The 72,089-nt window shown below is 37.0% G+C and overlaps 5 protein-coding genes and 1 pseudogene across 10 annotated transcripts; 2 read left to right on the plus strand and 4 right to left on the minus strand.

The window, feature by feature from the left end:
* Nucleotides 1-5,154: 5,154 nt before the first annotated feature.
* On the minus strand, nucleotides 5,155-7,145 carry LOC130987131 (probable carotenoid cleavage dioxygenase 4, chloroplastic). Of its 2 annotated transcripts, none has more exons than XM_057910753.1 (2): nucleotides 5,687-7,139; nucleotides 5,155-5,612 (listed from the first exon to the last, which is right to left on the minus strand). In XM_057910753.1, the coding sequence occupies exons 1-2, from the start codon at nucleotides 7,054-7,056 to the stop codon at nucleotides 5,252-5,254; spliced, it is 1,731 nt and encodes a 576-aa protein (XP_057766736.1). In that variant the 5' UTR covers nucleotides 7,057-7,139; the 3' UTR covers nucleotides 5,155-5,251. The 2 variants fall into 2 exon arrangements, with proteins under 2 accessions (XP_057766736.1, XP_057766737.1); XM_057910754.1 differs by having other exon boundaries at nucleotides 5,394-5,586; nucleotides 5,687-7,145.
* An 11,065-nt stretch (nucleotides 7,146-18,210) lies between these two features.
* On the plus strand, nucleotides 18,211-22,259 carry LOC131026064 (protein FAR1-RELATED SEQUENCE 5-like). Its single transcript, XM_057955841.1, has 3 exons — nucleotides 18,211-18,553; nucleotides 20,045-20,804; nucleotides 20,897-22,259. The coding sequence occupies exons 1-3, from the start codon at nucleotides 18,211-18,213 to the stop codon at nucleotides 22,257-22,259; spliced, it is 2,466 nt and encodes an 821-aa protein (XP_057811824.1).
* A 1,119-nt stretch (nucleotides 22,260-23,378) lies between these two features.
* Nucleotides 23,379-24,499, minus strand: LOC131026066 (probable carotenoid cleavage dioxygenase 4, chloroplastic; annotated as a pseudogene).
* A 20,355-nt stretch (nucleotides 24,500-44,854) lies between these two features.
* Nucleotides 44,855-47,294, minus strand: LOC130987132 (uncharacterized). The gene has a single exon (XM_057910756.1). The coding sequence runs from the start codon at nucleotides 46,929-46,931 to the stop codon at nucleotides 44,859-44,861; it is 2,073 nt and encodes a 690-aa protein (XP_057766739.1). The 5' UTR covers nucleotides 46,932-47,294; the 3' UTR covers nucleotides 44,855-44,858.
* An 853-nt stretch (nucleotides 47,295-48,147) lies between these two features.
* LOC130987133 (pentatricopeptide repeat-containing protein At1g79490, mitochondrial) lies at nucleotides 48,148-52,670 on the plus strand. 5 transcript variants are annotated; one of them, XR_009089582.1, is made up of 3 exons: nucleotides 48,148-50,882; nucleotides 51,970-52,032; nucleotides 52,162-52,670. XR_009089582.1 is itself a non-coding variant. In XM_057910758.1 (2 exons), exon 1 carries the CDS (start codon nucleotides 48,462-48,464, stop codon nucleotides 50,868-50,870), a length of 2,409 nt encoding a protein of 802 aa, XP_057766741.1. In that variant the 5' UTR covers nucleotides 48,150-48,461; the 3' UTR covers nucleotides 50,871-50,882; nucleotides 52,162-52,670. The 5 variants fall into 5 exon arrangements, 2 of the variants coding, with proteins under 2 accessions (XP_057766741.1, XP_057766740.1); XR_009089583.1 differs by having other exon boundaries at nucleotides 48,150-50,882; nucleotides 52,173-52,670; XR_009089581.1 differs by having other exon boundaries at nucleotides 48,148-52,032; nucleotides 52,173-52,670.
* Nucleotides 52,671-53,287: 617 nt separating this feature from the next.
* Nucleotides 53,288-57,300, minus strand: LOC130987134 (WAT1-related protein At4g19185-like). Its single transcript, XM_057910759.1, has 7 exons — nucleotides 56,601-57,300; nucleotides 55,897-55,959; nucleotides 55,702-55,818; nucleotides 55,270-55,552; nucleotides 54,337-54,492; nucleotides 53,924-54,075; nucleotides 53,288-53,754 (listed from the first exon to the last, which is right to left on the minus strand). The coding sequence occupies exons 1-7, from the start codon at nucleotides 56,798-56,800 to the stop codon at nucleotides 53,607-53,609; spliced, it is 1,119 nt and encodes a 372-aa protein (XP_057766742.1). The 5' UTR covers nucleotides 56,801-57,300; the 3' UTR covers nucleotides 53,288-53,606.
* Nucleotides 57,301-72,089: the final 14,789 nt, after the last annotated feature.

The raw sequence follows: 72,089 nt of genomic DNA on the forward strand, positions 1-72,089 counted from the left end.
CTCCTCTATTTTAAAAGGTAACAAATTAGGTGATTATGTTATTCTTAAGTAAGTGTAATGATTAACTCATTACCCAAACTAAACAATAAATAATTTATTCAATTAATTGAATCTCTTTTCAACGTCCAAAAACACCCAACCAAACATGTGCTAAATATTAATTCCTTAAAATCCGTGTCGAAAAGAAGCGTGACGGAGAAAGTATTATATACATAACTAGACGGGTTAATCCGTCTAACCTATCATCCCAAACGAGCAAGCCCAATTAGCCCAAATTTGTTATCGAGCTATAATTTTATAGCCCAACCCTCTAATTTTATTGGGTTATTCATGCGGTCCATAAGTTTAGGGCTGAATTGACATCTCTATCTACAAACTATTGTGCCCATAGTGTATTTATGCCAATCGTGCCCATAAAGCAATTGTGTTCATAGTGCAATCCTATTACTCTCTTCGTCTCACATATCTTGACACATTTACTTTAGACACAAAAATTAAGATCAGATGTTAAAATAGTAAAGTGAGTAGGGTTCATTTATTTAATGTGTGTAAAGAAGGTAGAGACTACATATTATTTTTTAAATGTGTCATATAATTATAAATGAGACAAACTATGTAACACCCCGATAATTTAGATTTATTTTATAAGTTTAATTAATACTCCGTATTTTCTTGTATAGCTTATTTTTTTAAATAATTACATGATACATATAGATATGCACCATTAATTTTATCTAGACTATTATTATTATTATTATTATTATTATTATTATTATTATTATTATTATTATTATTATTATTATTATTATTATTAGTATTATTAATGATTCCTATTAGAATTAGAACTCCTTTTATCATCTTTATTCTTTATCTTAGTAGGAGATATACATAGAAAATAATTTTTTTATATTTATCAAAAGCTCTTTAGAAACTAGTATAAATATGGGATCTATTTTCAAACCCTAAAGGAGACGGACACACTAATTAATTAGGGTTTTAGAGAGCAGAGAGGGCCAGAAACGTGTAGAGTCAGATTTTCGCAGAAAATCAAGTTCTGGCAGTTTCGGGAGAACGGCCATAACTTCCTCCACAGAACTCCGATTCAAGCGAAACAGGAGGCCACGGAAAGCTCTCTCGAAGACGAAGAAGTCGTATGTCTGGGCAAAATATGATTTGAGGACGCTTGGGGCTTCAAACGAAGGTTTGAAGCTGACTGGTCTGTTCAGCTGCGATTTGACGAATTCTTCTGGTGCGGCGCTATTAAGACCTTCATTCCGGATTTGATTTATTTAGCTTCGACTTTAAGGTGAGGGATTTTACGCTTATTCATATGGATATATATATTTTTATTATCGCGTTTGATTACTTGTTTACGTGCATCTTATGACTATGTTGTTATGTGCGATCATGGGACCTAAGCCATTGATCTATGTTATGTGCGATCATGGGACCTAAGCCATTGATCTATGTTATGTGCGATCATGGGACCTAAGCCATCGATCTATGTTATGTGCGATCATGGGACCTAAGCCATTGATCTATGTTATGTGTGATCATGGGACCTAAGCCATTGATCGATCATGGGACCTAAGCCATTGATTTATGTATGTGTTTGGTCATGGGACTTAAGCCATCGACTCAAACTATGATTATGTTTGTCAAGGGGCTCTAGTCTCTTGGCTGTATGTTTGCAAGTATGATAATGTGATTTAATTATATATGTGACATATATGGATATTTTGTTATGTTCCTCACTGAGTATATTTTCAATATGCTCACCCCTTATCTTTTCAGTTTTACAGTATTAGAGTCGAGGTGGCCATGGAAGTCGAGAATGACTAGAGATTTAGTATTTCCATAGAAATTTAAGTTGAAACATGTTACTTTTTAGTTTATCATTTTATTTCATGTTACTACTTTAGTTTTGACAAGTTGATTTTAAATTGGTTTAAACTTTTATAATTCAAGAAATTTTATTTTTATCTATTAGTTTTCAAATATTTTATATTGAAAAGTTTATGAAAGTTGGGGTGTTACAAACTATATATATATATATATATATATATATATATATATATAATAAGAGCATTTCTTAAGATATAAAATAAGAATCATTTTCACCCCTTAGATCATCAAGATCTACGGTTGATTCGTAATCCTATTGGATGGATTTATGGTCCTGAGTTCGAATCCCAAAGGTAACAAAAAATTATTTTTCACAATTCATATCTTTATACAGCGAATTCATACGTGTTCTACATAAAATTCATATATTAAAAATTGCTTAGGATGTGCTCTCACGATAGCCCACCCCTATATATATATATATATATATATATATATATATATATATATATAAAAGTGTGTCAAAATAAGTGAAACATTGGAAGTACTATTAAATCTATTCACTATTGTCCTATGTTGTTTTCGTATGGATTATGGTGAAATAACTTATTTTTTATGAATTACTTATATTATGAATGATTATACTTCCTTCATCATTCAAAAATATTTCTTTCTTTTCACTTTGGTCCGACCCCAAAATATTTTTTATTTTATTTTTGAAAAATACTTTCACTAATTATTATTCTTACAATTTTCACTCTTTATGGAACTCATACTTGGCAGTTGGCACTAGGGCTGGTAAACCGGTGTCGATTTTCGGTTAAAATCGTAACCGAACTGGAAAAATCGGTTATCGGTTAACCGATAAATTGATTAACCGGTTTAAAATTATTAAATTAATTATTTATATTTTATTATATTAAAATTTCAAAAATCCCACCACATTAGTTAGGGTTCTGTTTCGTTCTGTTTCAAAAATCGCCTCCCTTGCCTCTTCCCACCGGCGCCTCCCTTGTTTCAAATGCATCACTTTTAAGCTTCTGTTAATTATGTTCGAAAATCATCCTGCTTAATACCCTTTTTTAGCTTCTGGGGCTTGTGTACATGTAATGATTGACAGATTTTGTGAATCTCATTTTCTAGGCATTTCCATGTATGTGAATCAGGGTCGGCTGAGACATAGTCACATAGGCTTCGAAGTTTGTGTTTGTTCCAGTCGATGAAAGTAGTTTCCATTGCATTTTCTTACAAGATCGATGTAACACATTCGTAATATCATGCTTTCACACTAGCAAAAACTTGATAACAAAATATAAAAATATAAAGATAATTAAAGTACATCACTACACCAACGGCCACACATTTCAACCCAACTTAACCATACAATCTATAAACATATATGAGCTCCAGGATGACGGTGAGCTAATTTTGTTGTTGGTGTTGAACTTTAAACTTGTGTTACTTTATACTCCCTCCGTCCCATTTTTTAGTATCCAACTTTTCTTTTTTAGCCGTCCATATTTTGGTATCTATTTCTATTTTTGGTAAAAGTAGGTGGGGCCCTTACTCTACTTTAATTATTTTGACTCTCACACAAAATGTGGGACCCTTATTCCACTCACAACACATCAATCACTTTATTAAAATCCGTGCCGTTCTCAACTGGATACCAAAAGTCGGGACGGAGGGAGTATTATATTATGTTTGTTGGTGGAGTTTAAACTAATTTCATTAGATTTTTTTATGAATTGAAAATAATTGACTTATTATTGTTGCTTTTGGTTGTAATGTGTGTTAATTAGTTTGTTTACTTTAATTATCGTTAATTGTTGCCTAGGTTGGGAATTCATTTATTAGAATTGTTCTTTTTTTTAATATAAAATTACAAGTCTCTATAAAAAAAATTCTTCTAAATAATCACAAATCATGAGTTGGTGGAGTGGATAAGATCCTCATCCTTTCTTTCAAAACTCAAGAGTTTGAATTTTATTGCTCACAATTTGAATTTTTTTGTATTTGATAATCTGCCTCAAAGTAAACCGGTTAATTCGGTTAACCGGTTAACTCAATTAACCGATTTTTTCTAACAAATTCAGAAATTGGGCATTAATCGGTTAACCGAAGTATTAACCGATTCGATTACCAGTTATGAAAAAGCTGCTTATCCAGTTCTGGTTAACCGGTAAATCGGTTCGGTTCGGTTACTAGCCCTACTTGGCACCCATTCTTCAGCCATCAAACATATGTTAGTGGTGCTTCTAAGGTTGACCTCATACTTTACACGTTGAGATTTAGGAAACGCATGTTATGATACTCCATTCGTCCCATTACAAATATCTTCTTATTTTTGGATACGAAGATTAAAAAATATGTAATTAGTAAATAAAGTGGGTTGATGAAAATTGCTTAAATATATATTGTCAAAAAAGGAATGGAACATCTCAGTATGAAAAGTGAGACACTTGGTAACGAAACAAAGGGAATATATGATTAGTAGTCGTGCCCACCCTTTACAGATTCAGGAAACGCATGTTATGTTATGGTGTAGTAATAGCACAAATGCTCTGTTCTCTGGAATCACCATTTGTGGTTCAGTTCTTGAGTGGTTCCAACAATTCCATTTGAATAGATTCCATCAAGATCCGCCATTTTCCCTACTTCACCACCTGAAATCAGATCATTATCTGATCTCCCCCTAAGCCCCTTGTTGCTGGAAAGAGAATGTAAGTACTTTTTACCATTTTGGAACGTTCAACAAGAATATGTATTTTTCTTTTTTGGACCATTCTTCTACTAATAAATGTGAGTCCGTTTTCATGCTAATAATACATTCAACTAATATTTATTAAAATTCGTGTTGCGAGAGTGGGCGTATGAAACTAATCACATGTGATTGATCAAATTTATATTTTTCTGCCTATACCCTTGCGGATACAGTGCAGCAACTTCACGGACTCCATTTATTTTTCTTTCCTCTTTTTCAAATTTGACAAAAATAAGATCTTCATTTATCAAAATAATTTTTTTTAAATAGAAAATCTAAAATTTTCTAATATTAAAATTTAAATTGTTATGGCCAAGCATTATCACCAGTTAATAAAAGTTAAATCGAATTAATATATTCTTCAAAGAAAAAAATTTGTAATAAAAAATATGCATGTTTGAATTAAAGTATAATATATACAACTTTCAAATAAAACCTTTAATTAAATTCAATCACTAAAATTGAAGAGGTGAGGTGATTTTTACCTATGCTGAAAGAGAAAAAATAAAAAATATTCACTATAAAACAAAATTATTTTCTTGGTCTCCGAAAAACAATCACAATAATGTGATTGTATTATTATTATTATTATTATTACAAATTGAATCCAGCGTATTTAATTTAACTAAAAAGATACGCAATTCAAATTTTAGCCAAATCAGTTTGAGACAGAAAGAGGCCGTGGAAACCATTGGGGATGCGCTGCGGCAGCTTGATGGCGGCGATTATGTCAAGTGTAGGAGATTTGGCATCCATCACTAGGAACTTTGATTCTTGAGAATTATCGTCGTGTAAATATGTCACCAAATAGCCGTCGTCCTCCTCCGCCGCCGGATTATTGGGTTCCCTCGCCACGAAAAAGGGTTCGCCGCCGTGGCAGTCCGGCCCATACCAGCAGCTAGCCACCGTGCAATCACCGCCAACCTCCTTGTTAAGTAGGGATAAGTCTAACTTCACCACTCCCACCGCTCGTGTCTCTGTTAATATTGATGCGTAAACATACCTAAATAATTAAATATGATCAGATACACATACATCGCACCTCCCAATTTCTATAAATCACCAGCTAAAAAGTACCTGTTTTTCTTGGCAGCATAAGCAGGATTGATGACTCCAAATTCAAGATTCTCCGGCGACAACGAATGCCTCTGCACCGTCTTCGCCTTCACATTTATCACAATCTTTTCCATCTTCAGCTGCGCGCAGCCAATGTTTTCCAACACCTGATCCACCGCCAACGCATTCGCCGCCACCATGCACACGGTGTCGCCGCCGTCTTCTTCCCACGCATTCACACAATGCAGAAGGTTGAATCCCGGCGCATCGATCCACACAATCTCCTCTTCATCCTCCGCGTACCTCGGAATAACCCCCACCCGCGCCAACTTCTCCCGATCGATCTCCACCGGCGACCTCCCCCTCAATATCAACGACGGCTTCACCACCATCTGCATGTCCGGGATCACGGCATACTTCTCCGTCACCGCAAAGTCATGAATTGCCGTCAGCCTCTTTATCGAGAATATACCCATATCCTTCTGCTTTCTTCCATTGGAATCGATCCGGAAAAGCTTCAAGAATGGAGGCACGACGTCGTACGCGTAGGCAAAGGCTTCGCCGGTGAGCCGGTCAACTTTCGGGTGCGCCGTCATCCTCGGGAATGGCCCGGATGCTCCAAAATGATGGCGGCCGAGTGTTGTTATATCTCCATCCGCCGTTATACTTATGGCGTAGGGAAGATCGGACTCGCAAAGGGCTAAGAGGTGGCCGGAAACTAGGGCTAAATTGGCGTTGGCGGTGCCGAAACCGTGATTGATCGGATCGAAGTGGCCGGAGAGAATGCGAGCTGCAGTTAGCAGAAAACGAGAGAAGGAAGCCAAGAGGCCGCCATTGAAGCAGGAGAAAATGCTTGGAACAAAAGGGTAGCCCATTTCACGCTCCACTGCGTATTTGTGAGTGTTGACGTAGCGGGAGCAGAAGGTGGGTTTGGGAGAGAATTTGATCATATGAAGCATCCCATCGCCTTCGAAGAAATGATAAGGGCCCTTTGGGGTGAAGTGAGGGTTTGGGCCGTTGCGGATGTATGCTCCGCCGTGGAGGCAGCTCGGGAGGGAGCCCTCCACCACGTCACAGGCGGTGGGGGGGATCTCCCCCACCGGAGTGAAGTTGCCGGAAAGTGTGTATTTAGGGTCAAGAAAGCGGGGAAGGGGGAGGTCAAGAACGTCGCATATGAATTCATCTACTGCGTGGAAGATGCGTGGCATTAATGGCGATTTGGGAGTTTGATTTGGTAGCTTCTTTGTGAGGTGCTCAAAAATATTGGTAGAAGAAGATTTTGCGGTGATGATATTAATAGGCTTATTTAATGAGTTGATCTCATTGATCTTCCTAAATGATGAAGGACTATTTCTTGGAATGAAAGAGGAATGCAATCCTAAAGTTGTCATCTTAATCTGGAAAGAGAATTAATGCCGATGGAGATGATGAGTTCTAAATTTTATGAAGCAGTGCGGCCTCTATATTAAACAATTTGCATACATATTAATTCATGTTATTTTAATTTATGAACCACTAACAGGTCATCTACGCGTTGTATTCATGTTATTTTATTTAATTCAACTCATCAGATGTTCTTATCGATCGTTGAAACATGAATTTTAAAAAAAATGTAAAAAATTGATTTTCATGCGAACACATAATTAATGTACTCTCTGCTAGTATCAATAAAAAAGAAACAATCAACTACTTCACATGCTAAAACTGAATATTGTGGGTTGTCTAATTTTGTTTAATTGGTAAATGTCCATTAAAAACTGACATTTTTGTTGTAATCTGATCAATTATGGCAAATTAAAATACTTTAATGATCATTAGTGGAAAAAATATATATTGAGTGTTGACCAGAGAGAGAAAAAAAAATGTTTATGACGAGGAACCAGATGGGATCCTCTGTCCCACAATTTAGTGTGTACCATCATGTACCATTCTTAATTTCTTATAATTTTTAATTATATTTTTTTATTTTTAATTTGTTATGCTTTAATATAATAAAAAGATAATTAACAATGGTTCACTCATCCAATTATGGTTTAAAATTATTTTTTTATATTTATTTGAATTAATAATTGATTATTTGGGTTAATTAATTCAAAGTTAGAGTATATATTTTTTAAAAATTTTAATTTTTAATGATAAATATTAATTAGATTTCATAATATAATAATATTTTTTATTTTTATAACAAACAATTATAAAATAGACAAATTAAGAGTGGTACATGGTGGTACAAACTAAATTGTGCGACAGAGGATCCCATCTGACGAGGAACTAGTATAATCTGCTTATAACTAATAGCATGCTTGATTAAAAAAAAAACGCGATTGTGACTTTGTCCCTCACGGCAATATTTTTATTGTTAGCGTGATACACGCAGCCCAAATCAAGAAGGAGCATGTCAAACCCAGGGGAAGCCCAAGTATCTGCAGAGGAGGAGGCCCAAGCTGTGACCGGCCCAATAACAACAAGAAAGCCCACTTTCAAAGGAACGTACCAACCCATTATCAAGGATTTATGTTAGGTTTCTTGTATGTTTTTGCACAAACAAGTCGTTGCGGCAATAGTATTTAATAGAGAATATGATGTACGTTGATGGATTAATTACACTGGAATTTTATTAAGATAGTAAAAAAGAGAAAAAGAAAGGAGGAAAAGAAAACCTAACAAATCCTAGCACGCACAAGGCGCAAGCAAAGGCCAAGCCTCGTTAAAACCTACTTAATAACATTAAGTAGGAAAAAATGTATCTGTCTAAGCAAAAGAAAACAACTTCCTCAACAAAAAATGGAGATAGTTTCCGAGCTTCGGACTAATCACCAGAAACTAGCACCATAAAAAACAAACAAACGAATGTAATAGCGGAGACAGAGCTTCGAACTAACCATCACCCCATCTCCGATAATTAATTTGACCTTGCGCAACGACTAACAGGTGAACAAACTGTAGTGTCGCCTACCTTCTGTATGACAAAAAGCCCGACCAAAACTACACTCATTCGCCCAGAAAATGAATCTGGAAGAAGTGAGCCGCGAAAACCATATTGCAGCAGCAAATCCGAACATATTTGCCTAAGCTTTTGATAAAGTCCTCATCCAATGAGCGAGCGAGACAACATGAAATCCGCTACCCGCCAAATGTTTGATGTAATTACCCAACCAAGAACCACAACGAAAAACAGCCAAAGCTCAATCCTCGCCACCGCTGATGAAAACAAAAACGAAACCAACAAGATCGAGCCAGCATAAGCAATACTACTTTTGACAAACATAGCTGTGAACCGAATTGTCTCTAGCCACCCCATTGCTAATGATATCAAATCCCTCCGGGACGCACAGTCCGGGAACTTCCATAAAACGTGATCTCTATCTTCATTGGCATTAAGACAGAAAGTGCAATAATTAGGGGAGATGAGCCCAAATTTAATAATATGATTAAGCGTAGGCAGCCGATCCAAGATGACTCGCCAACAAAGAATCGAACGTCGCACAGGAATGTATTGCTCCCATATTCACTTCCCCAAAGAACACTAGGAAAACAGCTGCACTGCGCAGCGTAAGTAAGGGAAGAGGTAAGCTCACCATGCATCAAGGGCTTCCAAAATCTAACATCAGTGATAGGAAGAGTTAAATATTATTGCAGCATCAGTGTTCCCTGTAATGGATTTTAATGAATCAAGTATTTGTTTTGAATTGTAACTAAAACGTTCATTAAATATTATTGTAGCATCATGTTTTAACTGCGCACGTACTGGCATTTGTGTTTTTATTCATTTATAAAATGATTAAGTATCAAATACACCCCTAACATAGACAATTGTGCGTCCAGCCCCCAATATTAGACATTATATTGAAATTTATTCACATCCAACCCCTTATTTTGTGTTTTGTTTTTAATTTTTGGGGTTGTTGGAAAAAGGACTCCGATTCTGGTTTATGGAAATATAAGGGTTGTAATTCTGTAGAAATTAATGAAACAATAGAAAATATGAACTATGATCGTATCCATGATGAAGTTGATAAGTGTTTATTTTCTAAACCTAAGAAAGTCTATGTGCTTAATTAACGAGGACTATAGTATGCATGATGGCCTAGTTCTCCTTAGGGATTCATCAATTCATTGTAAAAAGGTATTGGATTATTTTGACTTAATTTGGCCAAGAACAGATAAAGTTATTTGTTGACCATCATAAAGATCCTATGCCACCTATTACACCTCTTGAGTTGTTTGTAGAGGAAAACGATCATGAGGAGTTACAACAGTCAGGGACGGAGCCATAGCCCCCCAAATTTTGATTTTTTTTAATATATATATATATATATATATATATATATATATATATATATATAGAGGAGGGCTAGAATAAAAACACTCTTAAGTGTATAAAATATAAATGATTTTCAGCCCTTAGATCATCAAGATCTACGGTTGATTCGTAACCCTTTTGAATGAATTCGTGGTCCTGGGTTCGAATCTCAAAGGTAGAAAAAATTTATTTTTCACAATTCATAACCATGTTGGATGAATTCGTAACCCCGTTGGATAAAATTCGTACATTAAAAAACGTTTATATTTATATTTTAAGAAGTGTTTTTACTGTAGCCCTCCCCCTATATATATATATATATATACACATATGTATATATATATATATAAAACGAAAATTAATAACGGGCAGCGTCACAAACCCTGGCCGCGAGAGAAACTCACCCATCCTAAACCCATCTTGCGCTGCCACCACCTGCCGCTCGCGCCACCACCGTCGGCCGTCGCACCACCGGTCCACCACGGCACCACCACTGTGCTGATTCCACCTTCCATTTTAGAGACCAAGAGGTAGTTTGCTTAGCATATGCGAATTTTATTTGTGAGATGAAACCCACTTTGCTGATTCCACCTTGTGATTTGTGAGATGGGAGTCAATTTTATTTTTCTTTTAAACCATATTATATTGCAATTGGTGGGAATGGGCGGTGGAGTTAATTTGTTCTCAACAATTGATAATGAGAAGATATTGCAACGTTTTCAGTCGATGAGTACACGTCGCAATCAATTGTCATCACTTTCTCAAACAGAAACAACTAGTTCACCAAGTATTTATTCTTAGGTTATTTGTAATGTATTGAACTTTTATAGCTATGTTATTTCAAATGTATTAGAACTATATTATCTATGAAAATGTTGTTTATTATTATTATTATTATTATAAAAATGTCTAAAATGTATTGAATGTCCCCAAAAAAATCGGGGGCGGTCCAGTAGAAGTTCACCCCCCCCCCCAAATCCTGGCTCCGTCCCTGGTTACAGTCTATACACGGGTTGGAAATTGCAGTTGAAGATGAGGGGATGGATGTTGCACAAGGGGTAGAAGGGACAGAGGTTGGAGAAGAGGGGATAGGAAGGGATAGAGGATGTGGAAGCAGTGACTGCATGTGATATGGTTCAAATTCGCGGAAACTGTCAGCTTGACCACCCTTCAATGTTTCGATCATAACTTCTTCAATTTAACTCCAAATAATGAACAGCCAATTGCATTGGAAAGCCAGTTCAGATACCTTTCCATCAAGATATTATGGAGCTTCATATTCCAAGTAGTCGAAAAGTTATGGACATTTCAATAAGCATCAAAAATTGAAGAGTCTTTTCTTTAATGCTGGTGATTTCTAGAGATTTCTTTATTTATTTCTTGCATTAAGATTTCTTTATATTAGGGCCTATAAATAGTTTATCTTATGGTGAGAAATGTAGACTGGAGTTTATGATAATTTGATTATATAAAGTTTGAGAATAGAGTTCTCAATTTCTTATTCTTTTCAACTTAGAAGTCGAATTAGGCATACTATCTTATTTCATCCATTTCTCTTGTTTCCATCCTCATCATTTGGTATAAGAGCCAGATTACGCCCTTGGTTGTTTCCATCTTTCTCTCATGCCGTGTGTGTGTGTGTGTGTATATATATATGATGAGAATAAGGCTTGTATTAATGGAAAACTAAAAGAGTACAAAACATCCAAGAAAGCGCAAAAGAGAGAAGACAAAAGATCGAGCCTCATTAAAACCTTCTAAGAAGAAGAGACCTTAGAAGGAAAAAGAGTACTCGTGAAAGACTCACATTCGGTTCAGGAGCGGGAAGAGACAACTTCAGGAGTTCCGGCCTAACCATCACCCCTAAGAAGCTCGGCTCAAGAAAACCGGAAGAAGAAGAACCAAGAAAGAAAACAGGAGACCAACAACAAAAGAAAACAACCCAACCAAAGCCTAAGGGAACCAACGAACCTGCTTATATAACCATACGGATATGACTATGCGTCGACATATCCCTTGCAACCGCAATCCTAATCTCCTCAATCGCAAAAGGCCACCAGCCTTCCTGCCGATCATCATTGGCCATAATATCTGCCGGTTGATTACCCTCACGGTAAATATGCGAGACCATCAAAGAAAAATCCTGAAGCAGGCGAAGAGTATGCTGCCAAAACGCCCTAAATCTCCAAGGAACATCACTCGAGCGAGAGTACAAAAGGTGAACCACATACATAGAGTCAGCCTCAACCCACAGATGCCGCCAGCCTCGGGTATGAGCAATGTGAATAGCATAGATCACAGCCAACAATTCCGCCTCGAAAGCAAAGCCGTTGCCGCCTTTAAAATGAAAACAACCTCGGACATGAGACCACTTGTCTCGAAAAACCCCACCCGCAGCAATAACTCCAGGAGCTCCCGCCGCCGAGCCATCTGTATTAACTTTAATCCATTGACTAACGGGAGGCCACCAGTGAACCTCCACCATACAGGGGGGAGGAGCAGCACGGCTCCTCACCCCAATCTCACGAGTGATCGAATAGTCAGCCCAAGAATTAGAAATATTACCCAACTTCCGGAAAACCCCATCAATCTCCATAAAGTAAGCCTTGACAAATGCCAAAACTGCACGTCTATCAAAGCACAAATCCTCAAAAATAAGCGCATTGCGTCCCGACCAGATACGCCACATCAGAGTGATAATTCCCGCCTTCCAAAAAGAACCAATTTGGGAACTCCAAGAGAGATTCCAAGCCAGAACTAAGAAGGAATGAATATCCATGCACCCCAAGAGATTCTCTTTACCAAACCAACCTAAAAAATCAGTCCAAATAGGGCGAACACACGAGCACTCCCAAAGCACATGCGAAATCGTCTCACTATCTTGGAGACACAAAGAACAAGCATTGGGCGCAATTAACCCTTGCCGGATAAGAACATCAATAGTAGGCAAGTGCCCATGGAGGACACGCCAACAGAGAATAGATCTCCTCATCGGAATAAAGTCCTCCCAGATCCATTTGCCCCAGCTAACAGCAGGAAAACGATGGCAAATATTAGAAAAAGCCAAAGAGGCCGAAACCTCACCCTTAACCGACTGTTTCCAATATCTCGTATCCCTCTGGCCGCCCATCGGAATACGCAGAATATCATCCACAATATCAGGAAAACGAGAAACAAAGGATGTCGTGAAATGCCAAACACCATCATAAAAATAATCACTAACCGAGAAGCTCAGAAAATCATGCATATATATCGGAATTTTAAGTTTATCCACAAGCTTGTACCCAAGCCAATCATCCCGCCAAAAGTAAGTATGCTCACCACGGTCAATACAAACATAAGAATCATCCACCAACTGATTGACTTCTTCTTTCATCCCAATCCAAACAGAAGAGTTGGACACCGAATCCTTTGCAACCCCAAAATTGTTTAGATATCTCGATCTCAAAATGGAATGCGCCCAAACAGTTCCCTGAATTAACTTCCAAGCCAGCTTCATCAAATAAGATTTGTTCATTAACGTAAAAGATCTAATGCCGAGGCCGCCTTCTTTCAAGGGGGAGCAGACTCTACCCCAACTAACAGCACAGCTGGGCCGTTTATCAATATTTCCCGACCAAACGAAATTACGACATTTCCTGTCAAGGGAGTGCAGTAACGATTTTGGCCATTTGTAAACCATCATGGAGTGAACAATCGAACTCTGAATAACGGACTTGACTAAACAAAGCCTCCCAGCCATAGAAAGATGACGACCTTTCCATCGAGCAAACTTCTGGACAATCCTATCATGAATTGCCTGAAAGAAAGAAGCTCTCGGACGCCCAACGAAAATCGGAACTCCCAAGTAATTGAAAGGAAGGTTCCCGGTAGTGAAACTGAGCTCACGATGAATAGCACTTTTCCTGTCATTGAGAACTCCCGAACCAAAGTAAATGCAAGACTTCTCCAGACTACACTGCTGACCCGAAAGAGAGTCATAGTACGAAAAGATCTGATGAATTTTTCTAGCATTCCGAACCGTAGCTTTACAAAAGATCATAACGTCATCCGCATAGAACAAGTGAGTAGGGAACTGAAATGTTCGACTATAGCGCATAGGTTGTAGATGCCCAGAATCAACGCATCTGCTAAAAAGCCGACTCAAGATATCCTCCGCAATTCCAAAGAGAATCGGAGAAAGGGGATCTCCCTGACGCACTCCGCGAGAACAAGCAAAATATCCCCGCAGCTGACCATTATAGAGAATAGAGAGCCTCGCCGAGCTGAAAATAATAGAAATCCAGTAAATGAATTTCTCATGATAGTGATTAGCTCGCAAAACTTGCAAGATAAAATCCCATCGAATAGTATCAAAGGCTTTTCGGATGTCAACTTTACAAGCCATATTACGTCCCCTGTCCGTGCGTTTCATACAGTTGAAACCTTCCGAGCTGAGCATGATGCAATCATGAATATTACGCCCGCTAATAAAGCCGAATTGATTGTCAGAAACATGAGACGCAGCCACCACGCCAAGACGAGAGGCAAGAATCTTCGAGATAATCTTGAATAAGAAATTCGAAAGGACAATCGGGCGAAGATCAGCAACAGTGTCGACTGAATCCTTCTTGGGAATCAAAATCATCGTACTGGAATTACACCCAGAAGGTAAATAAGAATGGCGAAAGAAATTCTGAACAGCCGCAATGACATCCGCTTTAATCACATCCCAACAACTTTGAAAGAAGTTACCAGAGAAACCATCGGGGCCAGGAGCACTTGAAGCATCCATATTAAAAACCGCCGCCGCAATTTCACTCTCATCGGGTATACTCACCAACCGCGCATTCTGATCATCAGACACCCCCGACTCAAAAAGCGCATCAATCTCTAACTGATCTCCAGAAGGTCGACCATCATCAGCGAAAAGAGACGTAAAGTGGTCAATAATATGATTCTCAATAATAGTGGCATCATAAGTCTCTCTACCATCAATCTTGAGGCGAGTGAAAGGCGCATTCCGTTTCTTGAACTTGGTCAAACGGTGAAAAAACTCAGTATTCCTGTCTCCATCCCGAAGCCAGTTCGCACGGCTTTTTTGCTGAAGCAAACAGTTCTTATGTGTCAACGAAACATTTAGCTTTGCCTGAAGACTAACCTCCTCATCAAAGAGATCGTTCGTATATCCAGAAGCAGAAATCTTCCCCTGAGTAGTCTCAAGCTGTTTCATGAGAGAAGAAATGGAGGAATCCACATTGCCAAAAACCTCTTTATTCCAAACCCCAATCTCCTTACGAAGCCTTTTCAATTTCAACATAACACATAAAATCGGGCAGCGTGTGCTGACAGTCTCCCTCCAAGATGTCGCCACCATCTCCTGAAAGGTCGGATGCAAGGTCCACATATTAAGAAAACGGAAAGGCCTCCGACCAGTAGGGTTTGTCAATTTGCATTGCAACACCAACGGAGAGTGATCCGAAGTGAGGCGAGGCAGGACAGCAGTAACCAACGACGACCAGAGATCAGCAAAACCCTGCGAAAACAAAGCACGATCTAAAACAGATTCCACATGGTGTGGTAAAAATCTACGTCCCGACCAAGTGAATCGAAGCCCCTCCGTAGGGGATTCAATAAAGCCAGAGTTATCAATAAAATCACAAAACTCCTCACAAGAACCTCTATGTGGCGAAGCTAAACTCAGACGCTCATGAGCACCTTTCACCGCATTAAAATCGCCCATGAAAACCATTTTTCCAGAAACGAAACGAAGAAGATCATTCCAGAGATCACGGCGGTCATTTTGGTCATTCGAACCATGAACAAAAGCAATACGAAAATCATAACTATGCCACAGGCAATCCACCACAACCACCTGATCAGAAGATAACAAAACATTAGTAACAACAGAAGAGTGAACAAAAACCCAAATATTCGAACAGCGAGGAGACCGGCAGTTTTGATGCACCGGGACAAGATTCAACGAATGCCAGTAACTCTGTCTAACTTTCCGAAATGCCCGTTTCGGTTCAAGAATGCCCAACACTACCGGGCTAAAAGAATTACAATGCTCCTTCAGCAGACGTTTGGATTCATCCGTTAAACCACGGACATTCCATGCAATAATATTCATCAGAATTAATTTATGTTAGCGGAGGCAGCTCCGCTTCTTTCAACCTCTTCCGCCCAGCTCTCTTTGGCGACGCTCTCCATCGCTAGAGCGCTGTCTCTATTACTTGTATCAATCACAAAAGTACGCGACGTATCCCCCGTGTTACGAAGTCTACTTTTAATGCTTGTGTCCGCTGGCCTGTTGGCTGTGTTCTCCGCTGCCCTAGCAGCTTGGTCCTGTTTGGATGGTCTTCCTCGTCGCTTAGCAGGAGCACCTGTTTCTGGCATGGGCGCTTTAGCTATCGCCAAAATCTGCTCAAGTCTTTGAGCTTTCAAGGCATTATTAACAGCAATATCATCCGTTGTGGAAACGTACTTCCCACTGCTGTCATAGTTCACTTCTTCATCCTCATCCGAAACCTCCTCCGAGATATGTCCATCATTGATCTCAGAAATGTTGACTGGCTGATCAAACACCGAGTTTTTACAAGGTTTTAGACACTCGGCCAACCTATCAGGGCCGTAGTGTTCAGCAGAATTGGAATCATCCAAAGATTTACCCCTAGAAAGAGGTACCCGCCGCTGCTGCTCCGGTTCTTCAAGCAATTCAGTGCCTTCGTTATCCAACAGGGCAAAACTGTTGTTCGACGCCGAAACCGGCAAGCTTAACTGTTTATGGTGATCATTTTTCTGAAGTGAGTAACATCCCGGGTCCAAACGAGCTGGGGAAACCTGTATGTCGCTTCTCGAACCCACCTCAACCGGCCTATCTCCCTTGGCTGTCTCCTGCTCATGTTCTCTCTCGTCTCTAGCATCACCAGAGATAGGTTGCCACTGTTTCCCATTTTTAACCAAAGGCATTTGACTTCTATCTTTAACATCCTCTTCCACAACCGTCTTCTTAACAGAGATTTTCCGACACTTTTCGGTGGGATGTCCTGTAAGTTTACATTTTGAGCAATAGAAAGGTAAATTCGCATACGTGAATTCAACATAGAACGAAAAAGAATCGTTATCAATTAAGAGAGTAGTAGGAAAGGCTTTGGACATATCTAACTCAATAAGAAGGCGCGCGAACTGCCCAAAATCACGACGGGCCGAGGCTCCGTCAATTTTAATAGGATGACCAATGTACCGCCCAATCCCGGCTAGAATCTCAGGATGCCAATACTCAATTGGCAAATAATGTATCCTCACCCATACATTCGCCATGGAAGAATTCTCTTTAAATGGATCAAAGTGTTTGGACCATTCTCTAAGACGTACATGACCACAAGATAATTCCCAGACCGGCTTGGCTTTAGCACGAGTTTTGTCTTCAGGAGTCCAAAAAACCAGCGTATAATACCCTTTCCCAAGAGGAATAAGTTGCCACTCAGATTCTAATTTCCAAATTTTGTGAAGTTCTGCCTTGAGAAGCAATGCAGGTTGAGGTTTGTCTCCTTTACGAAGGAAAAGACGACCAATAATAGCATGAGAGAATTCCTTACTGACTTCTTGCGCATATAGGTGCTGTGGAATTTTTAAGGAGAACTGCTCTCCCTCTTTGGTGGGACGTAATGAGTGAAACCGATGAGCAGCTAGGTCGGGACGTCTCGGTGGCCTGTTCATCGTGATATCAGCATACGATTTGGATTTGGGCATGTTATCAGCCCCCACATCCGAATCATTAGGGTTTGAGATAGCTGTGGCGTTGGGTATAGCAACTTCTCGTTCCTCCACAAAAGCAGAATCTGCTCCTTTACCGCCAGCCAAGCCCGCACCAGTCTTTGTGTAGTCATTCATCGGGGAATTATTGCAGGCAAAATTGTTCGAAACTATTGGGAGATTCAGACCTCCCGGAGAAGTCATGTTGTACCAAAAAACTCCTGCAGCAAGAGCCAGAAAAGCAAACAGACAGCAGCTAAACAATGGAGCAACGCATAGTAAAATCAGTCTTTGGTGCTTTTTGTCAAACAGCTGGTGTGCTGTTTTTGGGACCTTGTTTGTGGAGGTTGTAGACGCCAAGGACTAGCCACCAGATCGGTCCACCACGCTGTCGGATCCGGCCACCAGAGTTTGGCCACCAGAAACGCAGCCACCGCCTTTTGGTTGAACGCCGGTCGCCGGGCTTGTGGATAGCCGGTGCCGCGCAGGCACAGAGGGACTGCCGATGACGCCGGTCGCCGGTACGGTGGGGAGAGGCAGCGCCGCGCAGACGAGCTTTGAGCCGCGGTGCAGTCGCGCAGCTGAGATCGGCGAGAAGTCGCGCAGCGAGCTCCGAGATCTGGGGCAGGCGGCAGCGCGTCTCAGCGGCTGTCGATGCTCCTCCGGCGCGGTCAACGACCGGTGCAGATCTCTCCTCTCTTCTGCTCTGCTGCAACGGGCCGTAGGTGGCGACGCCGACTGCTGCTGCTTCTCAACGGAGATCTGCTCACGGAACGCCGGCTGCTGCAACTCCTTTGCTGGTCACGGCGCTGCTGCTCACGGAACGCCTGCTGCTGCTCACGGAGGAGGTCGGCTGCTGCACCGGAGGCTCTTCGAAGCCACCGAGACGTCGGCAACGGAGGTGTGCCGGTCAACGTGAGTTAATTCGCAGGTTTGAAACCCATTTTCACCGAGAGAGAAAAGTCTTCGATGGATGATTTGTATTCACCTTCGTTACTACTATATTGTGTGTGTGTATATATATATATATATATATATATATGGGGAGGGCTACCGTGAGAGCGTCTCTTAAAATAAGAACTAGGAAAAATATATGAATTTTATGTAGTTTACGTATAAATTCGCTGTATAAAGGTACGAATTGCGAAAAATAAATTTTTGCTACCTTTGGGATTCGAACTCAGGACCATGAATTCATTCAGCAGGATGATGAATCAACCATAGATCTTGATGATCTAAAGGCTAAAAATGATTCTTATTTTATATCTTAAGAGTGTACTTATTTTAGCTCTCCCATATATATATTTCGCATTGCTTATAATAGATCCCATTGCTTATAATAAATCCGTAGATCCTAATATCAGCCGTTGATCTATTTTTTTGTACGGTCCAGATCTGATCCAATTTTTAAACCTAATTTTTAAATGCGGAAGGGTATTTTCGTCTTTTAATTCTTAGATTATATTTCGCATGCTACTTCGTTTTACCTCGTCGTCTTTTATTTTTTACCTCGCAGTCTTCGCGTTTGTGTTTCTATATTCATTGCGATTCTCTTCATCTGTGAGAATCGTTCGTTTTCTCGTTCATGACGATTGAGGAATCAAGTATTGTTTGTTATTTGACGTTCATGACGATTCTCTTCATCTGTGAGATTATTCGTCGTTCAGTTAGTTCTTATTGTGTTTTGAATTGAGGAATCATGTATTGATTATTCGTTGTTCTTCGTGATGAATATTATTTGTTCCTCGTATTTTTATTTTCTTTAGTTTGATGATTTTATCATTTTTTTCTTCTGCATTATGTATAATAAATCAGAAATTACGTTTGCGTTATGTGTTGATATGAAATCTGTATTTTGTGTTTAGTTTTTTTTTTTTAACTTATGTGTTGTGCTATATTTTTTTTTACGTTAAATCTTTATTTTAATTTTTGCATTTGTTTAATATATATATGCATGTTAGTGGTTCGGATTATGCACGTGTGTTTAAATACTTTATTTTTATCGGATGTATTTATTTTGCTAATATATATTATGCATTCTCGTGTTTATGAATTATGCATTTGGTTATTTGAGATTATGCATTCTCGTTTTTATGCATTCTCATTTTTATGCATTATGCATTTTGTTAATATATATATGCATGTTAGTGGTTCGTATTATGCATGTGTGTTTAAATATTTTATTTTTATCGGATGTATTTATTTTGATAATATATGTTATGCATTCTCTTGTTTATGAATTATGCATTTGGTTATTTTAGATTATGCATTCCCGTTTTTATGCATTATGCATTTGGATTTTTGAGATTATGATTCATTTTTATTTTTATTTTTTGCAGATGGTGTTTTTTCTGATCAGAGTTCAACTTCTGATACAGTGTTTTTACCTCAATGTGATGATGAGTTTAAACCTATTGTTGGGAAGAATTTTTCTTCATTAGATGATGGTGAAAAGTTTTATATGGCTTATGCTAAGCGTTGTGGGTTTAAGTCGCGTCTTGGTGCCGTTAAGCGTAAGAAATCTGGGGTGATTATTTCTAGACTTATTTTTTGTAGTCGGGAAGGGTTGAGTAAATCTGGTGGAAATATTAGATCTAGGATGAGTACAAGAGTAGATTCCAAAGCTCGTATTATTCTTCGTGTTGTTGATGGTGGTTCTTACACTATTGTGAATTTTATTGAGGGTCATAGTCATCGATTTGTTTCAGATAATCTTCAACATTTTATGTTGTCTAATCGTAAGTTGGATCATGGACATAAGAAGTTTGTATTGATCTGTGTTAAAACCAATATTGGTCCTGTTAAATCATTTCATTTGTTTAAGGAATTGGTTGGGGGTTATGATAAAGTTGGATGTACAGCAGTGGATTTTAAGAATTTTGCACGTGATTTGCGTGCATATGTTCTTGGTTCTGATGCTCAGATTCTATTGAATAATTTGTTCAATAAGCGTGAAATTTGTAGCGATTTTCAATTTGAATATGCAGTTGATAGTTCTGATAAACTTACAAGGCTGTTTTGGGCTGATCCTTTATCAATTCAGAAATATGATGCTTTTGGTGAATCTGTATCATTTGATGCGACATACTCAACTAACAGGTATGCATACTTATGATATATGTTGTGCATCTTGTTATATAGCATTATGATTTATGTTTTAAGTATGTTTTTCTTTTATTTTGTTGCTACAGATATAATCTTATATTTGTTCCATTCACTGGTAAAGATAATCATGGAAGTTGTGTGACCTTTGGTGCTGGTCTAATTTCTCATGAGGATGAGGAATCATATTCATGGGTTCTTGAGAAGTTTGTTGAATGCATGAGGAGAAGACTAAGGATGATTATTACAGATCAAGATCCAGCTTTAAAAAAATATGTTGAACGTATTTTATATGATACGCGTCATCGATTTTGCATGTGGCATATCATGGTTAAAGTTATGGATAAGGTTCCACATCGACTTAAGACCGATTTACAGTTTAAAAAGGATTTTAATCGTCTTGCATGGTCTGAGTTTACTGAGCCTTTGAGTTTTGAACGAAGATGGAATGATTTAATGGAGAAGTATGGTTTGGTTGGTGATAAATGGTTTGATTCTATGTTTGCTCAGCGTAGTTATTGGATTCCTTCATTTTTTAGAGATTGTCATATGAGTGGGTTATTTAAGACAACGTCTATGTCTGAGAGTCAGAATAGTTTTTTCCGTAGGTATTTCAATAGGGGTGCAAATCTGATTGAATTCTTTATTCATTTTGAGCGTGCTATTGAAGCTCAAAGAAATCAGTGTGATCATCTCAATAGTGTTGATGTTTCTTGTTTGCCAAAGTTGGTGACAGATCTGGCAATTGAAAGGCATGCAGCAACTGTTTATACTAGTGGGATGTTTGTTGAGGTTCAAAAGCAGATTGTTTCAGCTAGTTTCAGTTACTGCATATTGGAGATTAGGACTGGTGTCGGCGAGAATGTTTATGTAGTTGAAGATGGTGAAAGTGGTAAATTTAGTGTCACTTATAATTTAGCTGACTATAGTTGCAATTGTGATTGCAAGCACTTTGTGAGGTATGGTTGGCTTTGTTCGCATGTATTTTGTGTGTTGAAGAATGTTAAGATTCAGAGGATTCCTGATCAATATATATTAAAGCGTTGGACAAAAGGAATTTGCGTTGGTGGAAGTACACATTCTGGTGGGACAGATACTCTCTCTCAGTTATATTCTTTAGCTTATAGTTGTATAGGTTTGGTTCAAGGTGATTCTGTAAAGATGGAGAAGTTATTTCAAACTTTGAAAGGTGTGCATGATTCTTTGTCTGTGAATAGTTCTAGCAGTTCAAATGGTGATCTTTTTAATGAGTTTTATGGTGGTGCACCTCCTGAAGTAGTTGATGTTCACCCACCTGATATTGTGAAGACAAAAGGTAGTGGAAGTCGTTTGAAGTCGAGGATTGAGAAGGCTTTAAGGGATAAGAATAAACCGAAACGAAGATGTGGCAATTGCAAAGAGATGGTGAACCATGATGCTCGTAATTGTGATCAGGAACGTGCTGTTAAATAGGTTTTTTATATTTTATTTTACATTTTTTGTATAGTATTCTTGATTAAGATTTACATAAATAATTGAAATATTTCATTGTTCTACGTTTTGCGTATTATTGTTCTATATTATACATTATTGTTTTATCTGTTATGTATTTTATTGTTAGTTAACAGTATAAGTTACACAAAACTATTATGTATTTTCGTATATATATTTATGCATTGTTAGTTAACAGTATCTGCATTTTTTGTTTTTGATTATGCAGTATATGCATTTCTTGTTTTTGATTATGCAATATATGCATTTCTTGTTTTTGATTATGCATTGTTAGTTAACAGTATATGCATTTTTTGTTTTTGAATATGCATTGTTAGTTAACAGTATAAGTTACACAAAACTATTATGTATTTTCGTATATATATTTATGCATTGTTAGTTAACAGAATCTGCATTTTTTGTTTTTGATTATGCAGTATATGCATTTCTTGTTTTTGATTATGCAATATATGCATTTCTTGTTTTTGATTATGCATTGTTAGTTAACAGTATATGCATTTTTTGTTTTTGAATATGCATTGTTTTATAATATTTTATTTTAGTGTTTAGTTTTTAGTTTTTAGTTTTTAGTTTTTAGTTTTTAGTGTTTAGTTTAGTATTTAGTTTTTAGGGTTTAGTGTTTAGGGTTTAGTTTTTAGGGTTCAGTTTTTAGTGTTTAGGGTTTAGTTTTTAGTTTTTAGTGTTTAGGGTTTAGTGTTTAGGGTTTAGTTTTTAGGGTTTAGTTTTTAGTTTTTAGGGTTTAGTTTTTAGGGTTTAGTGTTTAGGGTTTAGTTTTTAGGGTTTAAGGTTTAGTTTTTAGGGTTTAGTTTTTAGTGTTTAGGGTTTAGTTTTTAGTTTTTAGTTTTTAGGGTTTAGTGTTTAGTTAAAACTATTATGTATTTTCGTATATAGACACGTTTTATAATATTTTATTTTAGTGTTTAGTTTTTAGGGTTTAAGTTTTTAGTTTTTAGGGTTTAGTTTTTAGGGTTTAGTGTTTAGGGTTTAGTTTTCAGGGTTTAGTTTTTAGTGTTTAGGGTTTAGTGTTTAGGGTTTATTTTTTATTTTTTAGTTTTTAGTTTTTAGTGTTTAGTTTAGTGTTTAGTTTTTAGGGTTTAGCGCCACCTTCTCCTCGTCAATCTGCACCGGCGATCTCCCACTCAATATCAACGACGGCTTCACCACCATCTGCATGTCCGGGATCACGGCATACTTCTCCGTTACGGCAATGTCATGAATTACCGTCAGCTTCTTTATGGAGAATATAGGCACATCCTTCTGCTTTCTTCCGTTGGAATCGATCCGAAAAAGCTTCAAGAATGGAGGCACGACGTCGTACGCGTAGGCAAAGGCTTCGCCGGTGAGTCGGTCAACTTTGGGGTGCGCCGTCATCCTCGGGAATGGCTCGGAAGCTCCAAAGTGATGGCGGCCGAGTGTTGTTATATCTCCATCCGCCGTTATACTTATGGCGTAGGGAAGATCGGACTCGCAGAGGGCGAAGAGGTGGCCCGAAACTAAGGCTAAATTGGTGTTGGCAGTGCCGAAACCGTGATTGATAGGATCGAAGTGGCCGGAGATAATGCGAGTTGCAGTGAGCAGAAAACGAGAGAAGGAAGCAAAGAGGCCGCCATTGAAGCAGGAGAAAATGCTTGGAACAAAGGGTAGCCCATTTCACGTTCCACAGCGTATTTGTGTGTGTTGACGAAGCGGCAACAGAATGTGGGTTTGGGAGAGAATTTGATCATATGAAGCATCCCATCGCCGTCGAAGAAATGATAAGGGCCCTTTGGGGTGAAGTGAGGGTTTGGGCCGTTGCGGATGTATGCTCCGCCGTGGAGGCAGCTCGGGAGGGAGCCCTCCACCACGTCACAGGCGGTGGGGGGGATCTCCCCCACCGGAGTGAAGTTGCCGGAAAGTGTGTATTTAGGGTCAAGAAAGCGGGGAAGGGGGAGGTCAAGAACGTCGCATATGAATTCATCTACTGCGTGGAAGATGCGTGGCATTAATGGCGATTTGGGAGTTTGATTTGGTAGCTTCTTTGTGAGGTGCTCAAAAATATTGGTGGAAGAAGATTTTGCAGGGATCGTATTTGATGAGTTGATCCTATTATTCTTAAATGAGGAAGCACTAGTAGTAGTAGTAGTACCATAGCTATAGATAGCATTTCTTATTGGAATTGAAGAAGAATACAATACTATGGTTTCCATCTTAATTTGGAACAAGAGAATGTCCAAATGAGTGGTTCCAATTAATGATCAGAATTTGTGTCGTTGGGGGATATATATAAAAGATCCGTGGAGCCGAAATAACGAGATGAGATCGAGTGTCCTCTAATTTTATGTCTACCATTGTGTCACATGCATATATCTATTATTTTAAAAATATTTTTTATAAAAATAAAATTTATTATAATACTATAAGTATTTAATTTTTATTTTAAAAAATTATTTTTTTAAAAAAATATATACTGTGATTTTGAATTTATCAACCTATTATTAGCTAATAAAAGTGAAATTAAATGATAAAAAATAATTATATACCATAGATTGATGGAATAAACCCTAGTCAATAATCACAAAATTAAACTAAAGCATACAAAGTTGAAATTAAAGAAAAACAAATATAAGAAAACACATAAAATTGAAAGTGGGACACAAGGTATGACATAAAGTATGGTACAAATCTCATTCCCGAAATAATGCATGTGTCCAACAGTTCCAACTTTATTACTGGAATACTAACATGAAATCGGTCGAAATTCGGTGGAAATAATTTTATATTATTTTTATTATCATAATATAAAATACTCCCTGGAGCTTAAGGCATTTCTTTTGAGCATGAGAATCAATGAGATACTATTTAGTTATTTAAGTATGTGTAAATTTATGGTTAAGTAGTTATTTATATAATTAATTATTTTAAATATTAAAATTAATTAAAATAATAAAATTTATTTAAGTATTTTAATTATGTTTATTTGAAATAATAAAATAATAAAATTATTTTAAATATAAAATTTAAATTAATTAAATTATTTTAAATGTAAAATTTAAATTATTTAAGTATGGCCGTAAATTAATAGGGGTGTGCAGCGGGTCGGACCCGGACCAACCTGTCGGGTTTGTTGGACCGAAATTTTCGAAAAACTGGACCGACCCGGACCGATTAATTCGTGTGGACCGGCCCAAACCCGAGCAACGGGTCCGATTGGGTTCGGGTCAGATCCGCCAATATCCTTTTTTTTCCCCTGTTTTGCACTAATTTTTCAGTTCTAAAACATAAGAAATACGATACCAACACATCATAGTCTCAAATATTCGCAATCCACAATCAACATAAACATAATCGAGCTTAAATTATGTTTGTAATGTGGAATATCTAGATAAAATTATAATATAATCAAATACATCAATAAATTAACGTGTTTGTATAATTACATGACATCATTAAACATCATGTGTCAATTTCAAAATTTAAGTAAAATTTCTATAAGTTAGATCATGGACTTACTGCTTACTGCTTACAAGCTAGAGCAATTATAATAAAAGAACCAAACATTGATGGCACGTAAAATGTACACCTTCAACGAGTCTTAAGAATCGATAATTTTGAACTGCATTAAATATGGAGAGAGTTTTTAAATTTAGTGAAGGGAATCATAAATAGCTTAATTATCCTCGAGATGATTTTGAATTTTCCACTATTCCAGTTAGAAATTTGAATATTAATTTTATTAATATTATTATAAATATTAAATATATAAAATAAATAATTAATTTTAAATATATGGGTCGGTCCGGGTTTGCCGGGTTCAACCTGGACCGACCCGAAAAAAATTCGGTTCTCTAAAATGGACCCGGCCCAGACCAAACATATAGAGTGGGTCAGTTCGGTCCGGACCGAACCCGTCGATCCAGGGGGTTCGGCGGGTCCGGGTTGAGTTTTCTCATCCCTAACTGTGAAAATATTTTGATTTTTTGAGAAATGAGGATTATTTCGGATTATTAAAGAAAATAAGGGGTGCAATATAACAAGACATATTAAAAGCACCTCAATTTCCTATCTGACATTTTCTCCATTCCTTATTCTTATTTATCTTAAATCTTTATTCCCACATTGAAATTTTATTAATCAATTGAGAACCTAAATAAAAGGCTACTCATCATTATTACATTGATTTATTATTATTATTATTAAACTTCAACAATTAGAATATAAGAAAAGATATATACTTAGATGTATTTGAAATAAATAAGTTTTTCAATTTAATATGATTAAATAAAATACGTCTGCTCCTCCTGTGCTTTCAAGGGTTTTTTTTTTTTTCTTTTCTTTTTTATATAAAATCGTCATTTAATATAAATGATTAAATAAAATACTTTGAAATAAATAATAAATTTTGAATTTTAGTTGAGACTAAAAATAAAATATTCTAGCATCTTACTTCTTTTTATGTAGCATTTTCTATATTATATATTATTATTTTAAATGAAATTATGCTCACAAATCCCATGCCTTGAAACTAGATGTCAATTTTTGAGATTTAGATGAGATGATGTTCAAAAGTTTGATGAGATGTTTTAAACTCCGAGATCATTAGAAGAAATGTGCACAAAAGTAAGATGTGGTCTTTCGAGATCGAGATCGAGATGATGTTCAAAAGTAAATATCATTAAGTTAGTTTTAGTCTTTCAATATCTAGATGATATGATGTTCATAAGTTCAATTATCAAAAGATAATTATGATATTTCAAGCTCCACATGAGATGATACTCAGAAGTTAATTCCAATCTTTTAAACTCTAGATGAGATTATGCTCGAAAGTCTAACACAGACATCAAGAATTCACATATCAATTAATATGTAATAAAAATTATTTTTAAATCGTTTGTGGGTATATAAATTATCAACAAGTCCGGCCACTAATCTACATGCCTACATGATACTTTTCTATTTTTTAATCTTTTATTATTTATATTAATTTTTATTAATATTTATTTTGTAATGTTTGTCTTTTTTTAGACGAATAACCAATTACTCCAGCTGCCCCATAAAAATATGCATAATATAGGACGACACAAATTTTAAGAAATTCTTTAAAGTGTAGTGTGGGTGAAAAAAAAATATGACATTGATTGTGATGTTTAATGGAAGAATTATTACTATAAATAGACTATGCGTGTTTTTATGCACTACAAGATAATGCGGCTCTAACGATCGAAATTTCGGTCGTTAAAACTCAAAAATCGGTCGTTAATATTTTTAACGACACCGATTTAACCCAATAGTTTCGGTCGTAAAAACCCAATAGTTGGAGTGGGACCAAATTCCTCATCATATTATCAATGATTGATGATTGATTATGTGCAAGTAGTGTCACCTGACCTCACTATTTGGACTGCATGATCTTATCTATTTGAACTTAATTACAAGATCTAGACATTTATTTTAGTTAATTAATTTTTTTAATCTTGAAATTCAATGGGGTTCTCGAACCTGTCTTTTTCTAAATTATTCATGCTTTGAAATTTTGATGGATTGTTGCTTTAATTAGTTTGACATTTAGCTATTATATATGTTAGCCAGGTTGGCAGTGGATCTTGGACCCGGCTCAAATTTGTGGATTCAGATCCATTTTTAAGGGTTTGGATCTCAATTTTTTGAATTCGATGGATCTGGATCTCAATTTTAAAAACGAATTTGGATTTGGATTTTAAAATTTTAGATCCGGATCCGACCCGTAGATCCGTTTTATTTAATATATATATTTTATATTTTATATTTATTTTCATATTTAAAACTTAAGAAATTCCATACGAACACTTATCATAGTCTCAGATATTCTCAATCCATAATCACAACAAAAAAACATAAATCAAAATCAATTATTTTATAAATTTAATTTAAATAATTTATTTTAAAAAATATTTTATAAATTTAATAGAGTGCGGTTGAAAATCAATCACTTTTCAAATTTAAAATCAATACCGCATATGCATATTGGGTCGGTTTGGTCCGGACCAAATCCGAACTTAGAATTAGAATCAATCACTTAATATAATAAATAGTTGTTCGCAGTTCTATTCATTTAACGACAAGTACATTGAAAGCATATAAAAACCTACTTTTACGCATTTTTTTTGAAAAATTATTTCATATTCTAAAAAAATAAACTAATTCATTATTAATAGTTCATAATTTTACTTTGACTCGATCATTGACTCAAATTCAATACTAAAAATTAACTAAGAAATGAAAATGAGTCAAAAACAATACAAATTTTAAAAACTAATATAACAAATTACTATAAAAATATTAAATAATTAACATGCATATTATAATTATTAAAATGATATATTATATTTTTTCTTGTATTTCTTTTACATATATATATATGGTGTGGTTCTAGAGAGAACTACATTATTTGTGAGAACGGGAGAACCATAAAATCTAATGCATTCACTCTTAAAATTAATGCATTCGCTGTTAAAATTAATGCACTAAAAAAAATTAAAAAAATACTCCCTTCAGGATTCGAACCCAGGTTCTATATTCATCCAACAAGATGATGCATCCACCGTAGATCTTGATGATCGAATGGCTGAAAATGGTTCTCCGTTATTTTTTTATTTATGGTTCTTTCTCGAACCTCTCCCTATATATATACTCCCTCCGTCCACGAAAGAACTTCCTATTTTTCTATTTCGGGACGTCCACGAAAGAACTTCCTACTTTTTCCTATTTTGGGACAATACCCCACCAAAGACAATTCTCACCACTCAAATAACATTAATTAAAACAACACAATAAATTATTAATACTTTTTCACAATTCCCAATACACTTTACAACCTTTTCTCCATTCTCAATACACTATACAACATTTTATTAAAACCCGTGCCACTCCCTCCTAGGAAGTTCTTTCATGGACGGAGGGAGTATATATTAAAAATATAAGAGATTTGGGGGTACAATTGTAATCCCTTGCACCAATGTGGCTCCGCCACTACAAGAAAATGCGGCTCTAACGACCGAAAATTTGGTCGTTAAAACCCAAAAATCGGTCGTTAATATTTTTAACGACCGATTTAACGACCGTTTTTTCGGTCGTTGTTTGCATCGTCGCCCGAGTTTTAACGACCGTTTTTTCGGTTGTTAAATTTAACGACCGATTTTTTATTTTTAACGACCGAAATTTCGGTCGTTAAAAAGAGAAAAAAAAATAAAAAATATAAATAAAAAATTATTTTTTTTATTTTTTTAAATAACAACCGAAATTTTATTTTTAACGACCGAAAATTCGGTCGTTAAAAATTAATAAAAAAAATATTTTTTTTTCGAAAAAAAAAAATATATATATATATATATATATATTATATCTTTGTATCCCACAAGTATTTTTAGTGTATTTCTAATGTATTTTGACCTTAATTGCATACCATTTGACGAACTTCCCAGTAGGTCACCCATCTTACTTGTGCTCTAAGTCAAGCACGCTTAACCTTGAAGTTCCTTTCGAGTAGTCATCAATAGAGAACACTCGTATTATTGATATATATAGTACTCCCTCCGTCCCAAACAAAATGTCATGTTTTCTTTTTTGGACTGTTCCAAACGAAATGTCATGTTTCCTTTTTTGGCAATACACTCTCTCTCTATACTTAATATTTAAATAATTTCTACCAACCCACTTTATCTACTTTATACACATTTCTTAATCTCCGTGCCAAAAAGAAATAGGACATTTCATTTGGGACGGAGGGAGTACCTATTAATTCATTTAAACTCTAATTCAATATAAAATATCATTAATCATTCATAACCTTATAATATGTCGAGATAATAACTAAGATTTGTGGTGTCGGCGAAACATTGACGATAAATATACGATCGAATTTAAAATAATAAAAAAAATAATATTATTGCAATTAAAAAAAGAAAAGAAAATATGAGTATGAAAAATAACAATCAAATATACAACAAAATCAATATTAAATCAAATAATCAATATTAATAAAATTAATATTTGAAAAATAATTTTATTATTTTAAAATAATAAAATTATTAATATTTTGAAAATAATGAATCTAATAATTTAGAAAATCTAATAAGTCTAATAATTTATTATAATAACTCTAATAATTTATTATAATAAATCAAATAATTTATTATTATTTGCAAATAATATCACATTTTTATTAATAATCAATATTATCTATTTTTATAGAATAATATTATGAAAATAACAATCATTTTCAAAATATTCTCTATAATTTGAAAAAAATAATTAAATAGAAAATTAATAAAAAATAATTAAATATTTATATATATATATATATATATATATATATATATTTATATATAATCAAAAAATAAATAAAAATAAAAATAAAAACAAAATTTAAAATTTTTAAAATTGAAAAAATAAAATTAACGACCGATTATTCGGTCGTTAATAAATAAAATAAATAAAAAAAATAAAATTAAATAAAAAATATAAAAAAAATAAAAAATAAATAAAAATAATTTTAACGACCGAAAAATTCGGTCTTTAAAAAAAATAATTAAAAAATATTTTTTTATTTAAAAAATATTAAAAAAATTAAAAAATTAAAAAATAAATAAAAAATAATATTAACGACCGAATAATTCGGTCTTTAAAAAAAATTAATTTTATTTTTAAAAAAATTATTTTTTTAAAAAAAATAATTTTTTAATAAAAAATAAAAATATATTCGTTAAAATTAAAAAAATAATTAAAATATAAAAAAATAATTTTTACGACCGAAAATTCGTTCGTTAAAAAAATTTAAATATTAAAATATTAAAAAAATAATTAGCGACCGAATTTTCGGTCGTTAAAAAATAAAAATAAATAAAAAATAAAATAGATCGTTAAACTGTCGTAAATCGGTCGTTAAGGCCGCAACATTAAGTCAGTTTTAGTCTTTCAATATCTAGATGATATGATGTTCATAAGTTCAATTATCAAAAGATAATTCTGATATTTCAAGCTCCACATGAGATGATACTCAGAAGTTAATTCCAATCTTTTAAACTCTAGATGAGATTATGCTCGAAAGTTTAACACAGACATCAAGAATTCACATATCAATTAATATGTAATAAAAATTATTTTTAAATCGTTTGTGGGTATATAAATTATCAACAAGTCCGACCACTAATCTACATGCCTACATGATACTTTTCTATTTTTTAATCTTTTATTATTTATATTAATTTTTATTAATATTTATTTTGTAATGTTTGTCTTTTTTTAGACGAATAACCAATTACTCCAGCTGCCCCATAAAAATATGCATAATATAGGACGACACAAATTTTAAGAAATTCTTTAAAGTGTAGAGTGGGTGGAAAAAAAAAATATGACATTGATTGTGATGTTTAATGGAAGAATTATTACTATAAATAGACTATGCGTGTTTTTATGCACTACAAGAAAATGCGGCTCTAACGACCGAAATTTCGATCGTTAAAACTCAAAAATCGGTCGTTAATATTTTTAACGACCGATTTAACCCAATAGTTTCGGTCGTTAAAACCCAATAGTTGGAGTGGGACCAAATTCCTCATCATATTATCAATGATTGATGATTGATTATGTGCAAGTAGTGTCACCTGACCTCACTATTTGGACTGCATGATCTTATCTATTTGAACTTAATTACAAGATCTAGACATTTATTTTAGTTAATTAATTTTTTTAATCTTGAAATTCAATAGGGTTCTCGAACCTGTCTTTTTCTAAATTATTCATGCTTTGAAATTTTGATGGATTGTTGCTTTAATTAGTTTGACATTTAGCTATTATATATGTTAGCCAGGTTGGCAGTGGATCTTGGACCCGGCTCAAATTTGTGGATTCAGATCTATGTTTAAGGGTTTGGATCTCAATTTTTTAAATTCGATGGATCTGGATCTCAATTTTAAAAACGAATTTGGATTTGGATTTTAAAATTTTAGATCCGGATCCGACCCGTAGATCCGTTTTATTTAATATATATATTTTATATTTTATATTTATTTTCATATTTAAAACTTAAGAAATTCCATACGAACACTTATCATAGTCCCAGATATTCTCAATCCATAATCACAACAAAAAAACATAAATTAAAATCAATTATTTTATAAATTTAATTTAAATAATTTATTTTAAAAAATATTTTATAAATTTAATAGAGTGCGGTTGAAAATCAATTAAAATCAACTACACTCTTTTAGGGATATTAGGTCAAATTTAATTTATTTTTAATATTATTATAAATATATAAATTATATAATTATTTTATAAAAGGTATGGGTCGGTCCGAGTTTGGCGGGTGTTCGAGCGGGTTCAGACCCGGACCGACCCAAATATTTTTCGATCCTAAAAAATAGACCCGGACCAGACCACATATGCATATTGGGTCGATTTGGTCCGGACCAAATCCGAACTTAGAATTAGAATCAATCACTTAATATAATAAATAGTTGTTCGCAGTTCTATTCATTTAACGACAAGTACATTGAAAGCATATAAAAACCTACTTTTACGCATTTTTTTTGAAAAATTATTTCATATTCTAAAAAAATAAACTAATTCATTATTAATAGTTCATAATTTTACTTTGACTCGATCATTGACTCAAATTCGATACTAAAAATTAACTAAGAAATGAAAATGAGTCAAAAACAATACAAATTTTAAAAACTAATATAACAAATTACTATAAAAATATTAAATAATTAACATGCATATTATAATTATTAAAATGATATATTATATTTTTTCTTGTATTTCTTTTACATATATATATATATATATATATATATATATATATATATATATATATAGGGTGTGGTTCTAGAGAGAACTACATTATTTGTGAGAACAGTAGAACCATGAAATCTAATGCATTCACTGTTAAAATTAATGCATTCGCTGTTAAAATTAATGCACTAAAAAAAATACTCCCTTCAGGATTCGAACCCAGGTTCTATATTCATCCAACAAGATGATGCATCCACCGTAGATAAAAAAAAAAAGATCTTGATGATCGAATGGCTGAAAATGGTTCTCCGTTCTTTTTTTATTTATGATTCTTTCTTGAACCTCTCCCTATATATATATATATATATATATATATATATATATATTAAAAATATAAGAGATTTGGGGGTACAATTGTAATCCCTTGCACCAATGTGGCTCCGACGGACGAAAAATGAAAAATATGCATGTTTTTATGGGACGGTGTGAGTACTTTGTAATGTTTGTCTTTTTATTTAGACGAATAACCAATTACTATTACTACTATATTTATATATTTAAACTGGTTCAAATAATTAATTGGATCTAAAATAAGTATATGAATTCTAGACGAATTCAGGTCCTATAAAATAATTTTGAATTACCTTTGTGCTCCGCCTTGACAAATGATTGTAGGTGGGTGAAATAATGACTGTGATTATAAAAATTTTACGTAAAGTAGTTATCCATTGAAACTCGAAAATATATAATTTATACTTATATCATATTCAAAAATACCGCCCTCGTATTATTTATTTTAAGAACAAAACTATAATTTAAAAAAAAAATTAGCATGAAGTAATTTTGCGTCCAATTTCGACGGGCTGTAAACTAGTATACAACTAAAGTAGCTGCCATTAATCTGCTATCAGCCCATAAAACTTGCTAATTAATTTTCCTCAAAAACATCAGGACACTAAATCAAGGTTTCAGCAATTTTAGACGTCCAAATTTCAAATTTAAGGTCAAGTTGTTCCAAAAAAAACTATATCCATCACATGCAACAAAATGGAAGAGAAGAAGGGTTAAACGGATTCTAATTTTCATAACTAGGAAAACCGACGTAGTAACAATCGTAATTCGAATCGAAAAATTGATGTTTCATTAATGGAATAAATTGACCAAACTACTATGTTAATGGTAGACAAAAGTCACAAGCTAAGTAGATATTTAAGTGGTCCTAACTATAAATTAACTGATAGGTTTATTTCTAACACTAAAATCCAGAAAGGTAATTAAAATAAGAAAATGGTGTTTGGTGACATCGGCACTCTACTTATCCTAATCCTACAACAGTAACAGTAACTTGAAATTATGATTGCATTGGAACTCAGTTGAGAATTGTGCATAATTACTCGAAAGATATATATAGGTCGACAATATAAATTGGTAATTAAAATATTGGTTAAGGTGCAAATAGGTCCTTGAAGTGTGAGCCCTTATAGCCATTTGCTCCCCTTACTCACTGTGTGTGCAATTTACCCCCTAAACTTCAAAAAATCGCACATTTGAGCCCCTCTGACCTAATTCCGTTAGTCAACGTTAGTTAGTATTTTTTTTTTATTTTTTTAAATTCTAATTGTGGGGCCCACCTTCATTTCTTTTTCTTCTACCTTTACACTAATGGCTTCTCATCCACCGCCTCGCACTCCCACTCCCCCAGGAAAACCGCTGCTGCCACCCTCGTATTCATCTCCCTCGTCATCTCCACTGCCATCGCTCTCTCCGCCGCTCCCGCATTCTCCTTCCTCTTCTTCTCCTCGAAAGCAGGGGATTATTGTCGAAGAGGTTGGCTTCTTCATCCCTCGCTTCTTCATAAGTCTCGTCGCCGATGCGGTTTCTGACGCAGACGTAGCCGAGGCCGATATTGACATCGTCTGCGACGATCTTCTTGAGCAGCCCCTCCGGCGACTTATCGGCTTTCGTGACAACGGCGAGAGTCCTCTGCCCTGTTTTGTCCACTTTTTGCGACATCTGAATCGACTCACATGTCGGGAAATCGACACCGGCGGATAGAACGTTTAAAATTATGCTCTCCTCCAGCGTAATGTACTTCATTATGATGTTCGAGATCTGTTCGAAGATATCCTCCGGCTGGCCCTTGACTGGAACCCTAGTGATTCTGGGGAGATCGATCATGGTGAGGTTGGGGACGCCTTTCTTCTTGACGACGAGAGTCAAGGGGGTGTTAGAGATCCCATTCCCTTTGCCAGCGATTTCCTGAGTGGTGTACATGATCTCGTCGACGATGTTGGCTTCGTCGGTTTGAACGGTTCTGCCGTTGAATTCGAGGGAAAGCTAAGGCTCGGGACTCGGGTGATTCTTGAGCCTCATGATGAGAGGGACTCTGGTGCAGATGTCGTCGCCGCGGGGGAGGCGGATGCCGACGAGGGATTCGAGGACGCTGGATTTGCCGGAGGACTGGTCGCCGACGACGACGATGATGGGGAGCTGGATGCCTTCCTGCATGATCTTGAGGTGACACAGCTTGTCTACGATGTCCAGCAGTGGCCGGATCCGGGCGTTGTAGGAGGAAATGATGGGGGCGTCATGAGCCGTCGCCGGAGATGATTCTTGGTCCTCTTCTTCAGCTTGTTGGCGATGGTGTTCGGATATTTTGAGGAGATTGGTGTGAAGGTAGAAGAAGAAGAAAGGAAGGTGGGCCCCACAATTAGAATAAAAAACGAGATTCATGTCCAAATCCATTAGATTCACAGGGTCTCGAGTCCTGACCCGGATCCATTCTGTTTTCTCTTTTAAAATAAATTTACAAATATTAAATTAACCAAAAATAAAATCATAATTATTATCTAGAGTTTTAATAATTATTCAAAAATAAATAAATAAAATTTAAATATATATTATATAGATAAATATATACACAATTAATATCATAAGATAAGCCTAAAAGGTTAAGGTGTTGGAGGAGATGTTGTTGTGCGGGGCGATGAAGAAGCTGGTGGTGTTGCTGTATGTAAGCGATGGGCAGTCGACAACCAAAAGATTGGGCGCGTGCAAGCTGACAAGGTGCAAGTCAGAATCGATGAGTACGGGGGCGGTTAAGTTGATGCCGGAGGTGGGTTGCTGAAATTATAAAAAAAAAAAATTAAGGTGCAGATCCACCCCTGAAGTAGATGGTGCAATTAAACTCAAATGTTAACAGACACTTAACCCTTTTCTCGGAGTTCAGGGGTTTAGTTGCACACACAGTGAGTAAGAGGGGTTATACGCTATAGGGACTACTACTTCGGGGGCTAATCTGCACATTTTCCCATAAAAAAATTACTAACTAACGTTGACTGACGGAGTTAGGTCAGAGGGGCTTAAATGTGCGATTTTTTGAAGTTTAGGGGGTAAGTTGTACAGACAGTGAGTAAGAGGAGCAAATCGCTATAAGGGCTCACATTTCAAGGGCCTATCTGCACCTTAACCCTTAAAATATTGATTATCTGACAACAGTTACTGATATGCCCAACCCATCTCTAGCTTGGCCCTATTATGCTCCAGCCCATTAGCCCATTAGGTTTTTATTATTAGATATAAATAATTGTAATCTCTAAGCTTACTGATTATGGAATGAATATTTTGGTGGATGCTTGTCAAATCTCTTTGGTGAGTTCAATAATTACACCTCCTTTATTTATGGAAAAAGTGATTCACCTGTAGTATGCAATGAATCGGAAAAGTGGTGAAATCGTTAAGGCAAGAGAGAAACGAGTAGTATTGTATATTGCGTGTGTTACAATGGCAAGCATATCCCATATTTATAGGCGTTTACAATGAGGGCAAGTAGGAAATTTTACACCTGATAACGACCCCTAGGTTAGTTAGGAAGAATCTTTGCCAAAAGTTGTCAGTGGTCGCCTTCAGTCTTTTTCAGCGTTGTCCGGGTCCGCCAGCTCAAAAGTTTTCTTCATGGATATGTCAGCCCTGCCCGGGTCCGCAGGTTACCTCTTCGCTGTTTTATTCCAGATCTGACCTTCGTTCCGCCTTCCTCCTCTCTAATCATGTCAGCCCTGACTCCTTAAGTGGCAGAATCCTCTCGAAATGGCCCTGAAGCTCATATCCTTCAAGCTTTCCACAAATGATACTATTCAAGTTCCTTTTCACTCTTTTGGTTCCAGGGCTATAATCTTCGTTGCTTCCCGGTTTGCCTTACGCATATTTTACTCCTCATCACTCTCTTTTCTCTCTTGATTTCTAGAGTTTGAGCTACTCGAAATGCTCCACCATTGATAGTAATCGTATCAGTCACAACACAAGGTTATATATTTCTTCCTTTATTTATGAGTAACCCAAAACATGAATACTAATTACTCAGGATAATAGCCTTTAAATTATTTTGCACAAAATCTCCTATACACCAGGGTGTACCGTACACTCAGATTGACTCGTACCCAAATTTTGACCGGCATGCTAATCTAAACTCGCATCCTGACCCAAATTGTGTAAATGACAATACTTATAATTGATACTATTCAATTATATAAATGACACTGTAACATTTTAAAATGTTAATAGTGTCATTTTCAATCTTATAGTGTTATTTAAAATTAGAGCTGACAAAATCAACCCGGCCCGACGGACTGGCCCGGCCCGCCCGTGTTTAGGGCTGGGTTGGGCTGTACAAAATGTAGGCCCAAAAAAACCCGGGCCTAAAAAGCTTGCCTAGTCAGCCCGCCGGGCTGATCGGGCTCCGGGGCAAAAAAGCCTGGGGTTTTCGGGCTAAAAAGCCTGCCCGGTTTTTGCTTCAAAGTTCTCTACTTCTCTTCATTTGTGATGCTTGCAGGTTTTTTATTATACTATAATTTTCAAATTTTGTGATGCTTGCATATTTCGGCGAGCTTTTGTTGTGCAATGAAAATTTTCTGAAAAAAATGTTCTGCATTTAGCTTAAGTGTGATTGCGGGATAAAGAGGATTCTCTAGTTGTTTTGAACATTTTAAAATGTGATTGCTTTATTCATTGGAAACCATACAAGACGTAGCTTCGATTGTGGCTTTGATCCATGTGTTTAGAATGACGTAACTTTAGCTTTGATCGACTTATGTGATGGTGTTCTTGTTTCAGCTATACTCCTGGTTCATGGGCTGATAAAGCAGCTTTGATCCACTTATGTGATGGTGTTCCCGTTTAATAACTGAAATTCGTGTCTGGAATTTGATAAATAATTAGTATTTTAATTAAATCTATTTAGTTTATTTAATTTTTGTATAAAAATAAAAATAGGGTTTAATGAAAAAAAATCATTGAGCGGGTTTGGCCCGACCGTCCGGTAGCCCGGCCGAGGCTGGGCCGGGCCTGAAAATTGACAGCCCGGTCAATTTCGGGTCGGGCTGACCCGGCCCGATAAATCTCAAAAGCCTGCTGGGCTGGGCCGGGTTGGCCTGGCCCGCCCGTTTTGCCAGCTCTATTTAAAATATTATAGTGTCATTTACAATTTTATAGTGTCAATTACATGAAGTGTTATTTATATCTCTGAATAGTATCAATTATACACAATGCCATGTACAATGTTATAGTGTCATTTATACGCAGTATCATTTATATAACAGAATAGTGTCAATTACAGGCAGTGTCGTTTGTATAACCGAATAGTGTCATTTACACGATTTGAGTCAGGATGCGGATTTGGATCAGGATACGGGTCAACCCGGGTATACGGTACACCCGGATGTACCCAAGATCACTTCATTATTTAATTTTGATTGAATTTTAATTTTACATGTTATAGAAAGATTCTATTTATAAATTACTATATTTTTATTTTATTTTAATATTAGAATCGATCGAGATCAGTATATGTTTAAATTAGATTGGAAATTAGGAATAAAAAAAAGGATTTGACTGAGAAAATTTTAAATGGTTATCAATTTGAGATTGAGTCTATAAGAAATTAGAAAATGTACTATGCATGAAGTCGGTGATAATTGGTTGTGATCTCACCCTAATTTGGAGCGTCGCAATAATCAAAATCTATAATTTTACATGGTGTGCAAAATTAAAATTTGATCAATTACGTAAGTAAATAAATATTTAAATAAGAGATGAAAACGTAATTTTTAATAAAGAAAGTGACAATAAATGATTTCATATATATGAAAACCATCAATATAGGTCATGTATATTTTAAAGACTATCATTCATACATTTTTTTAGAAGTGTTGAAATGAAAATTAAATAAAATTGTTTCTAATAAAGAATCTATCATCCCCATACATATTGGAATATGGATATATATGTTTATGAATGGATTGAAGGTAAACTATTGATTGTGTATATACTCCACTACAGATAGTCATCAACCAAACACAAGTTGGAGCTACACTTCTCCACTTGAAAATTAAATTATACACAACCACATATTATTGCACTCACTCATCATCTTCCAAGTAAAAACAAAAATATATCAAACATAAGGTGCCCAAAAAGCGCTATTCTATCTATCTCATTAATAATATCCCAATTACTATATTGAAATGATTTAATAGTAATATTCAATACATTTTTCATTAAAAAATTAATTACTTAAAATATTATTAATGGTGGACCTAACTTACTTTATACATCAACTCACTTAAAATAATCCTTAAATTTCTTTTACCAACTCACTTTATACACTAACTATATTTTTTCTCAATTTTCGTGTCCAATGGAACTTTACTAATGAGAGACAGATGGAATATTTGGTAATATGTTGTAATATTTGCAAAATACAAGGCCATCCTCATGACTACCCATATAAATACTACAACCACCTTAGTTTAAATTGAAAATTCAAATTTGCACCGATCATATTCCTAAAAAATTTGTTGTCTCGTAACAATGGGGAACTGCCTAGTTATAATATATGTGGATAAATAACTAAAGGGTGATTCAATTCATAGTCTCCATTTTACTCCCTATAACTTCTTAATAAAAAATGTTAAAAATAATTATAAATTTACTATTTAATCCATATATTCCATAGCCCCAAATTAAGGGTGATTTCATAGCCTAACTAAATTCCAAACTTGTTTTTTTCTCTCTGCCGATCGATGTGCAGTCATGGACACTATAAAAACCCGTCGCCGCCATCATCATTTGCGAGAATATATGTTATTGTTCGGGAGTATTTGTTTAATGATGTGTTGTTGAATTTTGTGGTTGATTAGAGGGATGAGATGTTGCCATTGAAGAGCACGATTGACAAATGGACAAAACACAAAATCCATGGTTTTTGTTCAAGAACGATGATGAAATTTATGTTTTGTCTGGTTTTTACTATAAAGAAATTGACAGTTTGTGGAGTTCGGTTACTAATATCTTGTTTGATGAGTGATAGTAGTTGTTTCTTACGGAAAATCATCGTTTTTTGAGTATCGACTCCATATATTTGATTAGAGATTTCTTTACATTTAAACTTTTTAGATTTTGGAGATAGATGGTTACAATAGTACATAATTTATGCAATGACAATGCTCGGATTCTTAGTTAATTTAGAACTATGAATTTTTAGATTAAGCATGATTTTATTGGGAGTATAGATTATAGGGTAATTTAGTAAATTTATAATTATTTATTAGTATTATTTTAAATAGGGGGACTACACTGAGTAAAATTGAGGCTATGAATAGAATCACCATAATTAAATATAGTATTCCATTCGTTCCATTATTGTTGGCATGTTTTCCTTTTGGGGGTGTTCCATTAATAATTGGCCTATTTATATTTTTGGTAATTATTCTACACTATAAACAATGCGGCCTCACACGTCTTTATACACTTTTACACTACAATCTTGTTCTCCTAAATACATGTGTTCAAAAGAAATAGGCCAACAATAATGGGATGGAGGGAGTACTTATTTGGGGTGAGCAGCAGGTCGGACCCGGACCGACCCGGATCGACCCGCCGGGTTTGATGGACCAAAAATTTTGAAAACCTGGACCGACCCTAACCGAATTTTAAGAGAGGACCGACCTAGGACCGGACCGAACCCGAACATCGAGTTCGATTCGGTCCGGGTTCGACTTGTCGAAATGTAACTTTTTTTATTTTTCCTGCTTTACACTCAATTTTTAGATTTATAACTTAAGAAATTCCATACGAACACAAATCATAGTCTCAAATATTCTCAATCCACAATCACAACAAAAAACATAAATTAAAATAAATTATTTTAGGATTAAGGTGCAGATGCACCTCTGAAGTATAGGCCCCTAGAGCGTATACCCCCCATTCTCGACCTTGGATCAAATACCCCCCATAGTAAAAAAAATAGTGCAATTAAACCCAGCGAGATAACGGCCGTTAAGCGTCCGTTACCTTTGAAATTTTGTTGAAGCGAGCAGAGACAAATCTACATTACATGGCATGGGGGCACGTGCCCCACAATTATTTTATATATTTTTACTCATTATATATATATATATATTTGTATATATATTTAATTAAAGTATATAATAACTAAGCAAACCTTTAAATTTTCAATCCCCAATAAATATATACTTAGTTTGAAAGGATATTTTCTGTAATGAATATCATAAAGAATGCGGTTAGATAAGAGATAAATGAATAATTAATAGTTTGATTGTATATACTGAGAAAAAGATTTTTGATGGTCGATCATGCAAATGTTTCAGTTAATGAAAACTTATAAATTTTAATTTTAATAGACTAGAATTATTATGTAGTAAGGTGTTAGACGAAAAGCCTGAGAGAAAAGTGAAAGCTCTGGCGAAGGCATATTCAACTCCGATGACTAAACATGGAAGTTCCAGCGCCAGGTTGTTACTTGTTAGTCACGAGTTCAACACCAAATCCCTGAGCAAATTTATGAGAAAACTGGAGCAGAAATCGGCGTGTACACTCACGCTTCCATTTGTGCATGGAATTGGGCCAACCTCCAGCCATTGTGCATGCATGATTGATCTGTATGGCCATGCATGATTGATCTGTATGTGATAGAGTGAAGATGGAAGAAGAACGGAACTGACTTATAACTGAAGAAGAACCCTCAAAACCGAGGTCCACAGAGAAATCTCTCTGCCACAGCGACGTGCTGTAAAACCAAATAAATCATGCATGCCCTAACCCTACGATACTGAAATATTAAATAGTCTCTGCCACAAAGCCCATGGACAAGGCCCGTGGATAAAACAAACTAAATAGAGACACATAGAAACTAATTAATTAACCAATCGCCAAAAGGCCCAGGCCCACAGCAGCCTGGGCTGCAGTAACTCCTTTCTTGCGTCGAGAGTAAACCTGCCAAGTTGGTGCTCCTCTCTGCGCATCTCTATCAATTGCCCCGGTCGACGAAGCAGCCTTGTCCTCAAGGCTGAGATCTGGAAACTGTCCGCGAACATCCGCAACGTCCAGCCAAGTACTTTCATCGTCAGGCAAGCCTTGCCACTGAATAAGCACCTGGTCCACCGATCTGCCTTCTCGATCAATGGTGCGTCGTTGCAAAACAGCTGCCGGTAAAAAGGGAGGATCCACAGCCAAAAGATCCTCCGGCAACGATGGTGATGCCGTAGCAGCTCCGATTGCGGGTTTCAACAAAGACACATGAAACACGGGGTGGATACGAGAGGTGTCCGGTAATTTCAAACGATACGCCACCGGACCAATCTTTGCCTCGACTGAAAACGGACCAAAAAACTTAGGAGCAAGCTTCACATGTTTTCTGTCATACAAGCTCCGCTGTCTATATGGCCGGAATTTTAAGAAAACCATATCTCCGACTTGAAACTCGAGAGGACGCCGGTGTTTATTGGCCTCTCGTACCATGCGCTCCTGAGCTCGATTCAAATTGTACCTCAGATGCTGAAGTATCACATCGCGCTCCTGCAAGGACTCCGCGAGAGCCTGCACACGGACCTCCCCGGGAAGAAAAGGAACAATCATTGGCGGTGGGCGTCCGTATACTACCTCAAAAGGAGTAGATTGGGCACCCGAATGAAATCCTGTATTATAGCAAAATTCAGCCCATGACAACCACTTTCCCCACGTTTTCGGCCGTTCCGACGCAAAACAGCGTAAGTAAGTTTCTAAACAGCGATTCAGGACCTCAGTCTGGCCATCCGTCTCGGGATGATAGGCGGAACTCATCCTCAAAGTAGTACCCGATAGTTTGAACAGCTCTCTCCAAAAAGAACTCAAAAAAATAGGATCACGGTCCGATACAATCGAGCTGGGCATTCCATGAAGCTTCACAACCTCCCGGGCAAAGACATCAGCTACCGTTCTGGCTGTAAAAGGATGTTTGAGGCCGAGGAAATGACCGTATTTGGAAAAACGATCGACGACCACCAAAATGCAATCAATACCTGCTGACCGCGGAAGTCCTGTGATAAAGTCAAGGCTGATATCCTCCCAAACCCGATCTGGAATAGGTAAGGGATTGAGGAGGCCAGCAGGTGATTTCGTCTCGTATTTGTTTCGTTGGCAGATGTCACATGCTGCTACAAATTGGGTGACTGAACGCATCATACCAGGCCAATATAGATTAGTGGCGAGACGACGGTATGTGCGAAACGCCCCCGAATGACCACCTGTCGGAGATGCATGAAACTCAGCCAAAAATCGCTGCACCCACTGGGATGATTTTGGAAGTACCAGACGCCCTTTATAGAAAAGAGTGCCCTGCGATAGGGAGTAATGCGTGGGGACGACACCGCCCTGCTCCAAGGTGGTGATGATATCTGCCAACTCCGGGTCAGTTCTAACCTCGGCTTGGAGACGACCCCAATCCACCCAACTAGGCACCGAAACTGCCGCTAACTCGATTTCTTCATCGCGGCGTGAAAGAGCATCTGCTGCTCGATTAAGACCACCAGCTTTGTATATGACTTCAAAATCGAAACCCAATAATTTAGCTGCCCAATTTTGTTGAGCCGGGGTGGTCAGGGGCTGCACCAACAACTGTTGTAGGCTGCGCTGATCAGTTCGCACCACAAATCGACGTCCCAGCAAATAGGGCCGCCAATGCTGAATAGCCAAGACCAACGCCATTAGCTCTTTTTCATACGCCGATTTGGTCAAAAGACGACCGGACAACGCCTTGCTAAAATAGGCCACTGGTTTGTTATCTTGCATAAGAACAGCTCCCAACCCTCGTCCTGACGCATCACACTCAATCACAAAAGGCTTGGCAAAATTAGGCATTTGTAAGACTGGGGCTGTTGTCAATGCCGATTTGAGAGCGAGGAAAGCCTGGTCCGCCTCCTTCGGCCAATGCCATCGTCGCGCATCGTCTTTCTTTAACAGAGCTGTCAACGGAGCTGCTATCTTACCATAGTCGCAAATAAAGCGACGATAGTACCCAGTGAGTCCAAGAAAACCGCGCAGACCACGAAGGGACACCGGAGTGGGCCACTGCAAAACGGCAGATATTTTAGATGGATCCATCTGCACGCCTTTGGCCGACACAATATGACCGAGATACTCTACAGTTGTCGCACCCAATATACATTTCTTTGGATTGATAATTAGTGAATGAGTGTGGAGCGTTTGAAACACTTGTCGCAGGTGTCGGAGATGGCTGTTCCAATTGCAGCTGTAGACTAATATATCATCAAAGAAAACCAACACGAACCTTCGTAGAAATGGACGAAAAATGTCATTCATAAGGCTCTGGAATGTAGCGGGAGCGTTAGTGAGCCCAAATGGCATAACCAAAAACTCGTAGTGCCCCGAGTGTGTACGAAAAGCAGTCTTCTCGATATCTTGAGGGGCCACCCGTATTTGGTGATATCTGGCGCGTAGATCGAGTTTGCTGAAACATCAGGCGCCATGTAATTCATCAAGTAACTCTTGGATGACAGGAATGGGATACTTATCGGGCACTGTCATCTTGTTTAAGGCGCGATAATCGACGCAAAAACGCCAAGATTCATCTTTCTTTCTTACCAATAATACCGGACTTGAGTACGGACTGTTACTCGGTTGGATAATGCCGGCCTCCAGCATCTCTCCTATAAGTTTCTCCATCTCGTCTTTCTGAGAATGATTATATCGATATGGCCTCACCGAGACCGGTGAGGTGCCTTCCTTCAGAACGATCCGGTGATCGCTTGCTCGCTGCGGGGGCAGGCCCGCCGGGGCGCTAGTAACACGTGGGAAATCGGATAATAAAATCTCAATATCATGCTGCTGTTGAGAATTCAAGGATTCTGACTTGCCAAACTGACTAAGGCCACTTTCTCCCTCCAGCACCCACAACACCCATGCCTGATCTACCGATGTTAAAGAGGAGAATTCCGTTTTGGTGCACGCTCGGCGAGTCAGTGAAGGATCGCCGCGAAGGCAAACACGTGTGCCCTGATAATAGAACTCCATTGTGAGGTTAGACCAGTTGGCGGTCACGTCGCCAAGGGTGGCGAGCCAAGAGACCCCCAAAATCACATCAACACTGCTCAAGGGAAAGACGAAACAAGTAATAAGAAATAGGTGAGAATCAAGTTTCAAAGGGACAGCCTTACAAACGCCTGTGATGTGCACCCGCGAGCCATCGCCGAGAACTACAGTCTGTGTTGACGTTGGTTCAACAGGCAATTGTAAGGATGCAGCCACTGTCTCGGAGATGAAGCAATGACTAGCTCCACTATCAATCATCGTGAGTAGTTTTAAACCATCCACCGCACTAAACAGCTTCAATGTACGTGGGCCATCGAACCCATTAGAGGATAACTTGGACAGTTGCAAGTGTTGTAGCTCAGGCTCGAGAGAGGGAAACTCCTCTGGTGCGTGGTCCTCCAGGTCCAATTCCGTTGAATCCTCTGGTGGGTCCCCGTCACCCAGCAGGATGACGTTTAAGGATTGTGATGGGCACTTGTGCAGCGGTCCATATGGTTGACTGCAGCGGAAACACTTTCCCTGCGCGAGATATTCCTTGATCTGGTCCTCCGTTAGGTGGCGCGACTTGCGGTTTCCTCGGTATCCAGAGGAAGCTCTGAAAGAATTATTAGCTGATTGACCAGAAGCGTTGGGCGTAGGAGTAGAATTTCGGAACCCGCCGCTGACCGCGGAGTTCCCGCCCCGAAAAGATGTTGCGGGTGTCGACCCAATAACTGGCGCCCCTCCCCGAAAAGATGCTGTCGATCGCAGTGGGGCGGTGCTGGGGAAAGACGACCGAGTAGGCTGCGATGATCCTCGCGAAGAACGGCTGATGCGGCGGGCTGCCCGGATGGCGGTAAAAACATTCACTGAATCTGACTCAGTAATTCGATCCCGAATGGAGGAGTGAAGACCACCCAGAAACATACCTAAATATTGAGCTGGCGGAAGCTCCGGGAGCTGCGCAATTCTTTCTTCAAATAAGGCCAAATACTCTTCCAAGGGACCAGTTTGGCGCGTGATATGCATAGCTTCATAGGCGTTGATAGCCGAACTATCGCCAAATCGTTCAATAAGCTCTTGAGAAAACTGACTCCATTCAATGGAGGCGGAACGACGTAAAACCCATTGGGCCCAGAACATTGCTCGCCCCGACATGGCAATAAGTGCCAACTGCACACGATCCGAAGGTGGTGTACGATGGACTAAGAAGTATTGCTCGGATTGAGCAAGCCAAGCAATAGGGTCTGTACCATCAAACATAGGAATATCCATCCGTGGAAACGAAGGCCCCTGCAGTCCTCCACCGCCGAGTGGAGGGGGTGTCTTCTCACCCGTGATTTCAGGCCCACGATCCTTGGTCAAGTTCTGAAGTTGAACCAGGATGGAGGCTAGGGTATTCTCAACGGATACCATGGAACCCTCCAAACCCTCGACCTTGCCTGCTACCGAGTCGACCGTTGTCTGCAAGTCATCTACCATCTGCTCCATCTGTTCCAGACGTTCCTTTTGCGTGGCCATCACGAAAAGGTGGCAGGTCGGACCAAATTGATAGAGTGAAGATGGAAGAAGAACGGAACTGACTTATAACTGAAGAAGAACCCTCAAAACCGAGGTCCACAGAGAAATCTCTCTGCCACAGCGACGTGCTGTAAAACCAAATAAATCATGCATGCCCTAACCCTACGATACTGAAATATTAAATAGTCTCTGCCACAAAGCCCATGGACAAGGCCCGTGGATAAAACAAACTAAATAGAGACACATAGAAACTAATTAATTAACCAATCGCCAAAAGGCCCAGGCCCACAGCAGCCTGGGCTGCAGTAACTCCTTTCTTGCGTCGAGAGTAAACCTGCCAAGTTGGTGCTCCTCTCTGCGCATCTCTATCAGTATGGCCGTGCATGATTGCTGCGTGAGGCTCAAGATTTCATACGGAGCATATCTATATAGAGCCGGATGTTGTAGCTTGGGGTTCACTCTTGGCTTCTTGTAGAGTTCACAAAAATTTGAAGGTTGCTACAATGGCAGCGGAGAGGATACTTTTGATTGAACCAGACCATAGTGGAGCCTATTCGACCTTAGCAAATGTCTACTCTGCTTGTAGGAAGTGGAAAGAAGCTGCAAAGATAAAAAGGTCGATGAAGGAGAGGAATGTAAAGAAATAGCAAGGGATCAGCTGGCTACAAATCAAGAGCCAAGTCCATATCTTTGGTGCAGACGATGCACTCCATCCACAGCGAGATGCCGATTTGTTGCCGGAGATGGCGGCCCCGGAGATCCATCATGTTCAGTCCACTTTTCTTTCAGGCATTTCGTCTAATTGCACCATTTTTTTGGACTATGGGGTATTTGATCTAAGGACGAGAATGATGAGTATATGCTATAGGGACCTCTACTTTAGGTGTGCATCTGCACTTTAACCCCATTATATTATAAATTTAATAGAGTGTAGTTAAAAATCAATTAAAATCAACTACACTCTATTAGGGATATTATGTCAAATTTAATTTATTTGTTATAAATTAAATAATTATTTTATAAAAGGTATGGGTCGGTCTGGGTTCGACGGATTCGAGCGGGTTCAAATTCGGACCGACCCAAATATTTTTCGATCTTAAAAAATAAATTTGGATCGAACCGTATATGCATATTGGGTCGATTTGATCCGGATCGAACCCATCGATTCGAGGCCCCATTTTTATTACTATCAAGGCCCCATTTTCCAATTTGGGCTGCATATTTTATTTGATTGAAAACAATCACATATTTGAATGTGATAAGCCCAAGTGATCACCTAAAGGGGTTTATTTCATTTGGGTCGTTCATTCAACCGTGCGCCGCCGCGAGCAGCCAAATTCCGATCATCTCCTTTTCCAGTTACCTCTACAAAGCAAGTTTACATGTATGCGACGGTTTCGCCCCTAAATAAACAAAGAGGTTTGGCAGCTGCAGGCAAGGATTCAGCTAACCTAGGGTTTCACATAGGGTTGAGAGGCTTCCTGTGCTACGAGGTACTTCTCCAGAAGAATTAGATTTTTCTTCTTCGAAATGAAGTTAAGCTGGATAAATGTTGTTTCTTCTTTGAGACAATCAAGGCATGTGCTATCCCATAACAAAAAGTTGAAGTCTTTACCAGATTCATATTTGCGCAGAATTACTGCATTTTCTGAGCGTAGTCTTGTTAGAGAGTATTGTTCTGGGAGGAATGGTAGGGAGGATTCAAATGTTTGGACTGAAGAAATAGATTACTTAGATGAGTCAGGCAGCGTTATTTACTCCGGTAAGGGAATTAGGTCGGTGGAGCCAAGGATTGATGATCATGTAATGGCGGGTGGGGTAAGGAAGCCCATCATGAACGTTTCAGCTGTGGCTAAGATAGTTGAGGTGGTGAAGAGGTGGAGATGGGGCCCTGATATGGAGGCTCAACTGGATAAGCTTCCATTTGTGCCAAACATGACTCACATCACTCAGGCGCTGAAGATAATCGAGGATAGTGAAGCCGTGTTGAGTTTGTTTCGTTGGGGAAAGAGGCAGCCGTGGTATTTGCCTAGTGATGAATGTTATGTCATGCTGTTTGACAAGTTGAATTTGAGTAGGGATTTTGAGGGGATTCAGTCTGTTTTTGAGGAGATGGTTAGCAATGCGGATGCAAGTGGGGTTTCTTCATCTGGTGCGTATAACAGGGTGCTTCAGTATCTGGCTAAGTCTGAGAAATTGGAGGTTACTTTCTGTTGCTTCAAGAAAGTTCAGGAGCTGGATTGTAAACTTGATACTCAGACATATAATGCACTTATAACTCTGTTTCTCACTAAAGGGCTGCCTTATAAGGCGTTCGAGATTTATGCAAACATGGAGAAGGATGGGTGTTCCTTAGATGCATCGACTTATGACCTGATGATACCCAGCCTTGCTAAGTCTGGCCGTCTAGATGCTGCTTTCAAGCTCTTCCAGGAGATGAAAGCAAAGAATTATCGACCAACTTCTGGCATTTTTGTTTGTTTGGTCGATACAATGGGGAAGGCTGGGAGGTTGGATACAGCAATGAAGGTATACATGGAATTGCAAGGTTTTGGGTTGAGGCCATCTGGAGCTATGTTTGTTTCTCTTATCGAGTCATTTGTTAAGGCTGGGAAGCTTGACGCGGCTTTGAAGCTCTGGGATGAGATGAAAAGGTCGGGGCTTAGACCTAATTATGGGCTGTACACTATGATTGTTGAGGCTCATGCTAAATCAGGGAAACTTGAGATTGCAATGTCAATATTCTCGGACATGGAAAAGGCTGGATTTTTACCTACGCCATCAACCTACTCCTCTCTCCTTGAGATGCATGCTGCTTCTGGACAAGTAGACGCTGCAATGAAATTGTACAACTCCATGGCAAATGCAGGTTTGAGGCCTGGTCTGAGCACTTATACAGGTCTTCTGACTTTGTTGGCGAAAAAGAAGCTTGTGGACGTGGCTGCGAAAGTTTTGCTTGAGATGAAGGCAATGGGTTATTCAGTTGAGGTGAATGCTAGTGATGTTCTCATGGTTTACATAAAAGATGGTTCTGTTGATCTTGCTTTGAGGTGGCTGCGTTTTATGGGTTCATCAGGGATTCGAACAAATAACTTCATCATTAGGCAGCTATTCGAGTCATGCATGAAGAATGGCTTATATGAGTCTGCTAAGCCTCTCCTTGAAACATATGTTAACAGTGCTGCTAAGGTTGACCTCATACTTTACACGTCGATTCTAGCTCATCTTGTTAGATGCCAGGAAGAGCACAATGAGAGGCATTTGATGTCAATCTTGAGTGCTACAGATCATAAGGCTCATGCTTTCCTATGTGGACTCTTTACTGGAACTGAACAGAGGAAACAACCGGTTTTATCATTTGTCAGAGAATTTTTCCAAGGTATTGATTATGAATTGGAAGAAGGAGCTGCCAGGTACTTTGTCAACGTGCTCCTTAACTACCTTGTCCTAATGGGACAAATAAATCGTGCTCGGTGTGTCTGGAAAGTTGCATACGAGAAGAAGCTTTTCCCTAAAGCGATTGTCTTTGATCAACACATCGCCTGGTCCCTGGATGTCAGGAATTTGTCTGTTGGGGCGGCTCTTATAGCAGTCGTGCACACCCTTCACAGATTCAGGAAACGCATGTTATATTATGGTGTTGTCCCAAGACGGATCAAACTAGTCACTGGACCAACTCTGAGGATAGTAATAGCACAAATGCTCTGTTCCCTGGAATCACCATTTGAGGTCAGTAAGGTGGTCTTGAGGGCCCCAGGAGATTCAGTTCTTGAGTGGTTTAAGAAACCAATCGTCCAGCAATTCCTTTTGAATGAGATTCCATCAAGATCCGACATCTTGATGCATAAGCTCAACACCATCTTCCCTAGTTCAGCACCTGAAATCAGATCATTATCTCCCCCTAAGCCCCATGTTTCTGGAAAGGGAATGCAAATATGAAAATAATCACAGGTGATTGATCATTTTTATCAAATCTGTATATCTATGTGCACATCATAATTCTCCGTATCATGTATTAGAAATATTTTCTAGTAATATGCCATGCTTTATCTGATGTGTACCAGAAACTCCCTCACAGCTTGCAGAATAAGTAATAACTTCCAGAATGCATTAAACTAAATCTGCAGTGGCAGCTTATTATGCTACGTGTCATCTTTATCAAGCTGTTTGCAATTATGCAACCTCTTGTTGTGTATGAGATTGATTTGATAATGTTTTACTGCTGATGAGTCTTACCAGCACATATAGTCAATTTAGATGGTTTGAGTTTATTCTTGAGACCTGTTCTTGATCAAGTTCTCCTTGTTGAAGGTGTATGATTTTATTTAGAAGCAGTCATTAGTTTGATGTCCTAGGATTGAAATTAGTTCTAAGAAATTCTTATGTGTAAGTAGTCCTTATAAGCTGGCTCTGTCTCATATTGATTATATATGGTTGGAATTTTTTATTGGTGAAGTACCCAGTTCTAAGAATAATTGAACATCCATATATATAGAGGCGAATTCACGAGACAACGAAATCTTAGAGATGCTGGATGTAGAAGCTCTACAATGTTCTGCATATTTATGTGACCTGTATTTGTTGTTTCTGCATGCTGGCTGTAAACCCGGATTTTTGTGTTTGTTACTGGGAGTTTATATATTGTAGACTGAAAACTTCTTAAGTACGGAGTACCTGATTGCAAATTAGATTTCCATGTATGAGAGAATTGGTATAGACAGCAGCAATGCGTGGTTAAAAAAACGCCCGAATCTCTTTGAGATGATGTATATAGAAGTGAGAGGTAGAATCCTCAAAGTGTGGTCTGTTTATCTGGCCAACTCTCGTTGTACATTAGCTGATGACTTGTGCAGTATATCATCTGATTGCATGTTTTTAATACAATCTCATGAAAAGCATAGTGTAGTAAACTGGAACCTCACCATGATCAAAATCAAGATATAGTCTTGTAGTTTGACATCAGACCATTATTTACTGGTTCCTAAATTTGTGGATTTATGAATTAATGTCCAATTGAGTCGAGTTTGTGTTGTTTTAGCAATCCACTCCAACCTCTTGCTTCATCTATCCTAGTTCCATGGAAGCACAATTTATTTGGAAGGTTAGTTTTATCTATCTTTGAGCCTTATACCTGGTTTAACTTATAATTCTTTTGACTTGTGTGATTGAACCAACACTCAAATTGTTCACTAATTTTCCGGGAGTGATGTTTATTTGTATGTTCTAACAGCATTCTTGCAGGACGACTCATTATAGTCGGGGCTTTATTTGGTTGCTTGTGCGTCGTACAGTGATAAACAGGCTAGCATCGCCTGTCGCAGCATTCTTCAAGTTCTTTGAAACCTCAAATATGCAGCTTAAGAGACTCTTTGAAACCTCAAGGTCTGGAAATCTGCAGCTGAGAGAGAGAGAGAGAGAGAGAGAGAGAGAGTCAAGTAGTAAAAGAAACGAAAGAAATTTGATATTAGTATTTGGACTAGAAGCATTAGTAATGTATAGTATAGGTGGGAAGTGAAAATCTCCCAGCCTACAGCATATTTAATGAAGCTGCATTTTAAGCAAATTTTATGGACAAGAAATTCATCGTTGTAAGAACACTATAAATAGGAAGAGAAAGCGAAATGGTGTCGTATATGCAGCCGCTACCTTCGGTGCCAACTGATTTGTGATTACACCTCCTTTCTTGTGCAATAACATGAAAATCACAATGAAATATGAAATTATATCATATTTTAGATAGTTTATGTGGGTATTTTATTTAAGGATAACGCACATTGTATGAATTAATTCATTGTTGATCTTTTAAGTTTTTACATGTATAACATCCCTAATATTTTCAACACTATAAGTACGTCGTATCACGATGTGCTTGTAAACTTATTTTAATCACAACACCATCTTTAATTTTGTGTGTATATATATATTATACAAAACAAAAACAAAACATACCCATATAAACTCTAAGGGCCCGTTTGATTTTCAGTATTGGATTAATCAGGATATAAATTATCCTGATAATTTAGTGTGAATTAGTCATGATTTCTAATCTCATATGGGTGTTTGATATCATTGGTAATTAATCCCAAAAAGTGTTTGATATCCATTGAAATAGGTTGGATTAACATATCAAATACCTAAATTAGTAGCCTATGGAGGGGGTGGAATAATTAGTGTGGGTTAATCCCATGGGGGAGTTGGGATAATTAGTGTGGGTTAATCCCATAAAATAAGCTAGGGTCTTGAGATAAACCTGGAGTTGACCATATTAGTAACACATAATATCAAACACTACATAAATCCATATTAATTTAACTTATCCTGCTTTTAAACCCATATCAAACAGGCCCTAATGTAACTATCTGAACTGTACAAACTTTAATATTATTATGCAGATTTTGTACACATTCACAAAAAACTAGAACATTGTGTAGGACATGAAATATGTCTCCACCTAGCTCACATACTAAGATGAGTGCCTCAAAACATATACACCATAAAGTAATTATATTTCAATTTCCAACAAGATACAACAACAAAATACACATGCTCTCAAAAATGTAGATGATATGCTGCAACTTTTTACAAATCTTGAAATCCCAATGAAGAAAACCGATGTAACCTCTTAAGCCGTATATCTTTCGAGGTTCGAGGGCCTGATAGAACGCGCCCAAGCGGCTATGATAACTTATTCACGGGTGAATCTCTGTCAATGAGCGGTTCAGTTGACCGAACATGAGGAAGCACAATTCTAGCCTGTTTTTCGTTGTAGGACGCCCACGTGACCAAATAAAGCCCGATTATAATGAGTACTCCTCCAAGAATGCTGTTAGAAAACAAGTAATAAACATATAATGATCCTTCACTAATTGCAAAAGTGAATTATTGAACAAAAAAAGAACAGTGGGATAGTATATGTGCACGAGTTGCTCTTAGAAAAGGACACGGTCGCCAATGGTAAAACCAGGTACGAGGAGGCATCGAGATTAACTAACCTTCCCAAATAAATTGTGCTTCCAAGGAAAAATTTTGCTAGGATGGATGAAGCAAGAGGTTGAAGTGGATTGTACAGAGCAACCAAGGCAGGGCCCATGGTTTTATTAGACCAAGTCACGAGTCCGTAGCTCAGTGCAGACGTTACGATTCCCTATTCAAGAAAGATGTAATAGTATGATTGATATCTCATTTTGAATCCCTAGTGATGCCAAATATGTTTACATCCCTCGCAGAGAAAGAGAAGAATCGTGGCTCGATAACCAAATACAGAATAACAAGCATAAGGATGTGTTAGCTTAAGTAAGTGTAGTCTAGCACATGCATCAACCCAAGTTTTGATAAGTTCATGTGTTCGTAATGACTGCAATTGTCGTCCAAGAAGAAAACGGGAAGGAGAGAAAAGAGGACTTACAGCATAGCAAACTGCAATAACCTCAGATTTTGTGAGATTCCAGTCTGTTGATGTATTAGTTGCAAGTACTCCAGTCGCTACCATTAATACGGCACCAAAACCGTATGAATAGGCTGTCACTGATATACTAGCAGGATATTTAGCTAAAAGTGGAGCCTGATGATACAAATAGAAGATGCAAAATAATTAAGCCGATTTAGTCATGTAAAGAGGTAGCAAGGTTTCAGAAAAGTGAAAGCAATTTAAGAATGATCAATGTTTATACTAATCGAACTGTTCAATAAATGCAAGTGTGCTAGAAGAAACACCAAAAGAATTTGATTAGGTCCTGTCCAGAATGCCTCACATTTAAAAAGCTCGGAATTGAACGTAACTCCAAAAACCTAAAATCTAGGAACCCAGTAAATAATAGCCATACGCCAAACTACAACATTAAATCTTGAATCAGACGAGTTTGAGGGTACAACGTTATCTTATGCATGAAAATGTTTTCACTCCATCAATTTTGATGTCATGCAGCAGAAGCATTCAGCTCAAGTACATCTAATGTATGAAAGAAAAATACCCCACCGTCTCAATGTCTTTAACAATCATCTTAAAACCGCTATTAATGAAACAACTTGAATTTAGACTAGAAGAAAGAGTTGAACTCTAAGGAATCTTTCCTAATAGATTCTATCTGAACAAGTCCTAGATAAGCGTCATTTTATATTGTGGTCATAGCATTCTACAAAACTAGTTTATCATATCATTAATATCATGAGTTACTAATTACTTATTTTGCAAGCTGCGGAGCGCCTAATATATGTTTATGACATCACTTAGGGGATAGAAACTAACTGTTGGTTTTGTCTTTTCACTTCAAATATCAATTAAGAACTATGTAGCAGAAAATCTAAACAGAAACAACTAGTTGCAGAATCGATAAATTACCTGAATGGCGAGAAAAGCAGCCATGCATATGCAGTTTCCAATTAAGCACAAAACCCCAAGGTGCCAAGTTTCAATCCCTAACCCCAGAAAATTAGATATTAACCAAAGAGCAGGTTCAGATTGAACCTCGTTATTAGGCTCAGCATATGCTGTAAGTATCTCCTCGGATCCAAACACAGCTGGGCCCCGGAAGATAGCCATTAGAATGGCACCGGAAACACAAACAAGAGTTCCTCCTAACTTTACTTGACCTTCTATTTTGCGTAAATTGACTGTCTCTGTCCTGCACATAGAAACGTTTTGTGCACGGAGCAAACCAGTATTTGATGTGAGTCGGTAGAAAAGGACAATGATTTTATAACAAAAATATCCGATTCACATACATGCAGAGAGAGAGGGAGAAAGTAAATTTCTTGAAGAAATTATACTCACCCCATCATCACAGCAAAAATGAATGTAAAGACTGGAATGGAAGGCTGTATGGCTGAAGCATAAGTCGGATTTGTGTAGCTAAGCCCAAGAAGAAATAAAAGCTGGTTCCCGAAAATCCTAATCCAGCACCAAGAACAGCATGAAGATAAGTTACTAGTGTGGTAGTGTTTGCAAAGAAAAACCAAATAAACTCACCCAGTTAGACCGAGAAGGAAAAACGTTCCTACGAGGCGTCTGTTTAATGGCAACCTTTTCTTTCTGCAAACAGGGAACGTAAAATCGGTAAAGCTGTCGAGAAAACATTTCAGGATGACACCATTTGACGAATCTTTAACTTGAGACATATAAAAATCAATGGCGAGATTGACTCAAATCAGGCAATATTTTATCTATCAATAGTACAGCACTTATTCTTTGAAGCAAACACCTATTTTCTCTATCAATCATCACACTCAAGACTATATGGCACATTTTTTTCCTGTGAAATCTCAACAACATGAATATTTCTCTGCATAAGAAGAAATGACAAAATCAAGAACCTAACAAGCATTCAGACCTTCCTAACAAAAACTTGTCCGAAAGCATTGAATTCAATGACAATAAATGAATCTACCACACACACGCAGGAACGCATGTGAGAGCAGAGTGGACTGTGTGTAGAGAGATACCATTTCATAATTCATATCATCATCCATAAACCCCTCTAGCAACTACCCAATTGGAGCTAAATATACTTGCACTTGCACGCAATCATCACTTGCGCAAATCCTTTAGCCTTAATCAAAATTCAAACTTTTCCACCTTACACCACACAACATATTATATTCAAACAAGCAATTATTCCATCACACATACAGAGAGAAAATCAAGGTCAAGGAGAAAAGATGCTAATTACAGACTTCTCAACGAAATAGGCGACGGGGGCAAGAATCAAGAGCGCGAGGAGGTCCCGGAAAACGCAGAAGACGAACTGGTTGACTCCGTCGTTGAGCGCCACGGTGGTGATGACGTGGTAGCCGCCGTTGAAGAGCTGCACCACCGCCATGGCCAAATGGGCCCTGGCTACATCGCCGGTGGCCGTCGAGACCTGTGCTGCCATACAGATACAGTCTTGTTGGTCAGAGGTGCGGTAGCAATCGCATTCCACGATTGCTTGCAAAGATTTGTTTTTCTTTATTGAATTGGTTGGTGCTGGTTTTTCAAGGTGGGGTTGGAAACGTGCTGTGGAAGTGAATACATACACACAACTCTGAGAAGTACGGTCAATTATGGTGGTCGTTTTCGTTTCAGTACTGTACCAATTTCACGGTGGACCAGATATCTTCAATCGGACTTCAGCTTCCGATTTCGAAAATGTTGGGGGAGAGAGATGATATTTTCTACTCCACTAATAATTCAAACAAAATCAATTTTTTCTAACTTTAAAAAGATAAAATTATAGTAGTAGATAATTTCCATTGTTAAGCTCTCATATTGGATAATGCGATTCAATCAAACAGAACTAAGGTGAACAGTCCATTGTCCAGCTCAAACGTGACTCATTTATTACGGAGTCGAATTTGAAGTTCATATATCAAACATTTTGAAGCTCTCCTTTATTCAAACTAGTATTCTACCCGTGCTACGCACGGTCCAATAATTCTTACGTGTTTATCATATATAATAGGTGTAATGTATACAAAATAAATTGATGCAATATTATTTTGGGTTAATAGCCGCTAAATCCTGTAACTATTTTCATTTTCGCGTTTTGCATCGATTTCAGAAATTCTGCCTCAGTATATCACAACTAATCCTCCTGTCGCGATTTGCATCCGGCGAAATTTTCCGGCAACATAACTTAATCTACGTGGCATTTTATTTGCAGACAAGGGTGATTATCATCTACATGGCAATTACCTGTTAATTTTTTTTTTAATGACGTGTAGCGAAACGACGTCGTTTTCAGTTCCGCCCACCTCTCTCTCAAGCTCCACCGGCGAAGTTGCTGCCCGCCGGCCGGAAGGCTGCCGCCCTCGTTCCCATCTCACAGACCCTCATCCGTGGGCATATCCGTCTCACCATTTCCCAATCCAATCCCAATTCACCGTACGCTGCTGCCACCTCTCTCTCAAGCTTCGCTGGTAAAGTCGTTGCTCGTCGGCCGGAACCCTAATTCAGCAGATCTCATCTATCTCTCTGTTCTCCTCCCTCCGATCTGGGTTGACGCAGCACCGTCTCCTTCCTCGGCGATGGCCGAGACGCCGCTTCCTCCCTCTACTCTCAAAACTCTCATCCGCGGACATATCCGCCTCACCATTTCCCAATCCAACCCCACTTCACTGTGCGCCGCCGCTACCTCTCTCTCAAGCTCCGCCCACCTCTCTCTCAAGCTACGCTGGCGTCGCTATACTTCACCGGCCGGAACCCTAATTCAGCAGATCTCATCTATCTCTCTATTCTCCTCCCTCCGATCTGGGTTGACGCCGCCCCACGCAGCACCGTCTCCTTCCCCGGCCACGGCGGAGACGCCGCTTCCTCCCTCTCATCTATCTCTATGTTCCCAATTCCAACCCCAGAACCATAATTCAACAAAACGACGTCGTTTTGTGACTAATAATTTCAAAGAAACGTAAGGCAAAATGACATCGTTTTGCCTATCGGAATTCTATGCCACGTAGATTAGTCCGGCTGCCAAGTCATCTTCAATTTTGCCGAAAAATTTCGCATGATGCAAATCGCGACTCCTTAATTAGTTGTGATATACTGAGGCAGAATATCTGAGAACGATGCAAAACACGAAAATAAAAATAGTTGAAGAATTTAGCGGCTATTAACCCTATTATTTTTTACCGAGTCTAATATTTTTATCACACAAAATACATAAAGAGAATAAAAAATGCAACTTTCATATTATACAATTTTTATTATAAGGCGACAAATATTGTCTTACTAAACAACTCTAATATCATGGTATAGGTTTCCTGAAGAGCACAATTGTAAAACTAAAAATGTCATCAATTCATCTAAGAATGTCATCAATTCATACATATAATCTTGTATAATTAGGAAAAGTTTTAATTATCAATACATCAGTTGTATTTAAAAAAAAAAAAATCTAAGAATGTCATCAATTCATCTACCACATTACAGCCAATAAATTGACATTTAATTCCTATCAAATCAAAATATTAAATACTATTGACCCAACAATCCCTCTTTCATCTATAAATACTATTCACCCAACAATTGACATTTATATATATACATATTATCTCTCGTCATAATTAAATAATTTAATGATAATACTGAAATGTTAAAATAATTAAACAAAATTATAATATTTTGAATTTTTTTAACAAAATTATAAAATGATGGGCTCAATCCATTTCTTAATAGTTGCAAATTTAATATTTAAACAAAATTATAATATTTTGAATTTTTTTATACCTATAAAATAATATTATTTATACTATTTTTAGTATTATTTTAACTACTAATTTTTTTTATATTGAAATGTTTTTTTAAAAAATTTATACTTCTACTAACTGAATAAAAGAAATCATCTAACTCAATTTATCTAAATTACATGAAAAAAAGAATATATAGTATACACATAAATACATGCAAAATAATATTTTCCTATCTTGTAATAAAAATCTATTTTTATTATAAAAATGTACCATCCCATCATCAAATTTGTAAATACTAATATTTGAATAATACAAGAAAAATATATTTTATTAAGTAATATCATAATTAATTATCAATTTCGTGAAAATCATTTTTACTACTTGTATGAAGCAAAAAAGAACAATTTTATTGAAATATCCAAATATTACCCAATATACAAATTTGAATATTAACTGATAACTTTTAAAGCAGCATAATTTGTGGATTTGATGTCTAAGAAGCGACCATTTTATTTCATTTTTTAGCAAAGAAACCTATCATTTTAAATTGAATTCCATTTTATAACAATAAGTCAAGAGCATACAAACATTAAACACATCACTTATAAGGCAATCATATAAATGACATTATAAAAAAATGTTTAATTAAACATACGTATTTACCATAATCTGACCAACATTCAAGAGCCTTTCTAAACATTCAATAAACATTTCAAAGGGGAAATAATTAGTTATCTAATAATTGTTTCCAAAAACATTTAATATTAATTAATGGGCCCAAGAAAATTATACATAAGGATTTGTTAATGGGCCCAAGAAAATTTGTTATATTGTTCATAAGCAATAAAATATAACCTACATTACTTATTATTAAATAAGCAATAAAATATAACCTACATGATCCAACAGATAAAACTAATCAGGATTGCACACTGGATTAATAGATGTGTGATTAGGCGGGAAAACTAAATGTGCCAAAACCTGGCATTAATATGCGGTAGATATTCATTATTTTATTATGAGAGAATGTTATATTCTATTAGTCAATAAAACACGTGTGTGTTATTTATTTATTTATTTATTTATTTATAGGGTTAAGGTACATATCCACCTCTGAAGTGGACACCCCTAGAACGTTGACCTTAGGGATGGCAATCTACCCGCGGGTAGTGGATATCCGCGAAAACCCGAACCCATTAGGGTGGGTTTGGATACTATTTGATATCCACGGATAGTTTCGTGGGTGCAATTCACTATCCATTTAGTTCGTGGGTATGGGTTTGGATACTTACTATCCATACCCACGAAACCCGTTTACCCGCGAAAAATATCCGCCAATTACCCGTCAAATATTCACAAAAAATTCTATAAAATATGGGCTTTAAATACATATTTTGAGATTATGGGCTAGTGTTTTATATTTTAAAATAGGCCCAAAGTATAATATTGAGCACCGCAATCGTCTCAAACCAAAGCTATTAGAAGCATTAATGTGTACTCAAAATTGGCTACGAAATCAACTTGAAGGTATGTAAATTTATAATTATAATTAATCTTTTATTTCATATATCTAATGTAAATAATTGCTTATTTCATAGGTCAAGGAAAGAATTGAAGCTTTTGAACTTGTCTTGAAGATGAAGAAGAAGAGTTCAATGAAGAGGGTTCTATTTCTACTGTCGAGCAATTATAGACATTGTTCTTTGTTGGATTTTATATTTTAGTTGATGAATTTAAACATTGTTATTTGTGAATTTGAATTTAAACATTGTTCTTTGTGGATTTCAACTATGCTATTTGTGTTGATTTTTTTTTCTAGGGTTAAGGTGCAGATAGGCCCCTCAAGTGGAGGCCCTTAGAGCGTTTCAGTCCCCTTACTAACTGTGTGTGCAAATTGGCCCCCGAACTAAAAAAAACAGTGCAGATCGGCCCCTCTGACTTAACACCGTTATGGGCCGTTAGTCAAGGGGGCGATCTGCACCATATTTTCGGAGTTCAGGGGCTAATATGCACCTTTTAACTTTTTAATTAATTCATCTCTCTCGCTCAAAATTTGATCGTCGTTGTCGCTGATTCAAGCTCCGGCGAGGCCGGCGGAGGGCACCGCCCCTTTCTTTTTCTCTTGGGCCCTAAACCTCGGAGCTCGCTCGACTGCACACGCTTAGCGTCAAGGACGAGCCCTAATTCTCCCATTCCGTCGGAAATCGCCGCCGCAATATCCGGTGAACCCGCCGCCTGGCTTTTCTCGATGAGGAGTCGCCTAGCTTTTCTCGATAAGGAGTCGCTTCTTTCTCTCAAATCTGGCGAAATCCGGTGATAAAGGCCGACGATGCCCGTCGCCACTATCGGCGTGCTGTTGAAGGACGCCTTCAAATCAGAGACCATGGCCAACATGATCTCGATCTCGATTGGGGTCACGATCACCGCCTACGGCGCGGCGAAGTTCAATTCGTTGGGGGTGATTCTGCAATTGGTGGGCGGTGACGTTCGAGGGAGAATTCGAGTTTCCATTTCGATTATGTGATTTTCGGGAGCAATGACGCCGATTTGGAATTCCCGATTTGGGGCTTGGGAACTTGATTTCGTGATTTTCCTCATCTGACGGCGATTGACGCCGGAAAAGTTGGTCGGAGAAGATGAGATGTGATTTTTTTTTAATGAACGGTGCGCAGATTAGCCCCCGAACTCCAAAAAGGGAAAAGGTGCAGATTAGCCCCTGAACTCCAAAAAAACGGTGCGGATCGCCACCTCTGACTAACGGCCCATAACGGTGTTAAGTCAGACGGGGCGATCTGCACCATTTTTTTGAGTTCGAGGGCCAATTTGCACACACAGTTAGTAAGAGGACTGAAATGCTCTAAGGGCCTTCACTTGAGGGGCCTATCTGCACCTTAACCCTTTTTTCTATTAAATTTGTTGTAAATTTATATTTAAATTTTATTTCGTGGGTATCCGGCGGATAGCGGGTATCCGTCGGATAGTGGGTGACGGATACCCGTCGGATAGCGGGTTTCGCGGATACCCGACGGATAGCGGGTATCCGCGGATAGCGGGTTTGGATACCATTTGATATCCATGGATAGTTTCATGGGTAGCAACCACTATCCATTTAGTTCGTGGGTATGGGTATGGATAGTCACTATCCGTACCCGTCGTACTCGATTGCCATCCCTAGTTGACCTCCTTATTCTCGACCTTGGCGCAAAAACCTTCCCAATAGTCCAAAAATAGGGTGCAATTAAACCTAAACCTCTAACGCCGTTAAACATCTGGGTTTAATTGCACCCTCTACTTCAGGGATGAATCTGCACCTTAATCTTTTTTTTTAAATTTCGGCAACCCACCTCCGACATCAGCTTAGCTGCCCCCGTACTCATCGGCTCCGATTTGCACCTTGTCAGCTCGCACGTGCCCAATCTCTTGGTCGTCGACTGCCCACCGCCACTAGCTTCTTTACCGCCCTCCACAACATCATCTCCTCCAACACATTAACCCTTTAGGCTTATCTGATGATATTAATTGTGTATACATAATATATATTTAAATTTTATTTATTTATTTATTCATTATTATATCTTTTATTTATATTTATAATATTAATTTTCTTTTTTACATGTAAAATAGAAGACATGTTATTCCACTGTTACTTAATATTGTGATGAAGTTAAAGATAAAATTGATTTTAATGATATGATAATTAATTTTCATTCATTCTGTACCTATACAATTAAAATAAGTTATGTCATTATTCTACTATTAATATGTTATTTAATACTTGATTTTATATGCTTAATATGTACAAATCCGGTCCAGGTCCAGATCTGGACCTAATGGCGCTACTTCATGTCGATGGTGGGCAGTCGACGACCAAGAGATTGAGCGCGTGCGAGTTAACAATGTGCAAGTCGGAGCTGATGAGTACGGGGGTGGCTAAGCTGATGCCGGAGGTGTGTTGCCGAAATTGAAAAAAAAATGGTTAAAGTACAGATCTACCCATGAAGTAGAGGGTCCAATTAAACTCAGATGTTTAATAGACGCTTAACGGTGTTAGAGGTCTAGGTTTAATTGCACCCTATTTCTGGACTATGGGGGAGGTTTTTGAGCCAAGGTCGAGAATGGGGGGGTCAACGCTGTAGGGATGTCCACTTCAGGGGTGAATCTGCACTTTAACCCTTTATTTACATGTCCATACTAAGTGTGGTGTTAGTATTTTAGTATACATATTTATGTATTTTTTTTTCTCTATTTTATACATATTTTTCAATTATCTATTAAAATATATGCTCTCAAATCACACCACATTTTTAATGGAAGGAAGGAGTACTAACATTTCCTCCATTTGTCCTCCAAAAATATGCGCAATTTTTTGTTTTCATACCGGTATGTCCTAAAAAATGTTCACTTTCTATTTTGAACATCATTTCACTCACAATAAAGTAAAATTCATTCTTCACTCACATTTATTTAACTAACATTTCTTAAAACTCATATTATTAAAAATGTCCATATTTTTAGGTGAATAAGAGAATGTTATTTTATTACAATAAATAAAGTTAATTAAAAAATTTATTTATCTCGTGACTAGTTATAAAGTAAAAATATACGGGTTACAAATTTGACAAATTTATACTCATTTCGTTCTAATAATAACGTCCACGCAAATTAAGAAAATTTATTTATCACGTGACTAGCACACTTAGCAAGTTTTTTTTTTTGAAAAAAAAAAAACAAACACCCGAGGGGTGAGGGGTTAGACAGACCCCCTACCTGTAAATAAATAATCAACAAGTATCTCATACATGACGTTGTCCAAAAGTAGCAATGCCCAACGTAATCAATAAGGAAAAACAAAGAGCAAACCAACTAAAGACATACATAGATGTAGCCCAAAAGTGACTACCTCCAGAATAGAACCGAGACAACATAAAAAAAGAAACAAACCAAAGTGAGCTAACTATCATCACAAAATCTGAACCTAAAATTAGGATAACCAAACTGGTCCATCCTAACCAGAGCTAGAAAATAAAGATGAGCAGAAAAATAATCAAAAGTAGTCAACGCCTGAGCCTGATGTCATTCCCTAGCCAAGAAGTCAGTAGGCTTGTTTCCCTCGCGATGTATGTGAGTGAAACGGATCCATCGATGCTGGATAAGTTGTCGGATCCAGGCAAGCATGACATATACTAGCATGACCGTGATGCCCAGCAGACATGAGTAAAACGATCATCGCAACATCCAACTCAACCCAGATATGAGTTGAGAAAGTAATAGCCAGTCTAAGGCCCTCGGGGAGAGCAGCTAACTCAACCTCAAAACTGGAAGTGACATCACAAGGGGTGCAGAAAAGCAATAAGAAGAGCTCCAGTGTGATCACAGACCACTCCTCCGTCGGCACCACGCTATGCCTGAGAGTCGAAAGAACCATCAGTGTTCAGCTTCACCCATTTGGACTCCGGGGGGAGCCAATGCACCATAGAGGAGCGAAGGGTCCTCCTCACCGGGGAGCTGAGGTTAAGAAGTCAACCAGGGGAGCACACCCACACCAATGAATACCAGTGAGTGTCTCCGCCGCAACAAGAAGACGAAGATGATGAGTAACCTGTCAAATCACGTGAGAAGCAGGAAAATGAATTGCCCTATGCTTACAGATTTTCCTCTTCGTCCAAAGGAACCACATAATCAAACAAGGAATCGGAAAATAAATGTGCTTCTTGGCCTTCTTAGGAAAAGCACGCCGCCAATGACCTAGCCTACGTGCAATATCAATGCTCATGTGAGAAAGTGTGTGCACAAAGGGAAACCAAGAGTCAAAATGAGCCCAAACAACCAAAACAGCCTCACTCCAAAGAAACACATGCAAACACGAAGGCGAGAATCAATAGAAAGACGACCACAAAGCAGACGCCACAGGAAAACAGAAATGGATGAAGTAAGACAGTCACTCCAAATATCAGCAAACAAAGTCTGTTGGGGCAGCCGCCTCCGAACAGAGTGTCAAGTTCAATGTGGATGTTTGCCCCAGTAACTTATAAATTTTGAAAAACATTTAACAAAATAAGTTTCTAATAATTTATAAGATGTAAAAATAGGTTTTAATGGCTTGTAGGCTCCTAATATATAAATTTCCCAAACTCAACTTATTTTTTTCACTAATTTATAGGCAATGATAATTTTATAAAAATAATTTTACTATGATTTGTTATTTCCATTATTATGTCTTTTAAATTTCATTTTTCTTCAATTATCTCTCTCTAACTTAAAATTCTCTCTTTAATTTAAATAAACTCAATTATTCAAACTCTTTTTCAACTTGTAGATTATTGAGGTTTATAAGCTCTCTAAGATATGCTTAGTCCAACACTCTCTTAGTTTGTTCACAAAAGTTACTAACCCAACTTTTTGTCGCATTGAAATTCAAGTATACATATTTTCATCAGTAAATTATTTGCGTTTGATTTAATTGATAAGAGATTATCAATAAAATAATTTATTTACACGATTCAAATCGTGATGAGTAATTCAATTCGATGTTAATCGTTCAATTAGATGATTATCTATCACCCTAAAAAATTTAATTGATTATTTAATCGTTCTTCAACTTTATCAATCTTATTTATCTCATCCATCAAATTGTCTTTTAATTAACTTTAAGAAAGATTGCATTTGACATTAATTAATGAGTAATTGATGATTGCGTAATCCAGCGATGGTAAGTTATAAAATGTACTATCAAGATAATGCAGTTTTGTATATTATGAAACGATAATTACCTATTTATTATTGATGAAAAAATTTGGGAGCCACAAATTGCAATCATAAATATAACAATTTATTACCATGTCAATTTTACTCGTGGTGCTTTCCTTTGTTGTTGAGAGTTGAGACCGTGCAAAATCTTGTAGTGGGGTTTAATAAAATCTGGGGTTGCTCAACTTCTCGATGTAAATAATTGATAAGTAATGTGATAAGCTGTAGTAATTTATATTAATCATATTCTTTGTCACTTGTTTTGTATTTTTCTGAGGCACACTTGATCACTTTATTGTGTGGACCTAGTTCTATAGTGACAATTAAAAATCTCATTTCGTCTGTAGCGATCAATTATTATATATTAAGATAAAGCGACTTATGCTTGTCTGTCGAGGCGGCATTATAAATTTATAACTCATCCTTTATTCTTATCCAAAAATTTTATCATATTCTTTGTTTGTTTAATATTTTCGTGAATTATTTCCTGCACCATATATTTTTGGGTGTTTTCTTTTGTCGGCGTTGGGTGTAAGAATGGGGTCGAGTATAATATTATTAAGTTAATATTTATTTGTTTATTATATTATTTAAATTTGATTTACTGAATACTATATATGTAAGATTATGAGAACAATTGTACTCAAAAGACATACTGTCTACATTATATATACATTTCAATTTAAGTTGTAATACTTCTCTTAAAATATTAATTATACTTTTATTCACGATTTTTTTTTTTTGAGAAATTTATTCACGAAAATTATGATGCACTTTTTGAAATCCGTTATATTCGTGTAAGAAAAAGGTTAGTTAAATTTGTAACGGGCTTTACAATTTTTCGGTGCATTTATCAAGTAAGGTTTGCTTTGAATATTTTGATGGAGAATCGGGCTTATTTAAATTGTAGCCCGTTGCATAAGTTCTATTTCATCAAATTTTGGCCCATAAACTATTAACCTTGTTCATTTTCTTTTCTTTTCTTTTCGGTCTAAATTCTAGTTCATTTTCATGGGTCTAGGCACTTTTTTTTTTCTTTTTTAATTTATTGATCATATTTCCGACTACAGATTCTGTTATGACGGAATAGGATTAAAGATCACAATTAAACAGAAAACGTAAAAAAGACACAGATTTACGTGGTTCACCAATTTGGCTACATTCACGAACATAGAGGAGAACATATTTTATTATGCGGCTAGAGTTACAGATTACAAATCTCAGGTATATATAATACTGAAATAAGACACCTAAATTGGGCCTAAAGCCCAAAACTGATTTTGACCGAAGCGGAAAATTCAAGACATATCAACAGATTCTGTATATTCGATTTTTCTATATTAAAGTTTAGCATTATCTATATCTTTTTAGGGTATGTTTGCTTTGAGGTATAAGTAAGGGATAAACTAGATTTACTGCCTTATAACACGTTTGCTTTGATGTATGAAAAAATTTCGGATAGATTGTATAATTTTTCGGGCAGCTCATTATCCATTGAGAAATGGATAATTTTATACCTAAGAAAGGGTGATATAATTTTATACTACATTATAAGAAGTGGATAAATATATTATCCTTCAAACCAAACAAGATACTCCCTCCGTCCACGAAATGAGTACCCATATTTCCTTTTTGGTCCGTCCACCAAATGAGTACCCATTTCCTTTTTTGGTAAGTGTACCCCGCACATCCCACTCACAATAAAAGTGGGTCCCTTATTCCACTTACACACACTTAATCAATTTCTTAAAACCCGTGTCACCCCCAAATGGGTACTCATTTCGTGGACGGAGGGAGTATTAAATATGATCCCCCATTTTAAATAATAAATTTATACCTCGTTATATTATCCCTCTATTTGATAAAAAGTAAAAACACCCTGAGGGTGTGTTTGCTTTGAGGTATATAGGATGGAATAAGCTACATTTAGTCATTTACCACCTTATACTTTGTTTACTTTGATGTATAAAAAAATTCGGGCAGGTTGTATAATTTTTTGAGCAACCCCTTATCCTTTGGGAAATGAATAATTTTATATCTAAAAGAGAGTGTATAATTTTATACCAACTTATAAGAAGTAGATAAATATATTATCCTTCAAACAAAATAAGATATAACAAATACGGTCCTCACTTTAAGTGATAACTTTATACCTCATTATATTATCCCTCCATTTGGAGGGATAATAATATATAAAAGACTATTTTTTTTTGGATAAAATTTCTCTCTCCTTCTACTATATATCTTTTTCACATTTTCTTTATCCTCCTTATATCACACGTTTTTTTTTTCTCACTCTCATGTTATATAAAATTTCTCTCTCTTCTATTCCATTTTTCATATTTTTGTGATTTTTTAAAAACCTTCAAATTTGATTTATGGAATATATTCAATATGTATATTAAATTAAAGATTATGATAAGATCTTTAATTTAGTGTGAAAATTATTAAATATGAATTTGAAACAAATAAATTATTAAAATTTAAATTTTGAGGTAATTATTTTTCTCTCTCTTCTGTCTTTTCCTATATTCTTTTCTCTCTCTCTCTCTCTCTCTCTCTCTCTCTCTATATATATATATATATATATATATATATATATAGGGTCAAGTTAAACAGAGAATTATTATATATTTCATTTTGAACAAGTCTATACATGTTACGAACAGATCAACATAACAAACGAACAAACGTATTTAGTAAAATAATAGAAAAACTCGCCACCAGCAGGATTCGAACCTGGGGCAAATTGCTGTTCATGCGGTACATTGATTTGTTCGTAAAAATTGTAGATCCGTTCGTTTTTGTTTCACGAATTCTCTATTCTCTAAATATTTAGCATTCTCTGTTTAACCTTTCTCTCTCTCTCTCTCTCTCTATATATATATATATATATATATATATATTCACCTCAATTTATTACATTATCTCAATTTATCTCTCTTTCTCCTACAAAATTTATCTCTATTCTATTCTCTTTTGATAAAAATAAAAATAAAATAAAACATCATGTTTATGTGTTGGACTATTTTATCATGAATAAAATAAAAATATTTAAAATAAAATTTTTAATTAAAAAATATGATGTACTATTATCATCAAATGTGTAGACAATATTATAAAAATATCTATTAATTTTATTTTTATAGAAAATAATAATCAAATAGCAAAGAACTATCTCAAATTTGAGATAGAGTAGATAACATTTTTTTACTATAAAAATTTTAAATTTGAAAATGTACACCAAAATTTATTAAGTCTATATTATTTTTAATCTTTAATATACAAGGTTTAGGGTTAGATTATATATATATATATATATATATATATATATATATAGGGGAGGGCTACTGTAAAAACACTTCATAAAATATAAATATAAACGTTTTTTAATGTACGAATTTTATCCAACATGGTTACGAATTCATCCAACATGGTTACGAATTGTGAAAAATAATTTTTTTCTACCTTTGGGATTCGAACCCAGGACCACGAATTCATCCAACAGGGTTACGAATCAACCGTAGATCTTGATGATCTAAGGGCTAGAATAAAAACACTCTTAAGTGTATAAAATATAAATGATTTTCAGCCCTTAGATCATCAAGATCTACGGTTGATTCGTAACCCTGTTGGATGAATTCGTGGTCCTGGGTTCGAATCCCAAAGGTAGAAAAAAATTATTTTTCACAATTCGTAACCATGTTGGATGAATTCGTAACCATGTTGGATAAAATTCGTACATTAAAAAACGTTTATATTTATATTTTATGAAGTGTTTTTAGTGTATCCCTCCCATATATATATATATATATCTTCAGGATCTAATGACTGAAAATATTTTTAGTTTTATAAAATCTTTTGTTGGACTTATTTTACTCTTTTTGTCTCTCTTGATATATAGTATTAAAAAATAAAAAATTATCATTATAATATTTTTTTTGCTAATATTTGACATAAAGTATATACTACCTCTGTCCACGATATTGTTTTCACATTGTGGATGGCGCAAGTTTTAAGAAAATTGGTGAATAGTAGTAGGTAGTAGTGAATATTGTAGTGAGTGGAGTTTGGATCTCACTATTATTGTGAGTGTAAGTTTGCAGGCCCTACTTCTATAAATGGAAGTGGAAACGATATCGTGAACGGAGGGAGTACATTTTATCATAAAGGTAAGTTCTTCTAATTTTAATTTTATTGACTAATAAGTATTTGAGATTGTCATTCAAGTTTAGATAACAATATCTCTTATGCAATAACGAACAACAAGTGTCGGGTAATCACTAGCTTATGTTAATTTATTTTATAGCTATGATCAATTTTCACATATCATCAATTGCATGTGCCTAGCTATATCAAAAGTATGAGATCACAATTAAAAATTTTAATTTTTGTGGATGATAAAACCATAAACATTGTATGTAAGAAAATATTTCAAAATATATAATTTTATGTTCGTTTTTGTTAATTTTAGTTTTTGTATAAAATAATGATAAAATAAGAAAGAATTATCTTAAAATTGAGATAGAGTAGATAACATATTTATACGATAGAAATTTTAATATTTTCAAAAGTTCATCAGAATTTGTGAAGTTTGTATTATGTATAATCTTTAATATATAAAGTTTAAAATCTAGGCTTATATATATATGGTTCAAATGAGAATGGACAAATGTGGTAAGAAATGAGAATAAATTTGGAACGTTCGTCCCCCTAAGGGAAAAAATAACTCTATGGCAACGTTCGTTGCATTTATCACCCTAAGGTATTAATTAGTATGCAAATTCATTCGGAGAATGTGGTGGCGACGTCGAGGTAGGCGGCATAGGGGGGTTTTGCTGGGACGATGTTCTGCGAGGCGAGCAGCCGACACATTATCTCGCTGGGTACGATCCGCGATGTGCAGTTCCTAGCGTGCTTCCGGTTCAAGCTGCGGTGGATAGCGCAACGGATGGGCTCAAGCGAGCACGACATCCCTCTATAGAAACAGTTCATCCTGGTAGAGTCCAACAACGTCTTCACTGTCTTCCTCCCCCTCATCAAGGGCCCCTTTAAGGCAGGCCCGTCGACGACCTCGACCTCTGCATCGAGAGTGGCGATGCCGACGCCACCACCTTCACCCACGCAGTCTGCATCAACACGAGGCCATCAACGCCTTGCTTGAAGCTCAGGACCTTCAAGCTGCACACCGAGAAGAAGCTCCCAGGCATTATAGACTACTTTGGCTGGTGCACGTGGGGCGTTTTCTATCAAGAGGTCAATCAGTAGGGCGTCGACCGAATCATCGAAAAGAAGAAGGAAAAGGCAAAGGACTACTTTGTCATCATCGACGACGGCTGGCAGTCCATCGAATTTGGCCAACCAGACAAGGAAAAAAAGAAGGAAAAAGAGCTGGGCATGCCATCACGGGGTACTGGGGCGGGGTGAGGGCCTGGGTGACAAATTAAAATAAATTAAATTTGTGGACAGAATGGTAACGTCTGTTAAGCCTACGGATGAACTTGCATACTAATTAATCTCTTAGGGTGTTAAATGTGACGAACGTTGCCATGATGTTATTTTTTCCCTAAGGAAAACAACCTTGGGATTGTATTTTGTATTTAACCATATATATATATAAGGGTTAATGGCCGAACAATACACGAACTATCACCGTATTTTCATATTTCACATGACCTTCAAAAATAGCTCCACAATACATCACCTTTTGATTTAATTGCAATTTACACATGCGTTGACCTTCCCTTAAGTCCTAGATGACGTTTCTCTCGAAATTTGCAGACGTGGACGCACCGGAGGTGTAAAACGATGTCGTTTTGTCAAGCTTTTTTAAATTAAAAAAAACGCAGCTGTCTGCACCTTCTCCCCAGCGTCGCCGAGACCCTGGACACCGACCACTGAATCTCCACAGGCGACGACTCAAACGCTCCAGCTCGAGAGCTCCGAGTAGACTTCGCCGCTCAGAGATCACGACGTTCATCAACAGAAATCGTGGGGGAAGAGGGTGAGGATTCCAGTGGGCTGGATTTCAAGAATATGGTTTGATAAATTGGAATTCGCAATAGAATTCAAACCTAAATTGTAGTAGGTGATGGTGTATTTCCACAAAAGCGTTAAGTTCCCGTTTGGATTTATCTTGTAGGAGTAGAGCCCAGATGTGAGGGTGTGGTTGGCGTTCAATTGCTGTATTGGGACGATGGTGTTAGTGGGTTGGTCGAAAGAGGCCCACATGGTGGCGCCAGAGGAATT

The sequence above is a fragment of the Salvia miltiorrhiza genome, chromosome 5, assembly GCF_028751815.1.
Source record: "Salvia miltiorrhiza cultivar Shanhuang (shh) chromosome 5, IMPLAD_Smil_shh, whole genome shotgun sequence".
In the NCBI taxonomy this organism is placed as follows: domain Eukaryota; kingdom Viridiplantae; phylum Streptophyta; class Magnoliopsida; order Lamiales; family Lamiaceae; genus Salvia; species Salvia miltiorrhiza.

What these genes read in the sequence shown, in the direction of transcription:
- LOC130987131 (XM_057910753.1), bottom strand. Translation starts at nt 7,056, where the DNA reads ATGACAACTTTAGGATTGCATTCCTCTTTCATTCCAAGAAATAGTCCT. An exon ending in TATGCTGCCAAGAAAAACAG is followed by an intron (nt 5,613 to 5,686) that starts GTACTTTTTAGC and finishes TTAATTATTTAG; the next exon opens with GTATGTTTACGCATCAATAT.
- LOC131026064 (XM_057955841.1), top strand. Translation starts at nt 18,211, where the DNA reads ATGACGCCGGTCGCCGGTACGGTGGGGAGAGGCAGCGCCGCGCAGACG. An exon ending in TGCTGCTGCTCACGGAGGAG is followed by an intron (nt 18,554 to 20,044) that starts GTCGGCTGCTGC and finishes TATTTTTTGCAG; the next exon opens with ATGGTGTTTTTTCTGATCAG. An exon ending in GCGACATACTCAACTAACAG is followed by an intron (nt 20,805 to 20,896) that starts GTATGCATACTT and finishes TTGTTGCTACAG; the next exon opens with ATATAATCTTATATTTGTTC.
- LOC130987132 (XM_057910756.1), bottom strand. Translation starts at nt 46,931, where the DNA reads ATGGCCACGCAAAAGGAACGTCTGGAACAGATGGAGCAGATGGTAGAT.
- LOC130987133 (XM_057910758.1), top strand. Translation starts at nt 48,462, where the DNA reads ATGAAGTTAAGCTGGATAAATGTTGTTTCTTCTTTGAGACAATCAAGG.
- LOC130987134 (XM_057910759.1), bottom strand. Translation starts at nt 56,800, where the DNA reads ATGGCAGCACAGGTCTCGACGGCCACCGGCGATGTAGCCAGGGCCCAT. An exon ending in TTCCTTCTCGGTCTAACTGG is followed by an intron (nt 55,819 to 55,896) that starts GTGAGTTTATTT and finishes GTGCTGGATTAG; the next exon opens with GATTTTCGGGAACCAGCTTT. An exon ending in TTATTGCAGTTTGCTATGCT is followed by an intron (nt 54,076 to 54,336) that starts GTAAGTCCTCTT and finishes TTTCTTGAATAG; the next exon opens with GGAATCGTAACGTCTGCACT.